Source organism: Pecten maximus, chromosome 5, assembly GCF_902652985.1.
Source record: "Pecten maximus chromosome 5, xPecMax1.1, whole genome shotgun sequence".
In the NCBI taxonomy this organism is placed as follows: Eukaryota; Metazoa; Mollusca; class Bivalvia; order Pectinida; family Pectinidae; genus Pecten; species Pecten maximus.
This window is the reverse complement of record NC_047019.1, coordinates 5,344,123-5,416,211: the sequence shown is the minus strand read 5'-3', so window position 1 is coordinate 5,416,211 and position 72,089 is coordinate 5,344,123. Positions and strand designations below refer to the sequence as shown.

The following is a 72,089-nucleotide window of genomic DNA, read 5'->3' as shown; positions in this document are numbered from 1 at the left end:
GCTGAATAAACACTTTGTCAGAATTCTACACCGCCCTTCTCTATGCAATTTAAGGTAAAACGTTCAAATCTGCCCCTTTACATAAAATCAGGCAGCACTTGGGAGAGTGTGCTATGGAAGACACTTTCTATACAGACACGAGTAAAATCAATACAATTTTTTCCTGGCTTTAAGGCACATGTTATGTATCTATTTAAAATGTTGAGCCCCCAGTGTTACTAGGAGAATAAGACATCAGTTTACAACTACACTGTATTACCATGTATTTGTAACACTAGAACTGTTACAGCTAGGGGACTTGCTGAGATGAGATGGGGGTCAGGTTCTCTGAAAATAATTCATATATCTCAAAATTTTAATTTTCCCTCAAAAAGATCTTTGTATGTCTCAAGATTAAATTTCACTCTAAAGATATCCCATACCTCATATCTCAAAATTTTATTTTTTTCTCAAAAATACAGTTGTATGCCGCAAGATTTTAGATTTTCTCTCAAAAATACAGTTGTATGTATGTATGTCTTAAGTTTTTAATTTTCCCTCAAAAATACAGTTGTATGTCTTAAGATTTTAGATTTTCTTTCAAAAATACAGTTGTATGTCTTAAGATTTTAATTTTCTCTCAAAAATATAGTTGTATGTCTCAAGATTTTAATTAATTTTCTCTCAAAAATACTTTGTATAACGTGTCTCATAATTTTTTTTTTTTTTTTTTCAAAAAATAATTTATAATATTGTTTATCTCAAGATTTCATTTTTCATAAAGAAAACTGTTTAATGACTTTTCAAGAATCAGCTTTCTGTCATAACAAATCGTAATTTTCTAATGGTTTTGCATTCTTATCATGTTAAATAAAAAACATTAAAACTTATAAAAGTTTTAAAAGAAGTCTTTCACACAAGGATAAATATGATGTCAGATATAGCTGTCAAAGCTGTAGTGTCAAATTTTATCATAAATTCCTACATTTTTTAAACAAAACCTAGTGTTTTTTTATCCCAGTTTTATTATTTTGATAAAGACAGCTTCACACAAGAGGCCCAATGGCCCTGTATCTCTCATCTGCTACTGATACAACTTTAAAGTTCATCTATGCCATTTATATTGATGCTAAGCTGAGTACCTCTTTATGACAATAATGGCCTATATCATAAATATTTGACCTTTTTCTCACGAAGATGTTGTTTTATAGACTTAAGCATATTTGAACCCTGTTAGCTTTATTGTAGGTCAAGGTCATTTATTTGAACAAACTTCGGTTGTGACTCATCTTCGCATGCTAAAGGTCCAATATAAGGTCTCTGGGCCTTTTGGTTTTTGAGAAGAGTTTGTTTAAAGTGAAAATTTGAAATTGTAAGGAAAATGGACAGACAAAAGACAGACAACAGACCCCAAATTACGACATAAGCTCGCTTAAAACCCTTTCACCCCTACAGACCATATTGGACTTCAAATGATGAATGAATGGCAGAGTCCACTAAAGTTTCTTAGGGTAGAAGGGGTTAACCCTTCAGGCATATGAGCTAATGGACACCACACCATGGTATAAGCTCACTTACCCCTCAGTCACTGGCATATGAGCTAAAAATCAGTCAATATTCCACATTTAAGATTTATTCTCATCGTTTGCTTTCAAAAAAAGACAAAATTTTGTCTGAGAAAGCATGAGCTTATCTGAGAATAAACAAATGGTAGTGAGGCATGATTCTGGCTATAATATCATATATATATATTCACACCTGTGACACATCTCGGTATATCTATGTTTTCTGTTTCACCCAAATCCTCTGGTTGTTATTGAGAGACAAGAATCCACAGGTGTACTGTTTAGCCTTGTGTGTCAGAGCTGAAGGTATGTGTTTGTTTACAGGAAAAAACATATTTATCACAGCTAAGTAAACTGACGTTTATTTTACAGTGAGAACAAAGTGACCTGTTAATCTGACTTGACAGCTACAGTCCCACGCCTGTACAGGTGTCCACAGGTATCTTAAATATACTGCAGCTTGAGCTCTGTAAATGAAATTATAATGACCTTAACCTCTGTTAATGACCCTGACCTCTGTGACCTACAGAATAAAACACTGACCTCTATGAACGACTATATATAACCTTGACACTTGTGTCAATTATCATATGACCTTGACCTGAATGAATAACAGTATAGTATGACCTTGGCACATGTGGATTGAGAGACAGTCTATCTGGAGAGACCCACATCTCTCAGAGTCTTCATGAGAGACAGTCTATCTGGGGAGACCCACATCTCTCACAGTCTTCATGATAGACAGTCTATCTGGGGAGACCCACATCCCTCAGTCCTCATGAGACAGTCTATCTGGGGAGACCCACATCCCTCAGTCTTCATGAGAGACAGTCTATCTGGGGAGACCCACATCTCTCAGAGTCTTCATGATAGAATGTCTATCTGGGGAGACCCACATCCCTCAGAGTCTTCATGAGAGACAGTCTATCTTGGGAGACCCACATCCCTCAGAGTCTTCATGAGAGATGGTCTATCTGGGGAGACCCACATCCCTCAGAGTCATCATGAGAGACCGTCTATCTGGGGAGACCCACATCCCTCAGAGTCAGTCTATCTGGGGAGACCCACATCTCTCAGAGTCTTCATGAGAGACAGTCTATCTGGGGAGACCCACATCCCTCAGAGTCATCATGAGAGACAGTCTATCTGGGGAGACCAACATCTCTCAGAGTCTTCATGAGAGACAGTCTATCTGGGGAGACCCACATCTCTCAGAGTCTTCATGGGAGACAGTCTATCTGGAGAGACCCACATCCCTCAGAGTCAGTCTATCTGGGGAGACCCACATCTCTTAGAGTCATCATGAGAGACAGTCTATCTGGGGAGACCCACATCTCTCAGAGTCTTCATGATAGACAGTCTATCTGGGGAGACCCACATCCCTCGGTCCTCATGAGAGACAGTCTATCTGGGGAGACCCACATCCCTCAGTCTTCATGAGAGACAGTCTATCTGGGGAGACCCACATCTCTCAGAGTCTTCATGATAGAATGTCTATCTGGGGAGACCCACATCCCTCAGAGTCTTCATGAGAGACAGTCTATCTTGGGAGACCCACATCCCTCAGAGTCTTCATGAGAGATGGTCTATCTGGGGAGACCCACATCCCTCAGAGTCATCATGAGAGACCGTCTATCTGGGGAGACCCACATCCCTCAGAGTCAGTCTATCTGGGGAGACCCACATCTCTCAGAGTATTCATGAGAGACAGTCTATCTGGGGAGACCCACATCCCTCAGAGTCTTCATGAGAGACAGTCTATCTGGGGAGACCCACATCTCTCAGAGTCTTCATGAGAGACAGTCTATCTGGGGAGACCCACATCTCTCAGAGTCTTCATGAGAGACAGTCTATCTGGGGAGACCCACATCCCTCAGAGTCTTCATGAGAGACAGTCTATCTGGGAAGACCCACATCCCTCAGAGTCATCATGAGAGACAGTCTATCTGGAGAGACCCACATCCCTCAGAGTCTTCATAAGAGACAGTCTATCTGGAGAGACCCACATCCTTCAGTCTTCATAAGAGACAGTCTATCTGGAGAGACCCACATCCCTCAGAGTCTTCATGAGAGACAGTCTATCTGGAGAGACCCACATCCCTCAGAGTCTTCATAAGAGACAGTCTATCTGGAGAGACCCACATCCCTCAGAGTCTTCATAAGAGACAGTCTATCTGGAGAGACCCACATCCCTCAGAGTCTTCATGAGAGACAGTCTATCTGGAGAGACCCACATCCCTCAGAGTTTTCATGAGAGACAGTCTATCTGGAGAGACACATATCTCTCAGAGTCTTCATGAGAGACAGTCTATCTGGAGAGACACACATCTCTCGGTGTCATCATGAGAGGCAGTCTATCTGGAGAGACCCACATCTCTCAGAGTCTTCATGAGAGACAGTCTATCTGGAGAGACCCCCATCTCTAAGAGTCACAATGAGATAAAATCAATCGATCTGGGGATGCCTCAGAGTCTCAGAGTCATCATCTGAGTCGGTCTATCTGGAGAGACCCACATCTCTTAGTCCTCATGAGAGAAATCAGTCTATCTGGGGATGCCTACATCCCTCAGTCTTCATGAGAGACAGTCTATCTGGAGAAAACCACATCTCTTAGAGTCACAATGAGATAAAATCAATCTATCTGGGGATGCCTCAGAGTCTCAGAGTCATCATGAGAGACAGTCTATCTGGGGAGACCCACATCTCTCAGAGACAGTCTATCTGGGGAGACCCACATCTCTCAGAGACAGTCTATCTGGGGAGACCCACATCCCTCAGAGTCATCATGAGAGACAGTCTATCTGGGGAGACCCACATCTCTCAGAGACAGTCTATCTGGGGAGACCCACATCTCTCAGAGACAGTCTATCTGGGGAGACCCACATCTCTCAGAGACAGTCTATCTGGGGAGACCCACATCTCTCAGAGACAGTCTATCTGGGGAGACCCACATCTCTCAGAGACAGTCTATCTAGGGAGACCCACATCTTTCAGAGACAGTCTATCTGGGGAGACCCACATCTCTCAGAGACAGTCTATCTGGGGAGATCCACATCTCTCAGAGACAGTCTATCAGGGGAGACCCACATCTCTCGGAGTCAGTCTGTCTGGGGAGACCCACATCTCTCAGAGTCCTTGAATTTACAGATGAAGGCCTTGCTGAACAATGCTAGAAAAAATTCAATCTGCTGAAATAAAATATCAATTTACCGATTATTCTTCCAATGTATGATGGTGTCTTGCTTAGAAATCACTTAATCTGTCAAAAACTCCAGATGTTTTTTAGCAATAATGAACAATGAGGAATTCAATAATTCTACTTTGTTGAAGAAATAAAAAAAAAAATAAAAAAACATTAACAATGCAACCACTTCTGGTTATGAGGGTGAAATGTTCTTTAAATGGAAAAAAACTACACCAACTAGCTGCAAACTTGGATTTTTATGTGTGATAACCACTTTGATGGATAACAACCCATTTACGGAGGACAGCATTATAAAATTTTGTGTGATGAATCTTGATTGGTAATTGAATGGTACGGAGATAGATAGACATGTGCAGTACTGGGGGTATAATTACAGAGGTTAGAGTCAACAGACAATTTTACAGTACAGACACACAAATATCAAAATCAATGAGTTTTTTAATGGAATTTTCCACGTGCGTGATTACAAAGAGCAAATCCCTATCTTTAAAATCTGTCACTATTTGGAATTGGTAGTCTGTCCGCATCATAGAAAAAACTTTTAAATTTTCCTTGATAAGTTTGATAATCTTCGACTGAAAGGCAGTTCTCGATAAGCTTGAACCTATTTAAGTGCATCAATATTTGTATGGCGCTCATATGAAATGACTTCAAATTTATTTCACAGAACATTTAGCTAAACCGACGGCATGCACACACTGCTAAACACAAAAATGCAAAAAAATAGCATTGATAGTATTTAAAAATATATCTAATTAACATCAATGAGTGCTCAGGTAACAACTAGGTAGCCAGGGTTCGATTCCCCAATCAGACGTTAAAAGATATATATGGCCACCTGCCCTACCACGTGGGCTTTTCCCAGGTACTCCACTTTCCTCCCATAATATGTCACCCATCAGGTGCTTCCATCCGGGCCAACAAGAGTGATATATATAAGTCTTTTCAAATCAACCATGCTGAGAGATCCCACGAGATGACATGCGCAAGTCACGTGATTCAGTACATACGCTTGTAGTGATCAGCTTACAACACAGAATTTGCTTGGATTCATTTGTGCTATTTCTAATAACCAAGGATTTTAATCGGTTCGTTTTAATCACAGTATAGTGTAGAAACTGTTTTTGTATCTTTTGGTGACTTTCTCAGATGCTATTTTTTAACAACACGTGGCAGCCACATGTTTTTTTTCACGTTAACGCTTGTGTTGCGAGCCAAGATGGCGTGTTCACCCAATTCTGGGTCAGTGCCTGTTTCTAACGTTGAGACTGATTTGGTGCTCTCAGCCAATTCTGGGTTGCGCCATGACTTTATCGGCATGCAATTCTGCCATTTATACGTCTAACCTAAGTGGTTCCGGTCAAAATGAGGTCATTCTATCTCAGGACAATGAGGTCATCGTTACAGAGGCCATTGTTGAGAATATTGATAGCCGCCATTGTGGACCTTCAGTTCCCGCATCTTCAACAGAACAGAGTCGGGCACAGGCGCACCCTTCAGATGATACAGTTTCTGCGGGACCTAACCCTAGCAACATGGCGGACTTCCGTCGTATGTTTGACGTTTTTCAACAGCACATGTCAGGGTTCTTGTCAGATTTGAATAACCCTGGTCCTAATACAACGAGTTCCAATGATGTTCTTGGAGACAGTCTGGACGCCTTTGTCACATTTAATCAACACCAACAAATGATTGTTTTGATGTAATAAATGACTTTTTCGCTTTAATTATTGAGAAGCTCAAAATTTCACATGGTGGTAATAAAATAAACAAGAAATATCTTTAAAAAAGATAAACGGCATAGTTTTAATGCTGGTGGTTATAATGTAAAACTGATGGTGAAATAAATTAACAAACTAAAGTGTTTAAGCACGAATAACAAAATTAAATAAGTTTTAATCATTTTTGGTAATAATAAGACTGCATCAGGAATATTATTTTATTAATGTGTCATTTAAAAAGAAAATCTACTTATTCAGTTTGCATTCAATCTTATCTTTGTTTCGTTTTGAACTGCATATCTGCATTTTGCATTTACCGCTACATTGACCAATCACATGCTTCATCTTGACCAGTATAACGCCACCTGTCGTGTCATATCCGGAACCAAAAGAAAATTATACGGCTATGCCGAAAAAAAAAAAAATCTTCATTTCTGTTACTGCCTCTATCAGGTAAACAGTCAAACCAGTTTGCCTGCCATTAGCTGCTATATCTTTCTCTCAGGTAAACTGTCAAACCAGTTTGCCTGCCATTAGCTGCTTCCTGTCTCCCTGATCAGGTGAACAGCGCTAGCCAAACCAGTTTGCCTGCCATTAGCTACTCCTATTAGGCTCATCATTTACTCATAATATCTTCTCATAGGAGGTCATTTCCCTGCAGTAAATATTCATGGCGTTTTGATGGTCCAGAAATCCTGTAGTAATTACAAACTGACCAGTATATGAGGATACTGACCACTAGCTGGTAGATTTACTGTGTCCACTGCCACAGGGACAGCTGGCCGAGTCATTTCCCATGAGACAGGAAGTTTTATGACACTTCGTGTAATTCAATAATCTCGCTTTTCTCCTGATCTAATTACTAATTATCTGCTTCCTGTAATACAATTGTCAGTTTGTACTTTTAAATGACTCTCTAGACATCAAACAGTAATTATGTAAATATCAGTATCTTTTACGATAATTGAAGCAAGTCATTTTCAACAGTGACCTGGTAACATTTTGTCTTTCTCAGATTCTGAATATTACCCTGTAGAACTCTACCAGAATGTAGGGCAGATTTTATCTAGAATAAAAATTCTACATAAGCTAAAAAGAAAATATTCTTGAACAAATCTATATGAACTAGTAGGGTGATTATCTCTTGTGCACTGTTTCACAGCTCATAGACTGGTTTCCTGTCTCTAGAATATTAAAATCTAAAATGAAATTGACCTTTATGATTTTGGTCTTTGGATAAGTCTGAGGTTTCAAACTAAGGGGAGATAATCTAGTATTAAAATTTAGTGGAGCAATTCTAACAAAAATCTTATACAATTGTATATCTTAAACAACTCTGAATGAGGTAGAGGCAAGATTATCTTGTACATCAGCTTGTAGAAAGCTTATTTTGTACAACTCCACATCAGCTAGGAGAGAAATTATCTTGTATAACTCCACATTAGCTAGGAGAAAGATTATCTTGTTCAACTCCACATCAGCAAAGAGCCATTTCCACATGATCAAGCTAGGAACAGGATTATCTTCTACAACTCAATGGACATCAGCTAGGAGAAAAATGATCTTATACAACTCAATCCACATCAACTAAGAGAAGAATTATTTAGTACAACTCCACGTCAGCTAGAAGAAAAATTAACTTGTACAACTCGGCATCAGCGAGGAGAAAAATTATCTTGTACAACTCGGCAGTGTGTCACCAAAGTAGCATGCTGATTTTTTTTCCCATTATGTGACAAGCAAGTCTAAAACAGGACAATTTGCTGGACCAGAAATTACAACCATGGTAATCTGTTAAAACTGGGTTTGTTGAACAGCCTGTTATCAGGGATATAATTGACCAATTGCAGTATCGTTTTTCAGTAATTTTAATCATGAAATTAATTTTGCTAGGAACACATTGACATGCTGAAGGAGAGAAAGAACAATTGGTTTGATTATTGATAAAGTGGAGCTGACAATTACTAACAATTAGAGGACACAGCTGGGTACGCAGGTCAAATCTGGGGCAGTTAATGAACATTCAGACTCCGCATCAGGTCAAGGCTTATCTTGTAGCTGGGTCTGTTGTTTGCAGAACCCAGGGTCATATTTAGGTAATACTAGTCTATCATCTTGGATTAATGGTCTTTGATATACATGTATAAGCATTTTTCTTTTTGGGGGGGGGGGGGGTTGGAAGTTGTCAGTTTCATAGGAAAATAAACAGTGACTGGATACAATAGGTTCATCTTTTAGCTGGATATGGAAGTTCGGGAATTAACTCCCTCTGTTTGGGAATTAACTCCCTCTGATTGGGAATTAACTCCCTCTGAAAGTTGAGACATTATCCGGAGTCTCTACTTTGTGAGATATGACTTGGCAATTTATGTCCGAGTGAGTACTATATACATGTAAAACAATAAAATTCTGGATTTTAGCATAATTTAACTACATATGATAACAGCACCTTTTTCGATTATTTCAAAAACATTTTTTTAACAGTATTTTTTTTTTTTTAATTTATTTCATTTTATTTCAACAAATTTTATTGTTTTTTGTTTTGTTTTTTGTTTTATTTTATAGCACTTGAAATCATCACTGATTTTCCGAAGGTGTAAAAACAAAGAAATTTCTCTGTCTTGAATTTGTGCAAGGGATTTCCATTAAACCCGTACAGTGGTTCAATTAACTGGAGCGGAAAAATGGTAATTAAATAATTTTATCTTGTAAATTATTTCATCAACCCAATCTTGAAACTACTGATTCTGTGTCACAAAAATGTTTGCCAGGAACTATGTGGAGTGCAAAGCTTTTTGGAACCTATAGAAATAGGAACATGGATGGCACCATTTTTTTTTTATAAAAATCACAACAGGTTTTGTTCTCACAGATTTTTGTCTGTTCCGCCGTGTTTGCACGTAAATTGTTTTATTGAATGATACACGGAATACGATATACATCTGATGTGAAACCACAGCGCGGTTTTTTCACAGAATGTCACCAACTGATCTCGGTCTACGTGAAGTGCTATCCGACAGAAATCTCTGCAAATGTCACTCATGCTCTAATGATGAGCACTAAATGTACAACTGCATGAATGGTAACATAGGATAGGATACCTGTATTTGACCTTATGACCTTTGCCATACAGAAATCAGATGGCAGTAATTGGTTCATCGTAATTACTCTGTAGTCCTACATTTCCAAGGATGATCTGACTGACGATAAGGTGAAAAACAGATAATAGCTGTCGGCAACAGCAATATCATATTGAAAGCGTGTGACACAAGATCAAACATAGTTTTTACTTTTTCTTTTTTATCATTTTTTTTTTCTTTCCTTGTCACTTGTTTTTTTTTTTTTTGCGATTACAAATGTACATGAATACACAGCATTTAAGGTTACAGAGAGAAATCCTCAAAATTCTATATCATCCTGTATTGTCTTTGCAGGCTCACTTGTGTGACCTTGAGACAAAGGGACTGATCACTTGTGTGACCTTGAGACAAAAGGACTGATCTTTATTTGTGTGACCTAAAATGAGAAATCAGCTGACCTAAATTTGTATGACTTAAGCTTGTGACAAAGTGTTTCTGTTCAATTACAATTACAATCTCAGTAAGCTTACTTTGGTGACATTTCGACAAAGGGTCTGACTTTCACCTGAATGTCAATGTGACAAAGGGGCCGACTTTCACCTGTGTGACCATGTGACAAAGGGACTGACTTTCACCTGTGTAACCATGTGACAAAGGGACTGATTTCACCCGTGTGACCATGTGAAAAAGGGTCTGACTTTCACCTGTGTGACAATGTGACAAAGAGACTGATTTCACCTGTGTGACCATGTGACAAAGGGGCCGACTTTCACCTGTGTGACCTTGTGACAAAGGGACTGACTTTCACCTGTGTAACCTTACCTGTGTGACCTGAGACAAAGGAATTATCTTTCACCTGTGTGACCATGTAAAAAAAAATTAATCAGGTAGAAATGTTAGGATCAGAAGAAAAACCCCAAGTAAAATCATAAACATTTGTACTCTCAATTCCAACAAGGAAGGATTCACAGACAAAACTAGTTATTTAGATGTCACTAGCTAATTCTGCCTCAGATCTCCAGAGCAGCAGCCTAAACCATTACAGAAATAAATCAAGCCTAGCTGTGTCCAGATGAGGCCTCAGGGGACCTTGGTTGAAAATACAGCAGCTGGAACTGATAGCCTACAAACTACTGTAGTGGCTGTATCTCAGGGATCCTGAGGATAAAGGACAAAGACGTATGGTCTGGACAACGACTAATTAACCTCAGAGGACAACCAGAATAAAAAAAATAACAGACAGTTGATCCCCATTCTGATTCAGAAAACCAATATTTAAAATGTTTTTATCTAATTATAACATTCAATTTGCTTGCAAATGTGTTTTTTAGTATAATTTCATGACTCAAAACATCCTCCACATTGATAAATTGATTGGGGATTTTTAAGTCTCAATTTGGAAGTGAAAAATTTGAGAGCAATCTCAACAGTGAGCAAACTGGGGATATATGACCCTTGACCTAGATATAAACTCTCAAATTACAAAAACCTGACACCACAACAATGCTTTTCATTGTCACAATGTCTTTGTTCCTAAAATCATGATGATTAGTCAACTTCTTCCTTTTTTTAAAATGACTTGTTATTATACTAAGCATTCAAATTTTATCATTCAGCTTCAGGTTATTTGCCACCTAATACACTGTATCTGTGATATGTATCAGAGCTACCTCCCTGTATGATGCATACCACTATAGCAAACCGTACCTTGTATTTTGTATTAAGAGTTATTTCCATTTAGAAACATACACCTTTACACATTTCCCTGTAATTTATATTAAAGTTATCTCCCTTTGGGTAGATACCGCTTTAACGCATCACATATTATATTTTGTGCTAGAGTTATTTCCCTTAGGACACATACCACCTTAATATATTATAAAAAGTACCTTTGGTTAGTGCAAGAGTTATTTCCCTTAGGACACATACCACCTTAACAAATTATACCTGTCATTTGTGCAAGAGTCATTTCCTTTAGAACAAATGCAACCTTAACACATTGTAGCTGTATATCAGAGTTATCTCCCTTAATGGAAGAATCTTACCAAACACATTGTATCTTTGGTTTTCATTAAGAATAATCTTTCTTATATCTTATTTACATTATCTGACAATTCATTAAGCTGTCGATCAATGACCCAGTCCCAAATAACAATTCATCAAAGATATTCATTAAAATTCTTAAATTGGAACTCTTTTGAATAGAAGATACGGAAAGTATCAAACAGAAACTAGCAGCAACCAATCAAACATTAATTTAGGTTTGAATTGGACTATTTATATTTAATTAAAAGCATTCCATAATTATCCGACAATAAGCCCATGGATGGAGCAAGCTTCTTTGGCTCAGTTGGTAGATCTCGGGATCATTCTACTGTAGACATGGGTTTAGTTCCTGTCGGAATAGCAGCAATGCATTCTTCTCCCATGTTGTTCTTTACAAATATATATAGGTGGACTTTGTAGATGAATGGACTACTATGAAAAGTTAATCCAGGTCGTGGTTTGAAAACCAATACAGACAGAACGACATACAGAATGGGGCAACAATATAGATAGTTTACAATGGTAAAAGATTTCTGGACCTTCTCGGATCTCTCGAATCTTCTCGAACTGAGCTTTAATAAAACACACCTACCTGATTCCAGAGACTTCAGTGAATGCAGCTTACAGCCGAACCTTCTAAATCACTATTGATGTAAATAAAAGGTCTGGTTTTCTGTGGAATAAAGAAACAGCTTTATTATAATGTACTGTAAAACTGGTTCAATTTTCTTGAGCAAAGATTTTTCATGATTTTCACCAAAAAAGAAGAATTAAAATTGCTGCTGATTCAAATTTTCTAATCCAGAGATATGATGATTATTTAATTTTTGTCAATATTACTGCTTGATGTCAAGCTTCAACCAACATTTTGGCAGAAATCAGAAAAACACATGTTCGATCCTTTTTATAACACGACCATGGAAGTATGTAAATATTTGTAAAATTATTTTTCTCTGTTCATCATGAATGAAAACATAACAGAATGAAAACAAATATGATACAAGCTGAAATATCGAAAATATTGCAGCCATCTTTATTGCTGATCAAAATGTATAACGTTCATGACAAAATGACGATTGTTCAGAAAAAAATTATCTTAACATCGCTGTAAATGTTTTTACACAAAAAAACATTAAAAAAATATTGTGTGATGGTTTCTTAGCACACCGTAAATAGCTTCAAAATCAGATACAAAATATATATCTATTTTCCTGTATTTCTATGTTATCATCTACAGCATCAGAGACAAGACATTTTTGAAAATTTGGAATCTGCAATAATCAGATACAGACTTGTATACGTAGGTACGAACGAGGTAGCAGACGAGAGTTACATAAAACCATGATTCAAAATAACATCTCAGTTTGAAACCAAAATGAAATTTTTTACATCGTAGCTGATCAAATACTCAGTTGTTATAATGCTCAGTGGAGTGATGTATCTTCGTTAAGTAATCATAAAATATTTAAGTTATTCACACAAAAATGAAAATGATTCATTGATTCGTTGATCCCTCCCCTGTAAATTGTTTTCCTACCATATACATAAAAAGACATCTTTATTGGAAGATTGATGACCTACATAACTAATGTCTTACAAGGCATCATAAATATCTTGTGTAGTATTTGTTTCAATCCTGTAAAGCCTAACTTTCATGACTTCAAGGATACATTTACAGATGACAGTTTGTATGATTCATCAGATTCCGCCCATTGACCGTAAAACCCGTACATCTCATCACAGGCTTTTAATTTTGTAGTTTTATATTAAATAATAAAAATAATATTAAAGAAAAAATAAAAATTTATGAAATATTTCAGGTAAACCTATCCAAGTTTATCCTTATTATTATTTGTATTATTTCAAAACTGCAAATACTTGCGATCTCCTGATCATCATTATTCTTTAGTACTGGATAATAGAACAATGGGTATTGACGTAGGTCACATGGGATTTATTTTCACATTAATATGCGAGGAGAGTCAATCGCGAATTAAAATCCTTTGCAATAATTTGTACGAAAATAACACCTTGGGATGGCGATCAAGGTATCGGATACAGATATAGGGGTATTACAAAGTCCATTACTCTATTAGCTCATCATTCACAAATTTAGAATAATTTCTTAATCAACATTCAAGGGCATGTTTTGTTATGTTTTTGTTTTTTGTTTTTTTTTATATGAAATAGTCTGTCAAGCACAGAAACATCTACAGAGAGCATAAATTATTTTTCATGATAGAATATTCATTATCAACAAAAGACATTTCATATCAAAGAACTGATATTTATTTCAGGTGCAGACAACTCTTTCCAATGGAAGACAACTCCTATATATTCACATGAAGAGATGACAACTCAATTTAATTCATGTGCAGACAATTCCCACCAAGAGCAGATACCAGTAGTTTACGTCAAGAGAAGACAACTCATGTAAAGATCATGCAGATATACAAATTCATATTTGATATTCAAGACTGGATATTTATAGTAAAAGCAGGCAACCCATTTTGAAGCAAGACAATTCATATAAGGCAAATAATCATTTAAGAAACAAGTTGTGAAGGAGACACAGCCCAGACAAAAATTTTCTTCGATGTAGGTCAAAGGTCAAAATACAGGTCAGGGTGACCTACTTTTGGTACATGACACATCACCGCACCTATGTAGGCAAACCTTTCCCCAAGTATAAAGTTCTAGTGGCAAGTATTGCGGGATAGACAGCCGGACAATTTTAAGTGTCGAAGGACAGACACAATGTTAAAGTCCCTTCCATTTCCTCTCGACTGACTAATAAGATACTATATAGCATGAAATGTTTGTTGCGTATAAACTTTCGTGGTTTTCATGGTTCCTATGGAACCACAAATATAAATACAACAAATATCGTTGTAGAATAGGCGGAGTCAATCACAACAGGCAAAGGAGACCTCAATTTCATCTATTTAATATCGACTGGTTTCGCCTGTACAGTGGGCTTCATCAGGACAAATATTGTTGTATGTTTGTTTTGTTTTGTTTTGTTTTTGTTTAACGTCCTATCAATAGCCAGGGTCATTTAAGGACGTGCCAGGTTTTGGAGGTGGTGGAAAGCCGGAGTACCCGGAGAAAAACCACCGGCCTACGGTCAGTACCTGGCAACTGCCCCGCGTAGGTTTCGAACTCGCAACCTAGTGGTGGAGGGCTAGTGATAAAGTGTCGGTACACCTTAACCACTCGGCCACCGCGGCCCCTTGTTGTATGTATTATTATTATATTATTGTTGCATCATGAAAAATTGTACCCATGAAATAATTTGAAAATTCCAAACCACGAAGAAAAAGTACTCACAAAAATGTCCTGCCATACAGTAAGTCAAGATTTAGGGAGGAAAACTTGTTATAAAGGGAGATAATTCAGAGATAATTACCATACCAAGGAAAAAATATGGATTTTCTTTAAATGCAGCAGTAACACCTATGTGCCATTGTATTATTAATTCAATATCATTTCTATATAAAGGCAGGACTGATAGCATTGACAAAATTGACTTTTGAAGGTCAAATTTCCCCATGATTGAAGGTCAAATTTGCTGGTGTGGATGGATAGAAATTCTGTACTGTAAGTGTGACCAAATATAGACGAAGTTTTAGCCTGAAACTGATCAGTGAGAGGCATGTAGACAACCCTAAAGGTCAAACCCTCACCCGAAATGTCAAGTGCTGGCTAATGCATGTCATTTGAACTCCCTGAAAATAGAGTATCAAAAAACACCAAGTCTGCATAGTCAGAATAGATACATTCATTAACCGAACCACCGTTGGCCATTGTAGTTACAACATTTTCGGAATCAATCCTGATGTATTTTGTCTTTTAAAGTTCAAGGAACAATTCTGACATTAAGAAATTCACCTTTTTTTTTTTATTCGATTTCTGTGTATTTATAGTCCGAGAACTGAATCATTAAGTTGATTTATGAGAGCACGGATTCAGGAAATATTCCAATTAACTGATCCTGATCTGGACTGCACATATGTAAGACAAAGTGGTCCCACACCACAACGAAAAGAACCTTGTCATCTACTTAAATAGATGCTGAAAATCAGCCGAAACATTTGACTTACGAACAATTTACTGGTCATCAGAGCCCAGCTTCCTGTTTCTAACCTTTTGGAGGCGGACGTTACGTAAAAATCATCGCTATTCCCTCTGAACACAGACATCTATCATGTGGCGCTCTGCCTGTCCAAAGGTTATCCCATTAAGCATCTGACATTTCACAAGGGCATTTCATAAAAAGAGTAATTTACATTTGAAGTCTCAGTTTATATAAGAACAGAAAGCAAAATTTGATACACTGACGCATGAAGCCAAGGGAAAATTTCTGAATGAAATGGATTCCCAAATTACTGACCTATGGAATGAACAAAAAGAAACTTGATAGATAATTAAGTAAAATTTCGAAGAGAAATTAGTGACATGACTAAATTTACAAAGGAAAGGCACAGGAAACATTCATATTTCTAAGTACTTCTGTCATGTCTAACCTGAAATTACTGATGCATGATAATTTGATATTCCAGCTAAAAAAGTAATTTCATGGTTCAAAACGCACCTTCTGTTACTTTTATTTTTAGATGTTACTCAAAAGTAGGTTAACAATAATTGGGTGCAGAAACCATAATAAACCTTGTGAAAAGTCCTGGTACTCATCCATTATATCTAAATGTACTGATGGCTAAGTCTAGACAGATATACTGTAAAATGTGATATTTTTGTGGGCTCAAAATTTTCCACTTTTCAGAAAAGTCATCTATTAATGGGAAATTAATTTCAACAATTATCACTGTATAAATGCTCTTGTACATAGAGTTCCAAAATTTCAATGCAGTTTCATGTGAAATTTTCACAAACTTTATTAATTGAACAAAGAGTAACCCCCCCCCCCCCCCCCCCCAAAAAAAAAAAAAAATGAATAAAAAAAAATAAAAATACCACCAAAAAATAAAAACCATCAAAAATAAAGGATTTAACAGTAACTGAAATCAAGCATCAGGTTAAGACAATATTCACCTTATTCAGGGTAACCTGGTCACCGGCAATTTGTTCGGCCAGTGTGATAAATTTTAACTGGCAAGGAATTTGTCAGCATGTCACAGAGGGCCTTGTACATGTCTGAGGACAATCAGGCTGGCCACTGTAATGGATGGGAGGCCAGTGTGAGGATTAACTCTGGCAATTTATTGTTTCTCTAGAGACCTCACTGTCCTTGTAATGGATGGGTCGGGAGGTGGAAAATGGTGGCACATACAAAATATTGTCTCTATACTCTGAATCTGATCTTGTTCTGAACTTTCCATCTCTGATCTTACTGACTCGGATCTTATTGATTCTAATCTGATGACTATGATTTTATTGGTTCAGATCTCACTTACTCTGATCTTACTTACTCTGATCTCATTGATTCTGATCTTACTTACTCTGATCTTACTAACTCTGATCTCATTGATTCTGATCTTACTTACTCTGATCTTACTGACTCTGATCTTATTGATTCTAATCTGATGACTATGATCTTATTGGTTCAGATCTTACTTACTCTGATCTTCTTGATTCTGATCTTACTTACTCTGATCTCATTGATTCTGATCTTACTGATTCAGATCTCACTTACTCTTATCTTACTAACTCTGATCTCATTGATTCTGATCTTACTTATTGATTCTGATCACACTTATTCTGATCTTACTGATTCTGATCTTACTGACTCTGATCTAACTTACTCTGATCTCATTGATTCTGATCTTACTGATTCTGATCTTACTAATTCGGATCTTACTGATTTTGATCTTACTGATTTTGATCTTATTGATTTTGATCTTACTGATTCTCAGATCTTACATACTGGTATTCTTACCTTACCGATTCCTTTCTTACTATAACCTTTATACTAAATACTTAAACCTTATTTAATTATCTTGATTTATTTGATGTGTAATTTTTTTCTTCATCTTACTCTGATGTTACTTATGCTGATGAAAAAAACCCTGACATAAATCTGGCCTAGTTTATCACCAACAAACGTAACCAATTGTAGTTATTGTATACTCCCATTTCATGGCTGACTGCTGATAATTTCTTAACCATAATTCCACCTGACATAGACATCTATCTTGTTAGTATGTGGCCATGTCTGGTATGTGGGGTTACAAATAGCATTAAAAGGTAAAACCTAAATGTCTAAATAATCATAACATCAGGCCATCCTGTTTATAGTTTTAGGGTAAATATTCTGATAATGTTAACTACAATACATATACATTTGTATAATAACCTATTGTAAGTAAAACGGTGATAATTCTGTACAAATTCTGGTGTAAACATCTTGATTAATTGCATTAGTCAAAGAGTGATAATTTTTGTAAAAATTAATGTGTAAATGTCTCGTTTAATTTTATTAGTTGAAGGGCAATAACTCATTAAATTCAAGTTTTGAATTTTTTAATTACATAATAAGGCAAAATGCAAACAAACAAAAATAAGAAAACAAAAATAAAGACAAGAAAAAAAAAAGTTAAACTGTCACTGTATCAAAAATCAAGTTTTTTATCATTAAGAAATCAACTGGCAAACAAAATTTAATACACACAAACAAAACAAACTGGAAACATAATTTGCCAAAGGGCTATAACTCTGTAAATAATCAAGGTTTCATTTCGCCGAAAACACATATTATTTAACAAATAATGATTGCTGACTATCTGCCATACCTACAGGCTACTGATCATGAAATCCAATAGACTTAATGTGTTGACAAGAAGAATTTAGCTCACAGTTGAAATTCAGAATTAGGTTTTTGAAAGTAGGTCAAAGGTCAAAGTCCAGGTCAGCAGGTCTGCAACTGTAGTACCAATGGAACGGTCTTGTGACATTGAGGAACACACATGTCAAATATGAAAGCCCTATCTCATAAAAATATGCTGTGGCAAAGGTTAAAGGTTCTTAAAGTAGGTCAAAGGTCAAGGTCAAGGTCAGGTTGTCTTGAAATGTAGTACCAATGGAACGGTCTTGTGACATTGAGGAACATACAAGTCGAATATAAAAGTCATATCTCATACATTTAAATATGCTGTGGCAAAGGTTAAAGTTTCTTAAAGTAGGTCAAAGGTCACGGTCAAGGTCACTAGCATGTTTGCAAATTTAGTACCAATGGAAAGGTATTATCAAGCAAAAGCTCCCCTGGATTTCGTCCTAGCGAGCTAAAAACTGCAGCAAATACATTTTATTCAGCTTTAATACTCAAGATTGCTACAAAATCTTCTGTGGGGAAAAAAACAAGCAGTATTTTTTTAAATGTAAATTTTTCAGATGATTTTGGTTAAAAACATCAATCCATATAAGGAATGTATCTCCTCCATTTTGATCATCCCTGATGCACATCAAAACTAATCTCCCTCAAGTAAAAGAAACAAAATTTCTTTGTACTTACACCGACATATAAATCACTTAAATGATTTGATATTATCGCACCATTGTTTGCATTTGCACTTTATATCAATTGAAAACTTTTTTAAAAAGCTTTAAGGTTTTACTCTGAAAATGCAGCAGAATATTCTATCCCCTTGAGACAAGTTAAAAAGAAGATGAGAGAGATTCTCGTTGTTGGCTTCCTGTGATTGAGTATCTCATCAATTGATATACTACATACTGGTATTCTAATCTTACTGATTCCTTTCTTACTATAACCTTTATACTAAATACATTGTTTGTACTTCAATCTTATTTAATTATCTTGATTTATTTGATGTACAATTTTTTTCTTCATCTTACTTTAGTGTTACTTATGCTGATGAAAAAAAAACTGACATAAATCTGACCTAGTTTATCACCAACAAAAGTAACCAATTGTAGTTATTGTATACTCCCATTTCATGGCTGACTGCCGATTATTTCTAAACCATAATTCCACCTGACATAGGCATCTATCTTGTTAGTATGTGGCCATGTCTGGTATGTGGGGTTACAAATAACATTAAAAAGTAAAACCTAAATGTCTACATAATCATACCATCATACCACCCTGTTTACAATTTCAGGGTAAATATTCTGGTAATATTAACTACAATACATATATAATAACCCATTGTAAGTAAAACGGTGATAATTCTGTTCAAATTCTGGTGTAAACATCTTGATTAATTGTATTAGTCAAAGGGTGATAATTTTGTAAAAATTCATGTGTAAATGTCTCGTTTAAGTGTATTAGTTGAAGGGCAATAACTCATTAGATTCAAGTTTTGAATTTTTTAAGTACATAATAAGGCAAAATGCAAAGAAACAAAAATAAGAAAACAAAAATAAATACAAGAAAAACTAGAACTGTCGCCAGGATGGTGAATTGGAACAGTTAATTAGAGGCTAACTAAGATAACCCAGTAAAACCTGTTTATAGTGACCAGTTGTCATTGCAACCATAGTATTGTGAAAAAGAAAGTGGCATACACATCTACACATGGTCCTCTATATTTGTGTGAAGTTTCATTGAAATCGGCCCTTCGGTTTAGGAGGAGTTGTCCGGACAAACTTAAAGTTATGGTTCTTATCAGAAAACCTGTTTATAGTGACCAGTTGCCATGGCAACCATAATTTTGAAAAAAAAAAAAAGTGGCATGCACATCTACACATGGTCCTCTATATTTGTGTGAAGTTTTATTGAAATCAGCCTTTCGGTTTAGGAGGAGTTGTCCAGACAAACTGAAAAGTTATGGTTCTTATCTGAAAACCTGTTTAAAGTGACCAGTTGCCATAGCAACCATAATTTTGAAAGAAAAGAAAAGGGCATGCACATCTACACATGGTCCTCTATATTTGTGTGAAGTTTCATTGAAATTGGCCATTTAGTTTAGGAGGAGTTGTCCGGACAAACTTAAAGTTATGGTTCTTATCGGAAAACCTGTTTATAGTGACTAGTTGCCATAACAACCATAATTTTGAGAAAAATAAAAAGGCATGCACATCTACACATGATCATTAATATTTGTGTGAAGTTTCATCGGAATTGGCCCTTCGGTTTAGGAGGAGTTGTCCGGACAAAATGCGTCTACAGACAGACGGACGGACAGACAACCTGATTCCAGTATACCCCCCCTAACTTCGTTGCGGGGGTATAAAAAAGTTAAACTGACAAACAAAATTCAATACACACAAACAGAACAAACTGGAAACATAATTTGCCAAAGGGTTATAACTCTGTAAATAATCAAGATTTCATTTTGCCAAAAACACATCTTATTTAACAAATAATGAATGCTGACTATCTGCCATACCTACAGGCTACTTGAATCCAATAAACTTAATGTGTTGACAAGAAAAATTTTCAGAAGACAATATAGCTCACAGTTGAAATTCAGAATTAGGTTTTTGAAAGTAGGTCAAAGGTCAAAGTCCAAGTCTGCAGGTCTTCAAATGTAGTACCAAGGGAACGGTCTTGTGAATTGAGGAACACACATGTCAAATATGAAAGCCCTAGCTCACAAAATATGCTGTGGCAAAGGTTAAAGATTCTTAAAGTAGGTCAAAGGTCACGGTCAAGGTCAAGGTGTCTGCAAATGTAGTACCAATGGAAAGGTCTTGTGACATTGAGGAACACACATGTCAAATAAGAAAGCCCTAACACACAAAAATATGATATGTAGCAAAGGTTCAAGATTCTTAAAGTAGGTCAAAGGTCACGGTCAAGGTCAAGGTCAGGGTGTCTGGAAATTTAGTACCAATGGAATAGTCCTGTGACATTGAGGAACATACAAGTCAAATATAAAAGTCATATCTCATACATTTAAATATGCTGTGGCAAAGGTTACAGCATCTTAAAGTAGGTCAAAGGTCACGGTCAAGGTCACTTGCATGTCTGCAAATGTAGTACCAATGGAAAGGTATTATCAAGCAAAGGCTCCCCTGGATTTCGTCCTACCGAGCTAAAAACTACAGCAAATACATTTTATTCAGCTTTAATACTCAAGATTGCTACAAAATCTTCTGTGGGGAAAAAACATCAATCCATATAAGGAATGTATCTCCTCCATTTTGATCATCCCTGATCCACATCAAAACTAATCTCCCTGAAGTAAAAGAAACAAAATTTCTTTGTACTTACACTGACATATAAATCACTTAAATGATTTGATATTATCGCACCATTGTTTGCATTTGCACTTTATATCAATTGAAAACTTTTTAAAAAAGCTTTAAGGTTTTACTCTGAAAATGCAGCAGAATATTCTATCCCCTTGAGACAAGTTAAAAAGAAGATGAGAGAGATTTTCGTTGTTGGCTTCCTGTGATTAAGTATCTCATCAATTGATATACTATTTATTTTACAGTTTACACTCATAAAACCTGTGCAAATGACAGAAAATTCCATAGGGATCTTCACAATCTCTATCTGAATTCTCATGAAATCATAAGCTGTTCTATTGAACATGACGTATCATTTCATGAACTTTCAACTACATAAACAGAAATAAATTGTCCCTAAAAACACTGACTAGATAGTGAGAAAATCTGTCCCCTGAAACACTGACTGGACAGTGAGTCAATCTGTCCCCTAAAACACTGACTGGATAGTGAGTCAATCTGTCCCCTAAAACACTGACTGGATAGTGAGTCAATCTGTCCCCTAAAACACTGACTGGATAGTGAGTCAATCTGTCCCCTAAAACACTGACTGGATAGTAACTCAATCTGTCCCCTAAAACACTGACTGTATAGTGAGTCAATCTGCCCCCTAAAACACTGACTATATAGTGAGTCAATCTGTCCCCTAAAACACTGACTGGACAGTAACTCAATCTGTCCCCTAAAACACTGACTGTATAGTGAGTCAATCTGCCCCCTAAAACTCTGACTAGATAGTAAGTCAATCTGTCCCCTAAAACTCTGGCTCAGGATATTGAGACACACTGGCTGGATAGTTGGACAATTTGTCCTCCAAAAATTGGCTTTGATAACGAGACAACCAGATTAGTCATGGCTTAGTTAATAATGCACAATTTAAAAAGTCAAATCTTCTAAAAAATTTTAAAACGTCTTAAAAACAGTCATTTTGAATTAAAGCTGGACATGGCAGACTGTAGCACATTGCCAGATCGGCAGCAGCAATTGCTTCCATAAACATTTAAAGGCACTTGACATTTGCATAAAACTAATGAAATTGGACAACAGTCCGTCTTAATGCAGGAAATTATTTGAATTTTCTTTTCAGAAATGTTCATTTTTCAAATATTATCCATCGTTAAATTTTATTGATGCGGACGTTTAACACACACCAGATATTTGAATATTTTTCAGAGAGAGCAATTTTAAAAATAAAAGGTTCATCAATCAATTGTATCATTCTGAACAGTTAGATGTTAGAAGTGAAGTTTTCTTCCAATGTCATCCGATGATTTCTCTTGAAAAACGTAAAATTATTCATCACTTCAATTACGAGGAAACGGTCTGGACAATCTCTTGGAAATGTCTCCGTATCGTGCCAGAGCCAAACAACAATATTCAAAGTATGACATATTGCAGACACAATGAGTTTTGACATTGTCATTGTCCTTTGCAATTGTTTTCATTTTGAGTTTGCTGAGTGACAATTGAATGGCATTTAAGGTCTTCAGTAAATTGACTGGTCTGATTAACTTAATAAAATGACTTTGACGTATTAACTTAAAGGGCTTTTTCAATGACCTTGAAAACAGGAAGTATGAAATGTCGGACAAGGGCATTAGTTGAAGTTCTCTGGAGTCATCAGCTATATAAAGCATAATGGCGATTTGTTGGCAGTAGGGTAACACTCTTGTATTTCTCCTATGTGTGACTGGGATTTGTTTCCCTGATTGGACTTGAAAAGGTCAGGAGGTCACCAGTGCCTGACCTTGTGGGATTTCTCTAGGTACTCCCGATCTCACACACTTCCATCTAGACCCCGAAGAGAAAATTCAGGAATCCCCTGATAAAACTTTTACAGTTCTCTTCCACAGCCCACAACTAAATTAAGCTTCAAGGATCAGACCCTCAGAGTCCCTTATTTCTTTCCACAGCCAACAACTCAATTGAGCTTCAAGGATCAGGCCCTCAGAGTCCATTATTTCTTTCCACAGCCAACAACTCAATTGAGCTTCAAGGATCAGGCCCTCAGAGTCCCTTATTTCTTTCCACAGCCAACAACTTAATTGAGCTTCAAGGATCAGACTCTTAGAATCACTGGTATCCTTCCCAAGCCAACCACATAATAATTGACCTTCAGGGGTGTGGCTCTCAGAATCCCCAATTCCTTTGGTGGCCATAAATGAAGGTCAAGGACATGCTCATTCATTTGAAACATTGTCACATCCTTTACCTCAGCATGCTATAGGCCCAATATCAGGTGTCTAGGCCTCTTGGTTAATGAGAAGAAATGGTTCAAATGCTTTAGCATATCTGACCCCTGTGACCTTGAATGAAGGTCAAGATAATTCATTTGAACAATCTTGATACATGTAGCCGTTTGACCAGCATGCTATAGGCCCAATATCAGGTATCTTGGCCTCTTGGTTAATGGGAAGAAGTCAAAAATGTAAATTGTTTATGAACAGACGATGCACGACGACGGACAAAATGGCAATCAGATAAGGTCACTTGAGACTTTGTCTCAGGTTACCAAACAATGATTATTCCTTATATTTACATTATAACCTGTGCATTTATTTAATGTTATCAAAAGATTGAATCAGCATTCTTTTTTCTGTGTTATGCAAATAGATGTAACAGCCGTATAATTAATGGAATCGCTAAACAGCTGATTCAAATTTGGCGGGAAAGGTTGTCAACTACAAGAATAAACCAAATACAGTTCCACTGTAAAATTGTTTTTTTATATCCAATTTTTGTAAAATATTTCAAACATTTTATTTTTTCATCGTTATATTTCAGTTAATTCTACCAGATTTCATTAATACTTTATTGGGGGAAAAAGTCAAAACAGAAACAAAAATATTCATTGCACGTTCACACTAATTGCGCATGTATGCACTGGTCCGGCTATGAACAATGCATAATCCTACGTGTCAAATTTCATGTTTACATACTTGTAAACAATCTTCTCATTAGTTAAAGGTTATATAACGAACACACATCGGAAATGTAAATATTTGCCGATATTACTCCAACTTGCATACGACACACCAGTCCGAGATCCTTGGACAGTGAAAAAGTAAACAATCATCCTTTGTCCATATTATATATAATCAAAGGCCATAAAATACCTCATTTCATGTCCAAGATCATCATTAACATGAACCAGAGGCATAAAAACAATAACATCTACAAAGTAATGGTCGTCACTTTCAAAAGGAGTGAAATATAACAGGAAATCACGGCTCCTTGTCTATTACTGGCAGAGTCGTCAAAAGGACAATTTTCTGGGGTCATAAAAGCAAATTTGACTTCTTTACTGCTCAGGCATTCTCATAAAAAATACTACCACTGATGAGGAGGCCAGCAGAAAATTATTGATTTATTGGATATATTATAATGTTTTTATATATATACCGAAGTGTTTGGTCTATACAGGTCCTGCACAATCTCATTTCAGTGTCCAGAGGTTCTATCAAAAATACAAGTCAAATTGTCCAGACTAACAATGTTTCTATCAAAAATACAAGTTAACTTGTCGAGACTAACAAGGTTCTACTGAAAATATAAGTCAAATTATCCAGACTAACAAGGTTCTACTGAAAATACAAATCAAATTGTCGAGACTAACAAGGTTCTACTGTACACACAACCAATGTGTTCAGATTAACAAGGTTCTACTGTACACACAAACCAAAGTGTCCAGACTAACAAGGCTCTACTGTACACACAAACCAAAGTGTCCAGACTAACAAGGTTTTACTGTACACACAAACCAAAATGTCCAGACTAACAAGGTTTTACTGTACACACAAACCAAAGTGTCCACACTAACAAGGTTCTACTGTACACACAAACCAAAGTGTCCACACTAACATAAGGTTCTTCTGTACACACAAACCAAGTGTCCACACTAACAAGGTTCTTCTGTACAAGGTTCTACTGTACACACAAACCAAAGTGTGCAGTATAACAAGGTTCTACTGTACACACAAACCAAAGTGTCCAGTATAACAAGGTTCTGCTGTACACACAAACCAAAGTGTGCAGTATAACAAGGTTCTACTGTACACACAAACCAAAGTGTGCAGTATAACAAGGTTCTACTGTACACACAAACCAAAGTGTCCAGTATAACAAGGTTCTACTGTACACACAAACAAAACAGTCCAGTTTATGGAGATCAAGCCCAGATAATTCCATGTTCTCAATATGAGAACAAGAGTGGTGGCATTTGACCCACCCGGCATAACAATGGGCAACTATATATATATATATATCTATGATTTTATATCACACAATGAAATAAAATTTATTTGAGATCATGAAGTCAACTGTAAAATCATCCATGTCTTCAACAATCTAAATATTCTGTAAACACTTTTGTAAGTTTTCCTTTCAGTAGTAAATACCTCTTATGGAAATCATAATACCAGGAACATCTTAGCCCTAGAATATTTAAACAACATGGGCATGTAAATATTATAAGTTGGATAGGCAGGAATATGTTAAAAGCTTTTTCTCAACAGTCACAAAAGAATAAATTTGTCATGTCAATCAAAATCCACAGATATTGTCCTCATTGTGTGGCCTTCTAACCCAGTTTCAACAAACGTAATAAAAATAAATCTAGGACACGGTGCTAATGAGTTAAAGTCCCTGTGATATATTTAATGTGTCATAGTAAATACATCAGGCACCTCACAGTCATACAAAACACGATTTAATGTTGATTGGCCGATGGTCAGTTACTAATGTCCGACTATAAAATTCAAATTAGCCAGCCCTGTTTTATCTCGATCTGACACTATACTCTCAGCCAGGAACTTAACTGTAACAATTAAACTATAAAAATCTGTTTGCTGTAGTTTTACTGTATAAGCCACTGGTTATTATCTGCTAGACTGGTCACCTGGACCAAAGAGTTTTGTAAAGAATTGTTGTCCAGAAATACATTATCTCACTCCCCCCCCCCCCCCCCCCCCACCCCCCCCCCCCCCACCCCACCCCACCCCATACCTCCATAGTTTGAAACTATAAAGCTCAATTTTATTTATTTTTATTTCACTATATATATTCTAGAGAGAGGGGCCAGCCAATGTGGGTTATCTGCAAATTTTTTTTTTTATATAAGAGTCATCTGTAATTTGTGCATGCGAGCAGCAATTTTCAGGTCAAAAGATCAGACTCCATTTTGCACTACTGATTGTCACCAACAGTACATGGATGGGCACCTTAGTCACCTAGAACCTTGTGATGAAGGGGTATTCTCAATAACAAAATCAGGGTTGAAGCTAATAAATATCACACAGATTCAGATCATATAAAAAAAAAATAATAATAATAATATTTGAATCTCCAAAAATTAAACTTCTTTACAATTTGATTTCTTTTTTGAACCCAATGAACGTTTTGTTTAAAAATAATGTTTTATAGATTTTATAACAAAACCTGAACGAGATGGAGAAAAATAAATCTCGGTCCCCTGGATATCAAACACTTTGCCTCCAATTGAGGTAAATTTGGGGTAACAAAGGCCCATTAGAGTGTATAGGTCTCCCGAGACCTGCCTTCCCCAAGTTTTATTCTATCTGGTAATATGTCAATGGTGCGAGAAATCAATATCAGCCATAATGCTATCTATAGCAGATTTTCGGGAGGCAGAGATGCGAAAACTCCTATCGACACCGCTCCGAGGCCTATTCTCATTTTACTCGCTATTAGTGAAGGGGAAAATATCGTATAGCTAACACCATGTTTCCGAGATAAATTCATAAAGGAAAAAACACGCCAATGAAATCATAATATATACTGTACGTTCCAGTGAGTCCAACAGCCATGATATCAAATTATCAAATCATTACACCTCGAAGATATCATGTTTAATTTTCTAGCAGGTCTGTGTACAAAAATGCTTTCAGAGAAATCTTTGTGATTTTTATCCTGAGGCAACCAATTACCACTACATACAGCTGTTTACCAAATTTGGACGAAAACATACTGTTTGAGGTGCGAGATCTGATTGCTGTCGTAATATTATGTTTTTTTTCACAAGAATAATTACACACACTCAATTATTATTATTGTAGTGAAATTTGACAGAAAGGACATCAAAATATTATTATTTTTGTGGCCGATTTATTTATCTAATGTAGTTGTTTATATTCACTAATAATTGTGTACCGTTTTTCTTCGAGTTGTCGGGGGGGGGGGGGGGGGGGGGGGGATAGGTGTCAAAGTCAAAAGGGGGTTGATAAAGAACAACGAGGCAGAAGAATAATACGGCCATTAAATGCCATATAGTGTTATAACTATCTTAAATTGAAATAAGATTTGCATCACCTTATGAATGGCTAGCGAGCATGCTATGACCCCCATCTTTCACTACAAAGTCAAAGTTTAATTTTTTTTAAAACAGTCTGAGGATCATGCAAGTGATCAAAAGACTCTGATTCATTATTGAATACAACTTAATATCAAGATTCTAATGCCAACCAAGTTTCGATGAAATCGTTAAAAAAAAATGTACAATCTGAGGACAAAAAACAAACACTGAAATTAACAAAGGGCAAAAACAGCCAAATAAAAATGTCTTTAGGAAAACACAACTATATATAATGACTATAAATCCTACAAAATTTCAAAGAAATTTGTAGAAAACTGTAGCTTTTTGGAGAACATTTAACTACTAGAAAGAAACAAAGGGCAATAACTCCTGCAAAACTAGTCAAATTAATAAAATGCCTCTCAGGGATTTGTTTGTTCTGTTCTTGTTTAACGTCCTATTAACAGCCAGGGTCATTTGAGGACGTGCCAGGTTTTGGAGGTGGAGGAAAGCCGGAGTACCCGGAGAAAAACCTACAGCCTACGGCCAGTACCTGGCAACCGCCCCATGTAGGTTTCGAACTCGCAGCCCAGTGGTGGAGGGCTAGTGATAAAGTGTCGGTACACCTTAACCACTCGGCCACCGCGGCCCCCTCTCAGGGAAACAAGTTTATAACATGATTATAAAACATAGTTTTAAACAAGTTTTGAAAAATCAGTAGAAAGCCTTAAATCTCCAGAAAAGATATCAAATATTGAAAATAAACAAAGAGCAATAACTTTTGCAAAAATAGTTGAATCAAAATGCCTCTCAAGAAGACACAACTATACATCATGATTATACTGCTAACCAAGTTCCGAAGATGTAGGAGATTTCCATACAATCAAAACTTTACATTGGACAGACAGACGGATGACGTCATAGCATAATACTCCTGTCATAAAAAAACTGTACATTTCATCTGATAATTATATATCAACGTGTATCAGCACTTTTCCAATACCATATTTCACATACCGTATAAAAGAAAAAAATTCAGAGGTCAAAGGTCAACTAATATTTTCATTCACTTCAACGAAATAAAGAAGCTACACATCAAGGTTGATGGAAAGTAAAAAGTGCTATGTTCAATGAGTAACTTATAGAATTCAAATCTGAAACAGAAGAATTTTTGGTCAAGAGTCCTTTGGAACGCCATTTTTATAGAGCATGTGTCCTCAATATGTCAAATGAGGCATTCATTAATTTTTAAAACATCAACCAATATCGAAACTGATACAGCTCAATTTCTATGTATTAGACAAAATTTCATGGCCTTCAACATTGATCGCAAAAAAAAACATTTACCATGTTGAATAATTGAGATGTTAAAATTGAATTAATGGTGTACCTTGCCCTAGGGCACAATGAAGAAGTCATCGAACGTGGCCTTTACGTCCAACATACATGCTGGTGGTACTATACACACGCAAATTATACAGGCACGCGGAATTTCTTGATAATTTCATTTCCATGGAACCACCATAGGTGACAAAGAGAGTTATGTGATGTTCGTCACCTAAAGAAAGATGTGAGCGAAAAGACATTGTAGGTCACGAATGAGCCCTGACCTACAAAACTATATTTAGATTTTCTATTAGCGGAAGAATGACCATATATCAGATATTAATTTCAAATCAGAAAGCAATCTGGAGCTAAAGAACAATTGATTCAGCTTTTGTAGTACTGAAATAAATATTCTATGACCGACTCAAAAATTCACATAAAAGGCCCGATTTCGTCCTACCTCTTAGAGCAATATCTGTAACATGACAAGAATTCCCTCAATTTGTTAAGACTCCGTTTACGAAGACTGTGACAGTTTACAACATAATTACAAGTGTATTCAGAAAATGAAACAGTTCCACTGATTAAGCATGTATTTATTAAAACAAGAAAAACAGAGGCCGCTTTTCAAAAAATCTGACAGCACAAACTAATTACAAAACAGAGTACGGTGATGTTTTAGTCAAACAACAGTCGTTAACTCCCAATGTGCCTTTAATTAAACAAGTCTAAATAATTGTTCAAAGCATACCTGACAAGTTTCTCAGAGCGGAACTCTTCCGAGAGGAGATTCTTGTCAGGGTAAGGTAGCATATAGCCTTAAATTATCCTGGTTTAGTGTCATAAAAAAAAAACATTTCATAGAATAATAATTTTCTTGTTGTTGATGAAAATACTGAAATGCAATTTTCATCTGGCAATTAACTGATGCCAAGTAATAAGGCCATCCATATATATCTATTTCTGTTTGGTAAATTAAAAAAAAAAAATGAGAAAAAAAAATTTGATTTGGAAGAAAAAAATTATATCCGATACCTAGAGGATTGTATGCATGAATATGAATATGTGATACAATAAACAATACTGTAAATTGAAAAAAGTGTAATTATAATATATTAAACAACTATTTTAGTGTATATAGGCATATAATCCCTATCCTCATATAACTGGAAATACATGTATTACATATATAGAAGATGTGCTTCAAAAAGCTCTGCATTAAAAAGGTACAATGCTCATTGAACAATAACCATGCAAATAACATTTAAAATTACAAAAAAAAAAGAGTACTTTTAACATCCTTGTTTAGAAGGACTCTAGATTGTTCGATTATTTTATATTAAAAGGGTTGAAAAGTTCTTAGTTTGAATCTTGGGACGGCCCCTAAATATGCCTTCTATACAAAATGCTATTTGTATTTCACATTTTCCTTCACAGTAATTTTACCTTGTCAATACAATTTGTTTATGCAAATATTCCCCAAAATGAAATATTCTTATATAATAAAAGAAGATTGATATTTTTATATAACTAAAAATAAGATTGATATCTGTTTAAAATTCTATACAATACAAATTTTGTACTTTTAAATGCCGTTGTTTTATTAAATGTAATCCACTTACCGACTGTCTGTAGCCCTGCTGTTTAGAGAATCTCGGACAACTGCTCCGTATTTCAGTATATGGGTCAGATATAACAATGGTCAACACGCTTTCCCAGAGTTACAGCACTAAGGGCAGGCTATCAAAGCAGAACTGTGCCTAACAAATAGTCAGTGTATCTGTCGAAAATAGACCATAACAAATCTGAACCTTGTTCGCGCTAATAGAAATGAAAATACCCTCGCCACACTCACATTAATAGATATTAAAGAAAATCTAGCCTAACTAAATTGCCCCTTTTCATAGCCTGTTTTCAGTGTCAACAACACAATTGAATGAATGCTGGAGTTTTTGGTGTACCTGTGTTTGTGTGACCTTTGACCTTTGACCGACAGGTCAGGCAGCCACACAGGTGAGAACCAGCCTCACAGATTAAGGTTTGGAGCTCCAGGCTGCCATTATGAAGACAGCTCCTTGACAGTCCGGACATTTATAGACCTGGCCACCAAGGGATGGATTACAATGGTACACCATATCAATTCTGGTCAAGATATATGGTCTCCATTTTCTTATATATAGCTTGAATTCATTTCTAGTTAATTAATGTTTTTGTTTTTGTCTTGTATTTTTTTTTCTTTTTTTTTTATACAAGATACAAGAAGTTTCAATTTATGTCTCCATCTTGTCATAGCTAGAATTCATTCACAGTAGAATGTTGTTTTCTTCTTGTTATTTTTTCCCCATACAACTAAAAGTCTCAATTTGTGTAAAAGTCCATTTTACAATAGCTTAAATTCATTCACAGTAATTTGCCGTTTTCTTTTATTTTAAAGATACAATTTTTTTTTTTTTAATTTATGTAATGAATTTTTTAAAAAAAAAACCAGTTCATGAACTCCTAACAACTTCAAAATCCTGAGGCACAGACTAGTTTACACATACTTCCATCCACAATGAAGTCAAAACAGGTTCATTATCAGATACATGTATATGTACTTATATACCCTTTCTTCTTTACCATTAAGATATATGGGCTATACTTACCGACAGTCCCAGTTCACCATGTAAAACCATGAGACTTAGTATTTCTTCCCTCAGCTACCATAGAGAACCATATAGATCTGGTTACCATTGGATTCCTCTCCCATCAGTCTGAGATTTAATGGGCTCCCATCGGCAATCCCAGCCTCTTTTCCACCATGGAGATGGAGGTCTTAAAAAGTTAAAGAGTAAATTTCAACAAAAACATCCATCGATGATACAGTCAGAACTGTATTTAAATATTGCCATTACGGTTTACATAGGAAAAGAAATTTCGGCAACAGCAACTACTCCAAACCAAAGAATTTTAGACGTTACTCCAAATTCAAAAATTACAACACTGTATCATTTATCCATGTATCAAACTAGAAGTTCTGTGTGTGTATAAATTATCAAGGCTAACCGATTTGCAAATTTTGACACAAAAATTTTAAAATTCAGTTTTAACAAGCATGCTGGGTATTGCTAAAGCAACAAATGTCCCCTACCAGCCCCCACTAAAAATAGTAACAGTGACCTTGACCTTGACCTTGACCTTGACCCCAAAACCCTGAAACTTGAACTTGATCTGTAGCTACTTGTACTCATACTGAAGTTATATACCAACTTTCATCAACATACCCTGAGAAAAGTACGGAAAACTGAGTGGACAGATTGACAGATGGATGAACGGACGGACGGATGGATGTCCGGACAGACAGATGGGAAGGAAACCTATAGTCCCCCCATTTTCACCAGTAGGGGAGTAGTAATACTGTTTCATGATTTGAAAGCCTTCTCTTAACAGAATATAATTTTCAACATTTATAAATGCGATTGTTTTTAATATTCATGATCAACTGCCTTTGATGATTCTCTGAATTGTTTTTGTTGTGTAAACAATTTGTCTTATTGTTGTTTTACTTTCCTTTTGAAGAACACCGAGAAATTCCAAGAGTTATCTCTTCTGCAAGTCAATAGTTTATATTCCCAAAAACATTACACACAAATGATGCTGGCATCAATATCTATTAACCATAAGATTCGTTGAAAAAATTAATTCAAATTATTTCAAAGATATAATTTATAAGAGTGACATTTATCTGCTTTTGTCACACAAGTGTTCAAATTCTGTTTAATTAAACATTTCCCATAGTTCCACACATCACCAATGCTGTATTTCATTAAAGAAGCATTCCTTCATTTTAATAAAGTTTAGGTCGTCAAAATTAAACTTCCTGGAAAATATGTATTTTTTCAAATAGTAAAATTTATAATCTTTACATTAATAAGGCAGTTTTACTCTCAAGATCAAACCGAAGTTCTTCGAGTATCAAGTCCTGAAAATTCTTAACTCGACCAGAAGTATCACTTATTACCTCAAAGACATACAGTATTTGTATACGACACACCTTTTTCCTGTACATTTCGGCATTAATTTCATTACTTGTAGTCACAAACACTAATATAATCATATTTCGGACATAGATTTCATCAATAAAAAATTGTGTATGTTTCTGATGTCCGAACGAAGGAATGCCCCTTTGATAAACTGTTACCTAAAATATTACACTTTTCATAACACAGCTTCATTTTCTCATTTCCAACCCAGTAAACTGGTATCATACACCACCCTGTTGTACAAGTCCGCACACATCGTCTCCAGCGGCAAAGCAATCAACCTTTTGGGGTCATGTGCACTTTAAGTTCAGTCACGTGACAGGTACATGGAACAATTACCATTTATTCTATATTTATAAACTTTATTTATTTAAAAAAAAAATGTTTTCAACTTATCAATTACTATTGCTTACCCAGATGGAAGGAAGAGAGGAGAAAAACAATGTGGTCAGGTGACCTTTTCATATCCGATCGGAGAATCAAGCTCTGGTCTAGTATAAGGTGTCACACAACTAATTATTTCACTATATGTTATTACCAATGACTCCATCCCCTCAATCACTCATTTGAAGTTCAAATGTTGTGAAATTTATTTAAGCATTGATGTCATTTTTTTTTTGTTTCATCGGGGTATGAAACAAATTTTGTTTGCAAACTGTGGCGGATTCTTACAGAAGTTTGACAACAACGCTTATAATTAATTTTTGAAAATGATTTTCTAATTTAAAACATGTTTTATGTACAATTTTACCGGTTTTAAATGGGATTCTTTTTCTCAAATCAATACGCAACGTCAATTGTCGTATTGTGACGTCACATTTTTCGCGCCATTTTCGGAATTTCTTTCATAGAAGAATGAAAAGAATTTTTCGACCAATCACATTTGAGTATTTACCATGAAAACAAAGAAAAATTAATTATATCAAATTAACACTTGAAAATTTCCCTACCAGAAAAATGATGTTATTGGAAAGGTTTAATAGCATATATTTAGAGCACAACAGTACTTGGAAGACAGTAACCCTGATATCTATAGTGGACATGGGAACCCCCACCTCGGGAATTCACGCCTTTTTACACCTGGAATCCTTCGTCTTTCAATTTATACCAGGAGTGTATATTTTTTATTTTTAAAATCTCAAGACCCTACACTTTATTCTTGTATGTAGAAAGCATAGGTTTGGTTTACTTGGTTTATTTTGTTGAACGTCCTATTAACAGCCAGGGACATTTAAAGATGTGCCAGGTTTTGGAAATGGAGGAAAACCGGAGTACCCGGAGAAAAACCACCGGCCTACGGTTAGTACAAGGCAACTGTCCTTAGTGGGTTTCGAACTCGCCACCCAGAGGTGGAGGGCTAGTGTTAAAGTGTTGGGACATCTTAACCACTCGGCCAACGCAGATCCTTGTATAACATCTGAGAAATTACAACCACACCACCTGTCTACCTAAACAATACTAACAATTTGTTATCAATCTTTTACTTAAGCTTTACTCAAAACGTATTTTAATGAAAAAATTGTTTAAATATTTCATTCAAAAGATTATTTTTAATTTTCTTGGCAACATTTGTAAAATTAAAGCGAGTCAGTTTTTTTTCTTCATATCTTTGTAGCAATAGTGATTTTGAGTAAATAGAGCTTGTTGTTGAATTCTTAAATGTAAAAGCTGAATGGCTTTAATCAACAGTTAAGGAAGTTCTTCACACAAACCGCCATTATTTCAGGACAAAATTCCTTTAAACAGCTTTGATTTTGTAATGTTTGACATCCTATCAACATCTATGGTCAGATATGATCAGCCATTAAAGGGGCATTCCTTCATTCAGACATCAGAAACATGCACAATTTCTATCGATGAAATCTATGTCCAAACGATGATTATATGGGTGTTTGTGCCTATAAGTGATGAAATTAACGCCGAAATGTACAGGAAAAAGGCGTATCATATACAAATACTGTATGTCTCTGTGGTAATTAGTGATACTTCGGGTAGAATTAAGAATTTTCAGGAATTCATACTCGAAGAACTTTGGTTTATCTTGAGGATAAAACTGCCGTATTAATGTAAAGATTATAAATTTTACTACTTTAAAAAAATATATATTTTCCAGTAAGTTTAATTTTGACAACCTGAATTTTATTTAAACGAAGGAATGCCCCTTTATAAACAATCACCAATCTCCCGTCTTCACTCCACTACTTCCAAAAATACAACTCAAAAGCAAATATAAATTTGCCGTACTAGCATGCCCGTGTAATAGCAGTCGGCGTTTAATCAAAATTATGCATGTTTAATGTATATACACCGATCTTTTGTACAAATATTCCGTACTCAAACGATATCGCTCCTCTGAAACAACATGATACAGATGTACATGAAACTTTGGAAAACTATTTGAATAGTAAAATACAATATCCCCGTCATCAGTATGCACCTGGCGCCCAGGAAAAACCGGAGATAGCCCCTGGAAACCTGTATCCGCGGTGGCGGGAAAACGATTATACCCTTACAGGTGTACCTAGGGGTAACGCTGGACCTGCGTTATCGAGGAAATATATACAATTGATATTTGTATTACATGTACACTCCATATTTTTCAAAAACAGGAAAAAATCAAATGAAAAATTTAGCTGTGTCCGCCCTGCTGATATGGCAGCTAGAAAGTGACCTCACGACCACGTGTACCCGGGTATGTACACGTATACCCGCTCCCGCGGAGCGTGCACCTAGCACGAGTAATACGATGTCGTTAAAGACAAATTATTCCCGCTATACTGACGAAACGCGGGAATATTTAATTATCATGCAGTTTCCAAAAAAAACATGAAATGTACGCGATTGAAAAACCATTAGTATTGGACTTTTCCACATGACAGCGTACTTACTGAGTGGAATCAGACACTTTCCAGTTATGAGATTTGTTATAGCAGTTAATATATAAATTGTGAATGCTCACTGCAAACAGTTCAAACATTTTACTGCCAATTGATAGATGACTGTGTGAATATTACAAACTTTACACTCCAGTCCTGAAGCAGAAAGGTGATTAAACTATTTTGAACTGATAATAAACTAACTTATCTCTAGCTGTTGGTTGTCAGGAGAATTGTGGCCATGGGTAGTTTGTTGACAAAATTAAGTTAGGAGCTTTCATGTCTTCTTCTGTTGACACTGTTGGAAGCCAAACTGGCCACAGTGGGATAAAGGTTCCCGATGTCCTTTATCAGAACTCCGACACGTCTACAACAACCCTCTGACTATCCAGTATCCAGCATCAGAAACATTTGATGTAGGTCTCGATTCTCACACACGAGCTCTTAATGACTTATTTATGGTAATTAGGACTTGGCTTCATTTGATGCATTAAATATTGTCCATGTATAGCCTTATGTAGAGTTATCATCGACTTATTAACAGTAACTATATATGGCTTTGATGTAACATGAATTCCTCACTTGAGATTGCTTTTGACAATTCTATGGTAGCTCTGACTTAAGCAAATGGAAAACTTAATTGATTTAAAGTAGAAATTGTCATGGACAATTTGATGGGATTTTCACACCTTTGACAAACTTAAGGCAGTAATTACCTTTGTGACCTTGAATGTAGGTCAAGGTCATTCATTTGAACAAACGTGGTAGCCCTTCACCCCAGCATGCTACAAACCAAATAATATCAAGTCCCTGGGCCTCTTGGTTATTGAGAGGTTGTTTGAAGGTTTTAGTGTAATTGACTTCTATGACCTTGAATGTAGGTCAAGGTCATTCATTTGAACAAACTTGATAGAGAAGTTGTTGTTTAAAGATTTAGCAATGGTTGCACAATCATGAAAATTTTCAAAATTGCATTCATCCTAAACCAGAAGTGCTATCAAAAAATCGAAGGCATCAAAATCATCGGAATGACATACTGACATACTGCATCTATCTAAAAATTCAAAAAATTTAAAGTTGAAAATTTTGTGACCTTTGATCGCATAGTGAACTTTTTTATTTGACCTCTGACCTTAAAACATTTTAAAGAACATGTGGTCCATGGGCCTTAACTGTCACCTGAGATTTGAAATATTTCAGTTAATCAAATTGACCCTTTTTGGCCCCACCCATCAGTCCCTGGGGATCAGTCAAGACCAACAGGTGCCCACAATTAACTTGTCATCCAATGCTGATAATGTTAACCAAATTAGAATGAATTCCAATAGAAATCAACTATAGTAAAGATTACCACTTCCCCTAAGGGGAAAACATGAGATCCTAAGGTCATGAAATTCACAGTTTTGGTTAAGTACCTTAAGACCCTTCCATCTATGAAGAGCATTTGATTCTACCTTATTTGGGTCTTGAGGAGAAGATTTTTTAAGTTTCAGTCAATTTGACCCTTTTTAGCCCCACCCATTAGTCCCTGGGGGTTAGTCAGGGCCAATATGTGCATACCATCAAACTATCATCTCATGCAAATAATGTTAACCAAGTTAAAATGAATTTCAATAGAAATCAAACAAATGATAGTCAAAAATGTGATTTCCTTATATAAACTATAGTAAAGTTTACCCCCTCCCCAGGGGCAAACGTGAGACCCCAGGGTCATGAAATTCACAATTTTGGTAAAGCACCTTCAGACCTTTCCATCCATGAAGAGCATTTGATTCTACCTTATTTGGGTCTTGAGAAGGAGATTTTTGAAATTTCCGTCAATTTGACCCTTTTTTAACTTCGTCTCAGGTGCCAGACCTAAAAAGTTAGCCCCACACATTATCTACAAATAATGTAATTGCATGAACTCTTTTGACTTTTGAGATATAGCCATTTTAAGTTTTTTAGGTATGACGTTATGGTGGCCATATTGGATTTTAGACCAACCCGAAAATAACCAAACTTAATCATGACTATCTAATAGTCATGTGATAAAAGTTTTTGCTGAATCCCACAGGTGAAACTTGAGAAGAGCGCGAAGTTCAAAATGTAAGCGGTTGGCATACCCAAAAGAGCAAAGAAAATATTGCGTACCATGTTAACGGTCAATGTTACCGAAAAATGAAAGACATTAAAATCATTGGAATGACATACTGCATCAATCTATGAAAAAAAATTCAAAAATATTAAAAAAATGAAGATTTTCTAAAAATAAATGAACTTGACCTCTTAGCGAGCTTTTCAATTACCTAGGGTAGATATATTTTGAATTAACATGGCATGGCAAAACTTGAGCCCCAAAGATACTCTACAAATAAAATGATTGCATGAATGCCGTCAATTCAACAGTTTTCGAGTTATGGCCATTTAAAACTTGTTAGGTCTGATGTCATGTCGGCCATATTTGATTTTTGACCTACTTACTGTAAATCACTTATATTTCGCGAGTACTTAATTTCGCGAACTCATCTAATTTGACTTATTCGCGAATACATAATTTCGCGAATTCCGATCTCATTATGACTTTAAATTCGAGAATGACGTTAGATTGTCTAACAGATCCGCGATTTTCCCATGTTGGTAGTCATTTTGTTTATGAGAGTCATGTGACAGCACAAGAAAAGTCATGTGATTCAATCATGTGATATCGGTGTCTGGCCATACTGATTTGTATTTACCGTACCTGTATACATGCTAAATGGCTTACAGAGGCGATATCAGACATTGAACAAAACCCACAACTCGTTAAGAATGCCCGGAAGATGTCGGGACTACAATAGGTTGTGAGTTAACGTACATTGTAATTAACATACGTGTGTATACACTGATACCGAAGAACAGTTCTTGGGACAGTCTATGTGAATGATTTATACTCCAGGCGATTATTTGCTCTGAATGTTGGAATTAAATAAATAATTTGTTTGATTTCAACTTTGTTATGGTAAATATCTTTTCGAGAATCAAGCGATGTGAAGTGCTATGTATACATGTAACCTTACATAACTTACAACAGCGTGGGTAATAACGTACGACATATTCCGGGTGACCATCCGGGATCCTCAGGACCGTACCTATTATACTTAAATTAACTACATGTAAGTAGTCTAGAAGTTAGTTAAGTCCAAGTTCAACCACAATATCAGTGTTCAGTGGGGTTATGTGTGTCAAATTTTGGTGTTTTGTGATATAAAAACACACTCTGATATAAGTATATAATCTATCATTCTATCATTATTTTAACGGCGATGTTTGCTCACCAACTAAAGATTACTGTACATTCAAAATGGATGCCACTTAGTATTCTTGTCATTTTTATATAAATATTCGCGAGGGATTTGAATTCGCGTTTGACTCTCCTCGCGAATTAATGCGAAAATAAATCCCACGCGAAATATAAGTGATTTACAGTATAATAGATGACAACACCCTTTTGACATATGCCATACAATGTAAGAGAAATGACATTGACAAAATAGAGGAGGAGGAGGAGGAGGAGGACAAAAACAATATTCATTTTACGAATCAAGATCTGGAATCATTGTACAGGAGTTGTTATCAAAACTTTTACGGTATTTATGACTTGACTACGAATCTCTAATGGAAACTTTTAATAACGGCCTTAGTTGTGCCACGGTTATTGTCCGACCCTGTACTTATTGCCTGCATGCAGCTGGGCTCTACACGACAAAATGTGACATTATTATTATAGAATACTATTAAAGTAGCATTAGTAATTTAGCCGATATAGATTCATTAAATACGAATCATTAAACCATTAACTTCCAGCTAATAATAAAGACAGCATATCAAGCATTTGTTGATGTTGATACATGTTTGTTATAAGTCTGCCCACACATTATCAAATATTAAAGACTCCGGAAATTTTAAATAAATGAAAAGTGTTTTCTTCATTAACTAAGATGTATTTTTAGTGAGAAATTATTATATTTTTAGAAATTATTGATCTCGGCACAATAGACTTTTAATGACATACATGTATACTTTCATAGTTTTAGAAAAAACACAGTTTTTCTTTGACAACTTCAGTTCATTTATATAACAAATTATCCACCTTTCCTAATTAACATCAATGAAAGAGGGCAGGTGTGCCAGAATTCAAATGTATAAAAAGTCCCTAACCACACTGATATCCTAATACAATATATAATTAGTTTTTCCATGTGTATGTTTTAAAATGCGAAATCCTTTTATGCTTTGGGAAGTTTTTTGGTTTGGTTTATTTTTGCTTAACGTCGTATCAAACAGCCAGGGTCATTTAAGGACGTGCCAGGTTTTGTAGGTGGAGGAATGCCGGAGTACCCGGTGAAAAACCACCGACCTACGGTCAGTACCTGGCAACTGCCCCATGTAGGTTTCGAACTCGCCACTCGAGGTGGAGGGCTAGTGATAAAGTGTCGGGACACCTTAACCACTCAGCCACCGCAGCCAATTTTTGGTAAGTTCACAGTGCAGGTGTTAGGTTGAATACGGTAGTATCTATTTTGAATTTAATGTTCCAGCAGCATCACATCAGAAGGCCTTCTTTTTTTGGAAATCTTAAACTTAATATGAATTTATGATGGCAATTAATACTCAACAGTTTAAGGTATAAATCTCCACATACATCAAAAATGTTTTGAACCTTTTTGTGTCTGGTAAATTCTTCCAGAGATTTCAGAATTCAAACATTAGGAACCAAAAACAAAGGTTTTCTCACATTGTTAATAGGCTTGGCTGGTGACACAGTGGTAACACACTTGCCTTTCACCTAGGTGGCCGGGGTTGGATTCCCCCATCGGACATGAAAAGGTATTGGAGTCACCTGCCCGACCACATGGGTTTTCTCTGGGTACTCCGGTTTCCTCCAACGAGAGTGATATTACTATAAGTTGGCATAACTTGTTTGCCAATTTTTGTAAAATAAGTATTATACTTAAGAAAAAAAATGATAAGAATTACAACTATTCCATCAATTAATTTTTCAATATCACAGAGATCTTTTGCTAATTTTATAAGCCAACAACCAAATTAATTTGGATACATCTATGCAAGCTACCCTAAAATATGGAAGTATTCAATAGCAGATTTCTGTAACATCTCCATCTCTGGAAAGAAAGCAAGTAAAAAAAACCTTGGACAATTAACAAAATCCTTCTGGAAAAAAAAATTAAGCTAATTTTGCCTGTCAAGTGTTAATTAAGTAAGTAATTAAAAAAATATAACATGATGAAAAAAAAATAGCATGACACTGGTCTCTCAGTCAAACAGAGTTGGACACAAATTAATCTCCTGGGTCCTTGTCGCCTGGACAATTTTTGTTGATTATGGTACAAACGGTTGGACCGGATCGACCATGCAGAGTTGTTTAATTGTTTATGAATAATGAGAAACCTAGTGATTTTATGATACTTTTAGACAAGCCTTGACAGAGACTTTCAAGGCCTGTATTAATATCTGCAGGTCTGTCAAGATTAATGGCTGAAGTTACAAATATTATAATAAACAAGAAATATCTTTAAAAAAGATAAACGGCATAGTTTTAATGCATTTTGTTATAATGTAAAACTGCTGGTGAAAGAAATTAACAAACTAATGGGTTTCATCACGGATAACAAAATTATATCAGTTTGGATCATTTTTGGTGATAATAGGACTGTATTTGTATCAGGAATATAATTTTATTAATGTGTCATTTGAAAAGATACATCCACTTATTCAGCTTACAGTCAATCTTAACTTGTTTCGTTTTTAACTGCATATCTGCATTTTGCATTTACCACTATATTGACCAATCACATACTTCATCTTGACCAGTAACGCCACCTGTCGCGTCATATCCGGCACTAAAAGAATATTATACGGCTATGCTATGCCGAAAAAATTGATAAATGAAGAGTCCCCTCAGGTCATCTCAGTATTTCTTCCTTTCCATGGTATTGTGCACCAAGGGAGGCAACTCTTGTTCTTCATCACTCACTATGTTATAGATCTATATAATGTGAACTTACTTATATATTATATTTCCTCTTGTTGGGCAGGATGAAAGCTGTAATACCTGATTAATAAACAAAATTATTTTCTACCATCTGAAAATTTAACTGCTGTACATGCAAAACTTACATTTTGAAGAAAATATTAATAATATAAAACATCATAATGGTGGCCCGATGATCGAAAATAATAAAAAAAATAGTAAAAAAAAAAATAGAATAAAATAAAAACTGATTATTGATGACCATTTTGAAAAGGCAATTAATCGGAAATTCCTGAAAGTGTTAACTTTGGCTTTGCACATTTTATCATTTTACCGAACCAAGAAGAAATTGATCTTGTATTTTACTGATATCTTCATTGGTCGTTTACAAAGAATTAAGGAGATTTGAATATTTTAACAATAGTTAAATACTTTGTTTTTGTTCAGTATTAAAAATATTGATAACAAGGACTAAGACATGTAATAAATGTACTTGAGATGTACATAAATTTTCTACAAAATGTAAATTCCTTGCGAAATTAATAAAACCAATTATAATTGATTATTGATCAGTTTCGAGTTTCCGATTATCGATTCTGAAAATGAAACCATTCCTATCACTCTGATATTCATTATACCATATAACACCATTCTTTTTTTTAATTTCCATGGAAAAGATTGATATGTGTTGAAATTTTCAAGTCTCCAAAAAGTATATTTACAGATCTCCTTTAAAAGACAATTAAACTATGAAATACATTAAAACTACATATTTTGAGCTGGTCTTTTTTTCTGAGATTATCAGATATCTTAATTAGTTTTAAGATTAAGAACAAAGACGTTTTGCTACTTTATGCCAGAATTTCAGGTACATGAACTTAAAATGAATACCACCAGGTTCTGTACAGCTACACTGACATGGCATCCAGAAGGAAGGAGAAAAGTAGGCCGGCCGAAAACAAAATGGAGGAAGACTGCTGAGCAGGAACGGCCAAAGCTGGGATGGAGAAGTTGAGCGTCTGTGAGTGTAGCAGTCAGAGATGGAGACAGATGGGTGAGTGTATCAGGGAGACAGGTGAGGCAGTGTATCAGGGAGACAGGTGGGGACAGTGTATCAGGGAGACAGGGAGGACAGTGTATCAGGGAGACAGGTGGGGACAGTGTATCAGAGAGACAGGTGGGGGCAGTGTATCAGGGAGACAGATTGGATAGTGTATCAGGGGGACAGGTGGGGACAGTGTATCAGGGAGACAGGTGGGGACAGTGTTTCAGGGAGACAGGTGGGGACAGTGTATCAGGGGGACAGGTGGGGACAGTGTATCAGGGAGACAGGTGGGGACAGTGTATCAGGGGGGCAGGTGGGGACAGTGTATCAGGGAGACAGGTGGGGACAGTGTATCAGGGAGACAGGTGGGGGAAGTGTATCAGGGAGACAGATGGGGGCAGTGTATCAGGGAGACAGGTGGGGGAAGTGTATCAGGGAGACAGGTGGGGGCAGTGTATCAGAGAGACAGGTGGGGGCAGTGTATCAGGGAGACAGGTGGGTCAGTGTATCAGGGAGACAGGCGGGGACAGTGTATCAGGAAGACAGGTGGGGACAGTGTATCAGAGAGACTGGTGGGGACAGTGTATTAGGGAGACAGGTGGGTCAGTGTATCAGGGAGACAGGTGGGGGTAGTGTATCAGGGAGACAGGTGGGGCAGTGTATCAGCGAGACAGGTGGGGACAGTGTATCAGGGAGACAGGTGGGGGTAGTGTATCAGGGAGACAGGTGGGGCAGTGTATCAGGGAGACAGGTGCGAGCAGTGTATCAGGGAGACAGGTGGGGGCAGTGTATCAGGGAGACAGGTGGGGCAGTGTATCAGGGAGACAGGTGGGGACAGTGTATCAGGGAGACTGGTGGGGACAGTGTATCAGGGAGACAGGTGGGGGAAGTGTATCAGGGAGACAGGGAGGACAGTGTATCAGGGAGACTGGTGGGGGCAGTGTATCAGGGAGACAGGTGGGGGAAGTGTATCAGGGAGACAGGGAGGACAGTGTATCAGGGAGACAGGTGGGGGCAGTGTATCAGGGAGACTGGTGGGGACAGTGTATCAGGGAGACAGGTGGGGACAGTGTATCAGGGAGACTGGTGGGGACAGTGTATCAGGGAGACAGGTGGGGACAGTGTATCAGGGAGACAGGTGGGGACAGTGTATTAGGGAGACTGGTGGGGACAGTGTATCAGGGAGACAGGTGGGGACAGTGTATTAGGGAGACTGGTGGGGACAGTGTATTAGGGAGACTGGTGGGGACAGTGTATCAGGGAGACAGGTGGGGACAGTGTATCAGGGAGACAGGTTGGGGTAGTGTATCAGGGAGACAGGTGGGGGCAGTGTATCTGGGAGACAGGAGGGGACAGTGTATCAGGGAGACAGGTGGGGACATTGTATCAGGGAGACAGGTGGGGACATTGTATCAGAGACAGGTTCCAGTAGGCATGAAGAGGATAGGTGAGGTTATGAGTGGCGAGGTAAATTTGGGGCCTAAAATCAAGAGGCTAACTCTTTATATAAATAGAGAAGGTTGGTCAGCATGATATCCACACAGTTAAAAGTAAAAAAGATGAATAACTCTTTCCATGAAAATGAAAATTGAGATTTAAAGGCATCATACCATAGTATATTAGGATTAATTTCATCTGTGCTGTGAAGGAATGATGAATAACAAGGTTATGTTAAAATTAGCATATTAGTTACCATGAGTCCTCTGATAAAGGGCCTGAACTATACCCATAGACTTAAGGAATCATAGTAAGGCTGAGGAAATTATATCTGTGGTAGCTCAGTTGTTAGAGCTAGCCACGTAACCTCAGGTGAAGATCCGAGGTGTGTGGTTTGACGTTCCCGACTGTGATGGGTTTTTTTCCATGGAGGCTGAGAAACAGGCCGGTCTGTGCCATTGGGATTGTATCTTTGGGCAAGACACTTTTACCTTAATTGCTCTGGATTGCATGCGACAGGCCTCCTGTATGTTGTGCAGTGAGGTAGTCACCAACTACTATAAGGAGAACCCACCTCAAAATGACCCTGGCTGTTCACGAGCTGTAAAACCCAACAAGCAAACAAATAAATCTGAGAAAGATGATAAGGATGTGAAGGAATTTACTGATGATGCCATTCAAGGTAATAATATATTCAGATGTTTTTGTGTCAGTATAAAACTGAAGAAAATGAATCAATTGGTAAACATAAATTTGATGAAAGTTTTTTTACAATAGCATGGCCCTAATGAGAGATATCTTGTCTCAGTAAGTTGGAACAGGATAACAATTTTCATACTTATAAGCCACATCACAAGGATGGCAAAAGTTCCGGCCTATCACAAGGAGACTTAACACATACATACCGCAGCCTCCCAAAACACACATACGCACTCACCACACGCATGCATGTCGCACGCACGGGAGGACGTCCTTAAATGACCTTAGCTGTTAATAGGACGTTAAACCAATAAAACCAAACCAAACCAAACAAGGATGTTAAGAAATAAAATCATATACACTGATTATATAATTCAATTACATTCATATTGAAACAAGAAAAAAATGTTAAATACATGTATAGTAGTGAGCTCGTTCTACAAAGGGTATTTTTCTGTCAAAATGGCCACATGTCTGATGATGGGTTCCCAAGGGAGGGAACTCAGGATAGAATTTTACAGGTATGAACAAAATGCTGTTATTAATTAGCCCCCATTCTCGTGGCACTTAATGGAAATCGGCAGGTGTTTTAATTAGTGTAACTAAGCATATCATTTAACTGAAAGACAATGTAATTAATATCTATAACATTATATGATATATGATATGATATCCATATCGCAATTATTGAATTAAAATGTTGTGTTGTAACCCACCAAATGGTTGTATCTCAAATCAAGGTCCTTCCAGTGGATATCAAGGTTTATTTCAAAGTCTTTTATTGTTGGAGAAACAACAACAACACATTGTAATGGTTAATAATGGTTGAACGCAACTTAACCACTTGTCTAGGTATGATGTACGCAAAAACCGCTTGTGCATTTTATAGACATTCTGTTTAGTTGTCGCAAGAAGAGGCAGCCAAAGACAATACGGAAAAGCTTGGTTTTCTGTCTATGAACCTGAAATAAAATATTTAAATGATAATTGATAAAAAGGTAATTAAAATGCTTATCAAGTTATGCATCAAAGAAGTACTTACATCAAACCTCTAACTGTTTCTAGAACTTTTCACTTTCATTCTTTGAACCAAAGAACCTATTGACCTTAGGTCCATTCGCAAAAGATCGCTTAATGGCCCGCACAGAGGTCGCAAAATCACCGACACAGTACAATTTCATCAATCATTCTCTGGACTTTTTCCACACAGCAAAATCACAAATATGTTATTAACTTGGTAGTTTAACATCCTCAAAACAGTTATGACTATATCTAGTGTCCCTATTTAAAATGCGGGGGTACACTGATACAAATATAAAATTCATACTTTAGTAAATCGGGAACTTTTCTACTTTCATTTTCATCACCTAAAGCTACTTCCGGTAGAAAAATACGAAACTATCGCTTAAGTCATGTGACATGACAGGAAGTAGGAAGTCCGCAGTGTGCCCACAAGGAAGAAGAAGGCAGAAAGATAACAAACCTTCTTCACGAAGATTTCAACGCCAGTAAAATAGTTTAATTGTAAGTGTTGAACGACAACAGAAAAATAACGTAAATGCGATTCTTCTCTTACCACACGAAAAGCATTTGTTTTGAAAGAACTGGATTAAACGAGTCATTTCTATGACATGATCGTGGTGATTCATGTCAGATTTTCAGCCGGCTAGTTTACAGATACTGACTACTGTAAACAAGATGAAAACAGTTATTGTTGTGTATGAATTAAACAAATCACAGCCAGAAATTAGAGTTATTCTTGTCAACAACGAAAATTTAATAAATTTGCAAGAATTTAAACGTAGATCTGCTTTTACAGCAACTTATTAATTATATATACAAATAGTCAAATTACAAAGAATAGAAAAACATATGGAGAGGTTGATCATGACCCGCCTTACTGCCAATTTCCTTTGCAAAGTGGAGAACATTATAACATCACAAAGAGGGTCCCAGCCAATCAAATTGTTACCTAAATACACATAATGTAGTTTATTTTCGTAAAAATATTAAAAACTAATGCTCAAGTTTCTCTGCACTAGACATGTAGCTGTCAAAATGTCCAAGTCTGGTATCGGGGCCAGAGGAAATTTGAGCTTTACAAACTATATATCTCATGGCTGTTTAATTTCAAAAAGGGAAAACTTGAAAAAAAAAAAAGGGAATTATTTATTAAAACTTTCATTTAATCTGTGTGTGACTTGCTTGTTGAAAGCTTAAGGCTCTCCACAGAAAGGGAATACCCTGATCGCGACCCCAACTAAGTATAGGTTGGCTTTTTGAAATGTTATACTATATAGCCCATAGTGATAATTGCTACTCTCATATGAATCATCTGTAAGGATATTGCTAGGTGTCCAACTATGCATGATATTCCAATATTACAATCAAAATGAACCCTGTATAAATATTGTGATAGTCCAACCAGGATAGATTATTAAGACGGAACATAAAATGCATGAGGCATTCAATCATTACATATGTAACAGGAAAGAGAGTAGTATGTGCCTCCAACGAGGATCGAACCAGCGACCCTTTGCTTACTTGTCCTCCACTTTACCGACTGAGCTATAGGGAAATTCCCCCTAGGGTAAAGCTAAAAGGTGACCATATCACTATGTACACTATTTACAATTAAAACCAGCTGCCACACATAAAACGAAAAGAGTCTCTTTCTCTTTTTTTTTGAGTTTTACTATCAGGTAAATGTGTCATCACAACTTGAATAATTTAAATGATTAAATCTTAAACATGCATTTAAAGAATTACAAAAGAAAATATAAGTAAAATTGTCTTTAATTAAACATGTTTTTCACTTTTGAAAGCAAACTATGACGAGGAGACAATTTCTGAATTTAAAGTAGTTTAAGGTCTAATAAACATCTGTTCAAATTATCCATTATTCCTTTCTACACATCAAATACACTCAAATTATCAAAAATGTATGTAAACTTGAATGAAAAATTGTTAAACAAAAACAAAACAGAACAAAACTCACATATAGCATCAGGTGTGAAGATTGTTTGTGACATTCTTAATATTTTGATATTTTATAGTAATAATCAACGTACAAATCAAACAAGATGTGGAAATCGAGTGTTGGACACAACGTCAAATCTAATGCCCCTCCTGCAGAAGAAGACGATGATTGGGAGACTGATCCAGACTTTGTTGTAAGTTGTGAATTAGATATATAGTATAGCTTCAAGAAATTGTGAAATTTCAGTAGCAGTTGTGTTCAAATTACATATAGATTCTAATTAACTCTAATCCTGGACATTTTGATATCAGATATTTTATTTATAACTTTATTTTCAGAATGATGTGAGTGAGGCGGACCAGAGATGGGGTGCCAAGACAGTAGAAGGATCAGGTCACCAGGCCTCAATCAGGTATTTCCTGCTCTGATACTGAGGTCATATGTCAAATACCATAAAAATCAGTGTGATTTAGACTCTAATGTAATTCATGCACTCTAAAAACACCATAAAATGGGTGAAAATATCTATATCGGTGTAATTTACTCACCAAAAAATGAGCAAAATCTCAAGAATTTTTGCCTGAAGTTTGAACCAATCAAAAACTAGCCATGTTTTTCTCGAAAAGCTGACAAACAGGTTGGTCTGTGCTGATGTGGTTGTGTCTTTGGGCAAGACACTTTACCGTAACTGATCTTGATTGCATGCGATGGGCCTCCTGTATGTTGTTCAGTGAGGTAGTCACCAACAACTACAAGGAGATTCTACCTCAAAATGACCGCAACAAACAAACCCATCAAAAAAGTCCAGATGGATTCAGATTTCAGAATTACAATAAAAATCTGACGGAACCAAAATTTGACAAATCTAAGATGTATTGAGATTTTGAGGACATCTTGATATTTGGAATATACCTCCAACTGAAAGTCGGGAAATTCCTGGACAGAATTTAAAAAAAAAAAAAAAAAAAAAGAAGGAATTTGTCCCCTGAAAAAATGGCAGACTGAATTGACTGAACAGTTTGATAATGGCTGGATAATGGAATTTACCAAAATTGCACTCCAATGATAGATGTTGGAAAATCTGATTGGGCAGAATTAAGATATTTTACCAATCGACAAATATATTTTGTATAATACAGATGTACAATGTCTAAGCAATCTCTACTATGACATCCTGATATTTTGTAGGTACTAAATATATTAATAGCATGATTTAGTAATTTGGGGTAAGTTCTAACTTCATTAATGATCCCTGGTAACGTTAAGACTTGTTAACATTTTCTACATCCACAGAAGATTTAAGTTTTACTAATGAAGAATATAACTGACAGTTTTACATTCAAATAATTTTGATATTTTAGAATGGAAGATCTAAGGAAAGATGTTGCCATTGATGATAAGAACATCAAGAAAACTGAGTTTGAGAAAGGACCCAAGTCATCATTTGGTTATGGTGGAAAGTTTGGTGTACAGAAGGACCGTATGGATAAGGTAATTTATGATGTCTTGTAAACTACACATAATTGATGACACATTTTTATTGGTACACTATAAGTGATGACACTTCCACTGGTACACAATATCTGATGACACTTCCACTGGTACACAATATCTGATGACACTTCCACTGGTACACAATATCTGATGATGCTTTCACTGGTACACAATATCTGATGACACTTCCACTAGTACACAATATCTGATGACACTTTCACTAGTACACACTATCTGATGACGCTTCCACTGGTACATAAGATCTGATGACACTTCCACTGGTACACAATATCTGATGATGCTTTCACTGGTACACAATATCTGATGACACTTCCACTAGTACACAATATCTGATGACACTTTCACTAGTACACACTATCTGATGACGCTTCCACTGGTACATAAGATCTGATGACACTTCCACTGGTACACAATATCTGATGACACTTCCACTAGTACACAATATCTGATGACACTTCCACTGGTACACAATATCTGATGATGCTTTCACTGGTACACAATATCTGATGACACTTCCACTAGTACACAATATCTGATGATGCTTTCACTGGTACACAATATCTGATGACACTTCCACTAGTACACAATATCTGATGACACTTTCACTAGTACACACTATCTGATGACGCTTCCACTGGTACATAAGATCTGATGACACTTCCACTGGTACACAATATCTGATGATGCTTTCACTGGTACACAATATCTGATGACACTTCCACTAGTACACAATATCTGATGACACTTTCACTAGTACACACTATCTGATGACGCTTCCACTGGTACATAAGATCTGATGACACTTCCACTGGTACACAATATCTGATGACACTTCCACTAGTACACAATATCTGATGATGCTTTCACTGGTACACAATATCTGATGACACTTTCACTAGTACACACTATCTGATGACACTTTCACTGTTACACCAGTATTGATGGCACTTTCACTCATATACAAGAACTGATGACACTTTCACAAGTCAACCAAAACTGATGACACTTTCACTAGTACACCAGAACTGATGACACTTTCATTATAGTGCACAACAACTGACTACACTTACACTAGTACACAAGAACAGAAGACACTTTCACTAGGACACGACAATTGATGACATAATAGGAAACTGCACAAGAATGAAGAATGCATGAGGGTATTGATTGATTTAATTGTTTCTGAAAGTATATAAACATTTAAAAGGAAGACAACTCTAAACTAAATCAGAAGTATTTAGATGAAGATGTCAATTTTATAGCGATCATTTTCCTTTAGGCCCATTTGACTTGAGGCAAATATCATCTGTAATAATATGAAATGAGGCAAATAATGTAAAATTATCTTATTTTGGACAGGTTGCTGTAGGGAATGAATATGTAGCTAACTTGGAGAAGCACAGCAGTGTAGCAGATACAGCTAAAGGCTTTGGTGGCAAATACGGTGTCCAGCAGGATCGACGAGATCAGGTAAAATCAAATAAACATTATCAGGGCTCCTAAATCAGAACACAATCGTTCGGAAATTTCTGTTTTAGATTTCAAATGGATATTAGCTTAATTATATTTAGATCTATGAAAACCTACAAATTGACATTTTAATTTGAAGAAATAAATTATTCAGCCAACTATGCTGCTACCACTCAGTCGCTTTTAAACAAGAGTAGCCTGTCAAAAGCAAATTGGTGTGTATTGGTAAATGAAACTGTTCAGTGTCTTTAAAATCTTGATTAAGGGACTGATTCACTGAAAACAATACTTTTGATGACTATGAATTAAGTTTGTTAAGTTTATACAGAGGCCTCCCCGCTTGGGGCTGCGGTGGCAGAGTGTTTAAGGTGTCCAGGCACTTAATCGCTAGCCCTCCACCTCTGGGTTGCGAGTTCGAAACCTACGTGGGGCAGTTGCCAGGTACTGACCGTAGGCCAGTGGTTTTTCTCCGGGTACTCCGGCTTATCTCCACCTCCAAGACCATACAAGCCCCTAAATGGCCCTGGCTGTTAATAGGATTCTAAACAAAATACAGTGGTCCCCCTATTTACGACCACTCTCAAGAACGACCACTCCCTGTATGCGACCAAGTTTCGCGTTCACCGACGTTTTCCAACGATAAATTACCCCTTCTAAACGACCACCCCGCTAACCCGACCAACGACCGCTTAATCATGTCCCAAAAACTTGAAATGTACTTTGGTATCCCTCTCGTGAAAGACCAAGATTTTTGCAACGTTTCATTAAGACATTCCACCGATGTTTTTACAAACAAGATAATTACTCCTACCTTTTGTAGACAAAGGGTTTGTTGTGATTTTCACAAATTTAATATATTGTGGAATCTGTAGACGATGTATCCATTATACAAAGCTATTATTAAATTGTACGTACAACGTAGGCCTACAGTATACGACAACGTGATGAAATTCCATTAGAGTGACCTCCCCTGTTACCTGTATGTGTGCGCATCGTTGTCGGTAATGAAAACAATTTATTACAAAGATGGCTGAACATCCTCAGCAGCCAGCAAGAAACGAAAAATTTTTACACTTAAACAAAAGATCGGTGTTTTAGAAATTATACACAATGGTGGTAATGCAAGAAAGAACATTATATTTTTATTCAATACCAACACATTATAATTGGGGTTATCAACTTAATCATTACACAGTCGTATCGGCAGATTTTGGGCAGAACAATAAAGTTTTTGTGGTAAATCTGGCTTAATTTTATATATGGTATTCATTTGGTCCATACAACTTAAAGTGTCTTATATTTAGATTTTATGTTAAACTGTTGTTTCGTATTTTTCAGTCTGCAGTTGGCTTTGAATATGCAGGAAAAACAGAGAAACATGCATCACAAAAAGGTACAATAACAGTATACATATTATTTTATGACTGCTATTGTTTGAGGAGTATCTCCAGCTGTAACAATAGTTGTATTACTGGTACATGTATCTGTACTGGGTATAAATAGACTTTAATTTTCAGCAGCATCGAAAAGTTTTTTCTTACCCACATTTTTTTTTTTTTTTTTTCCCTTATTAAATAAATACATATGAAGTTCATTTTAGGTTTAATATATACATTGTCAGTCATTATATCATAAATATAATAAAAAATAATAAGAAGAATGTAATAAAAAATATTACTTGTTATTTGAATACAACTATTACTTTACATACCAAGCCAACCCTCCACTACAGGTCGGGTTAGTATGTGAAATAATTAGAACTGTAGAAATGTATCTGCTTAAAATTCAAATTATTCTGGCAATATAGGTTACAGATTGAAGGTAAATTGTTTCAGAATTTAAGGAAGGGTAAATATTTTAATTTTCTAAAACAGTTGCTTAGTTACCACATTCAGTAATATTTTTACCTGATCAAATAAGAAATTTACGGAACTTGTTTAAAACATGAATTATACTATTACCTGTTTGTTTGAAAAATAACAGCATGTATGTGTGTTCAAATTAGCATGAATTTTGCAGAGCTAATTGCATTAAAAATTAATTTACTTGATTGTTTAAGAATTTTTAATTAAGAAGGCTAAAGGTCAAGGTCGTTGATACTGTCAATAAGTGTTACACTTTATCTACTGTACTAGTCTACATATATTACATACTTATTGTTTTCCTATCTTTATTGAAAAATGAAAATTTTAGCATAATTATCTCTGAAGCATTTTATGTTGATAAGATCTTAAAGAACATCTGTGGTCAACTGTAACAGTTCTTTACGACTGAATTATCTATCTGTGATGTCAAAAGTATAATAATCATAATGTCATACTGTTTAACACCTAACAGTTGTTAGTGAAACAAACTGCAACAGTGTATGTCTCTAACCCAGCTTGTTGTGTGTTACTTCAATGTCTTGTCGTGTGACTGACATGCCTTGTCGTGTGTGGCTGACATGCCTTGTCAGGTGTGACTGACATGTCTTGTCGTGTGTGACTGATATGTCTTGTCGTGTGTGAATGACATGCCTTGTTGTGTGACTGACATGCCTTGTCGGGTTTGATTAACATGTCTTTTCGGGTGTGATTGATATGTCTTTTCGGGTGTGACTGACATGCCTTGTCGGGTGTGACTGACATGCCTTGTTGGGTGTGACTGACATACTTTGTCTTGTATGACTGACATGCTTTGTCGGGTGTGACTGACATGCCTTGTCGTTTGTGATTGGCATGCCTTGCCGTGGGACTGACATGCCTTTTCGGGTGTGACTGACATGACTTGTCGTGTGTGACTGACATGCCTTGTCGTGTGTGACTGACATGCCTTGCCGTGGGACTGACATGCCTTGTCGTGTGGGACTTACATACCTTGTCGTGTGCGACTGACATGCCTTGTCAAGTGTGACTGACATGTCTTGTCGGGTGTGACTGACATGCCTTGTCGTGTCAGACTGACATGCTTTGTCGTGTCAGACTGACATGCCTTGTCGGGTGTGACTGATATGCCTTGTCGGGTGTGACTGACATGCAATGTCGGGTGTGACTGACATGCCTTGTCTGGTGTGATTGACATGCCTTGTCGGGTGTGACTGACATGCCTTGTCGTGTCAGACTGACATGCCTTGTCGGGTGTGACTGACATGCCTTGTAGGGTGTGACTGACATGCCTTGTAGGGTGTGACTGACATGCCTCGTCATGTGTGACTGACATGCCTCGTCGGGTGTGACTGACATGCCTTGTTGGGTGTGACTGACATGCCTTGTCGGGTGTGACTGACGTGCCTTGTCGGGTGTGACTGACATGCCTTGTCAGGTGTGACTGACATGCCTTGTATGGTGTGACTGACATGCGTAGTCGGGTGTGACTGACATGCCTTGTCGGGTGTGACTGACATGCGTAGTCGGGTGTGACTGACATGCCTTGTCGGGTGTGACTGACATGCCTTGTCGGGTGTGACTGACATGCCTTGTCGGGTGTGACTGACATGCCTTGTCGCGTGTGACTGACATGCCTTGTTGGATGTGACTGACATGTCTTGTCTGGTGCGACTGACATGCCTTGTTGGGTGTGACTGACATGCCTTGTCGGGTGTGACTGACATGCCTTGTCGGGTGTGGCTGACATGCCTTGTCGGGTGTGACTGACATGCCTTGTTGGGTGTGACTGACATGCCTTGTCAGGTGTGACTGATATAATCTGATAAGTTCCTGTTAGTCACTGGTTATAACCTAGTCTGTGATTTATTTTGATTTTATTTTTAATATAATTGTAATTGACACCAAAAAAAGAAGAACTATTCCTGGATGATGTGAGTCTTATTGAAAATTTTCTTAAAAGAAATGTTCAAGATTGATTTTTTAAGATTTTATTATCAATTGATTAACTGAAGTTATAGGATTTTTACTAACCTAAAGCCTACTAACATGCATGTATATGTTATGGAATGTGTGTTGTTTTTCCTGTGTGTAGATTATTCCACTGGGTTTGGCGGCAAGTATGGCGTACAAAAAGACAGAGTGGATCAAGCAGCTGTCGGATTCGACCACAAGGAAAAAATTGACAAGCATGAGTCACAAACAGGTAAAACTGGGCATAAATGAGTCACAAACAGGTAAAACTGGGCATAAATGAGTCACAAACAGGTAAAACTGGGCATAAATGAGTCACAAACAGGTAAAAGTCAGCAAATACGATTCACAGAGAGGTCAAGCTCAGCAAATATGAGTCACAAACAGGTCAAACTCAGCAAACTTGATTCACAAACAGGTAAAACTCAGCAAGTATGAGTAACAAACAGGTAAAACTCAGCAAACATGAGTCACAAACAGGTCAAACTCAGCAAATATGAGTCACAAACAGGTCAAACTCAGCAAGTATGAGTAACAAACAGGTCAAACTCAGCAAGTATGAGTAACAAACAGGTCAAACTCAGCAAATATGAGTCACCAGCAAGAAACAATAGTATGTATTTCCAGTTTGTCACTAGGATAGAAGCTTGTGCCTATGTTACACGTTTATAATGTTTTGTCAGATTCACATTTAATTTCAAGAAAGTTTTACTAACAAAATTGAATGTTTAAGTTTTTTACTAATGGTATTGACTGCACGATATTGAATTTGCTCCTGGATGCTACAACCCACAATGTTACTGAGAAAATGCATGTTTTTTTACTTGATAATTTAGATGTTTAAGCCATGTATCCTGAAACATCAGAGTTCTCATTTACAGACACAGTGTCATGTATATGCAGCATGTATATCTAAACCAATTTTGTATGTTCCTCCATCTTTAGATTACTCCAAAGGATTTGGAGGAAAGTATGGTGTCCAGAAGGAAAATATGGACAGATCAGCTGTGGGATGGGACCACCAGGAGAAGTTAGGCAAACATGAGTCACAAACAGGTAACTATAATGAAAAGATGGGTCATATTTTGAGAGTTGAGTAAACCAATAATCAAACTATGAAAAGCCATCATAATAGTGAGGAATAGACAGAAGTTAGGCAAATACTCAACAGAAACAGACAAGAGTTAGGCAAACAAAAATGAGAGACAGAACCAGACAAGATCAAGGAAAACCTAAACATAACTGACAAGAGTTAGGCAAACATAAACTAAGTCAGAAAACTGACAAGAGTTAGGCAAACATAAACAAGTCAGAAAACTGACAAGAGTTAGGCAAACATAAACAAGTCAGAAAATTGACAAGAGTGAGGCCTGACATGATGAAGGCAAACATAAACACCAGAAAACTGACTAGAGTTAGGTAAACATAAACATAAGTTGGAAAACTGACATGAAGGTCACTAATTGGTGAAAAATTTGAAAAATATAAGACATTAAACTTAATTTTAATACTGATCACAATGAATTTTAATACTGATTCCAATGAGAAACAGCAAAGGTTGAGGATATAGAAACAGCAAGGTTGAGATTACAAAAACAGCAAAGGTTAAGAATATAGAAACAGTAAAGGTTGAGAGTACAGAAACAGCAAAAGTTGAGGGTATAGAAACATCAAAGGTTAAGAATATAGAAGCAGCAAAGGTTGAGGGTATAGAAACAGCAAGGTTGAGAGTACAGAAACAGCAAAGGTTGGGAGTACAGAAACAGCAAAGGTTGGGAGTACAGAAACAGCAAAGGTTGAGGGTATATAGAAACAGCAAAGGTTGAGAGTACAGAAACAGCAAAGGTTGAGGGTATATAGAAACAGCAAAGGTTGAGAGTATAGAAACAGCAAAGGTTAAGGGTATAGAAACAGCAAAGGTTGAGAGTATAGAAACAGCAAAGGTTGAGAGTATAGAAACAGCAAAGGTTGAGGGTATAGAAACAGCAAAGGTTGAGGGTATAGAAACAGCAAAGGTTGAGAGTATAGAAACAGCAAAGGTTGAGAGTACAGAAACAGCAAAGGTTAAGAGTATAGAAACAGCAAAGGTTGAGAGAATAGAAACAGCAAAGGTTGAGAGTACAGAAACAGCAAAGGTTGAGAGTACAGAAACAGCAAAGGTTGAGAGTATAGAAACAGCAAAGGTTGAGGGAATATAGAAACAGCAAAGGTTGAGAGTATAGAAACAGCAAAGGTTGAGAGTATAGAAACAGCAAAGGTTGAGAGTATAGAAACAGCAAAGGTTACGAATATAGAAACAGCAAAGGTTGAGGGTACAGAAGCAGCAAAGGTTGAGGGTATAGAAACAGCAAAGGTTGAGAGTATAGAAACAGCAAAGGTTGAGAGTATAGAAACAGCAAAGGTTGAGAGTATAGAAACAGCAAATGTTGAGGGTATATAGAAACAGCAAAGGTTGAGAGTATAGAAACAGCAAAGGTTAAGGGTATAGAAACAGCAAAGGTTGAGAGTATGGAAACAGCAAAGGTTGAGAGTATAGAAACAGCAAAGGTTAAGAGTATAGAAACAGCAAAGGTTGAGAGTATGGAAACAGCAAAGGTTGAGGGTATAGAAACAGCAAAGGTTGAGAGTACAGAAACAGCAAAGGTTGGGAGTACAGAAACAGCAAAGGTTGAGAGTATAGAAACAGCAAAGGTTGAGAGTATAGAAACAGCAAAGGTTGAGAGTATAGAAACAGCAAAGGTTGAGAGTATAGAAACAGCAAAGGTTGAGAGTATAAAAACAGCAAAGGTTAAGAGTATAGAAACAGCAAAGGTTGAGAGTACAGAAACAGCAAAGGTTGAGAGTACAAAAACAGCAAAGGTTGAGGGTATAGAAACAGCAATGGTTGAGGGTATATAGAAACAGCAAAGGTTGAGAGTATAGAAACAGCAAAGATTGAAAGTATGGAAACTGTTGAAAGACCTAGAATATATTTATTTACCTGTAGTATGAATTGTATACAAATTACAATGTTTCCCTCAGATCTACTCGTCCCTGTAGAAGTACACAATTCTTTTTTTTCCTTTTCAGATCATTCCAAAGGATTTGGAGGAAAATTTGGCGTACAGAAAAATAACATGGACAAATCAGCAGTGGGCTATGAACATCAGGAAAAACTGGAAAAGCATGAGTCACAAAAAGGTGAAAGCATATTCATGATTACAAAGCATATTAAAATTCACAATTATTTTTTCTAAAAATTTATGAAATAATGCCAGTATAAAACAATAGAAAATGCAATTATCATCCAAATAAGAATTGACTATCTCACCGTGTATAGTTTATCAAAGTTTGATATTGAAATGGACTCTTTCATTGTACCTATATAGGTAAATACAAATGTATTAGTGCTATTATACAATTATAACCTTTTGATAAGGTTGATACATGGTTTATAAACCTGATAAAAAAAACTTTGACAGAGGAAAAAGTCTGAAGTTGATATTTTTTTCAATGGAAATACAAAGCAATACTATATTTATTAAGCATTAGGCCCTTGCCTGGTAACAACCCCACCCACAACTTTCAAATTATAAGCATTTACCATTGTATGGCACTGCCACTATATAACCCTACCAATTCAGTTGCGAGTTCACTAGCTTATGAACTGCCAACTGAAAATTTCAAAAAAAAATCGCACAACAAATAAAAAATCGCAGATGGTAAATATAAGCATTGAACGGCTTTCAGTTGGCATTCATAGTCAATATGAATGCCAACTGGACAGAGTCAAATTCAACATGAAGCGCTAGCACGCTTCATGGAATTTGCCTCCGTCCAGTTGGCATTCATATTGACTATGAATGCCAACTGAAAGCCGTTCAATGATTAAATAACAAATTATTTAGTTACTTGCACACATCATGCTTATGTGTTAAGTTGAGGTATAACATTGTCTTAATTTTTTTCTTTCTGTCTTACCTCACAATACTTAGATCTGTTTAACTGATCCTGACTTGTTCCTTTAGATTATTCCAAGGGATTCGGAGGAAAATATGGTGTGCAGAAGGAAAATATGGACAGGTCAGCCCTGGGATACGACCACCAGGAGAAACTGGAGCAGCACGAATCACAAAAAGGTCAGCTACAAATTATTAAAAAAAGCCCCACAAAAAGCTGTAACATGATAAACTTGATTTCCAGAACAGAATATCACCAGCTATATATACGTCCCTCGTCCGATAAAGGTTTCTTCAAGTCAAATTTCCCAATTGTCCCTTCCATCAATGTTCTAAACCACATAATGATTTTAAAATTCTTTCCAGCTCCTTTAATTGTAATATATGATCAGAGCATTACATAATCTTGATTAAAGTCTCTATCTTGTGAAATGTAAAACAACACAAAGAGAAAATAAAAAAAAAATTATGCTGTGAAGTCAGAGTAAGCATTCCAGTGACTCAGAATGATTACTACAAACATTTAAATGAACTAGACTGTTCTTAACAGAGGACGAGTCGATGGACAGGTCTTGGACTGATGACGAGGATGGTAAAATGATGCTGTATACTGTATCTCCAGAACAATGGACAATACAGCATAACCTTATTTATTGTCACCATATTGTATAGCATGCCTCTCCATAAAAACTGGTGACATCTTTTGAGCCTTACTGTATTACTGAAAGATATATCCATATTGTTCACAATCAAATTTGTATTTTTTTCACTGTCATGGAATATTACCTCAATATTTTTCAATCTATTAACTTATCAATATTTGTTTCACTTTTTAATGTGTAAAATAACATATACTCCTGATAAAAATAATATAATATGTAATGTAGCATATACCCTTAAAACAAATATATAATATGTAAGGTAGCTTATACCTTTAAAACAAATACAGTAAACCCCCATTATAATGCCACCTTTTGTTCTGGGAGATTTTGGCGTTATATCGAGTTTGGCGAAATAACGAATTTGATCCAATAATGAGATAGGCCCGACATGTTTTAAGAAGGCAGTGTTGGATCAACGTGTACCTTTTATATTGTAGAAATGATGTTAAAAATTCGCAAAATATATACAAAATATGTTTTTATTATCATACAATTTGACATTTTAAATATATGTAGAAATAGATTGATTGCATCAAACACATTAGTAAAATCAGTCAAAATTATTCACGGCTAGGAGTCCGACGTCGACAATAACAACGATCATGTCACTGTAAATATTTTACATGTTCAAAAAGTCGTACATTGTTTTCTGTTTTGCAGAACACTGTGAAATATTATTCATGTTGTTTTGGATAGATACACATTTGTCTATGTCACTTGATACAGTACTCGTTTGGTATTCTAAAAATTTGATTACAGTTTCTATAGCACGCTTTGCTTCCGTGAATGTTGGGGGCGGGGTCATTTGTGTGTTTCCTGTCGTTCATCGTCTGAGTCACTGTCATTAGTTTCAGTTACCGATTTCACGATTTCATTTTCAGGAATGACCTCTGTTGGTTGTAAATGTTTGTCCATGTCCACAAATTGTCTTACTGTAAGACGTAATTCTGGATCTAAGTCCAGGTCATCTTGTGTGTTTAATAAATTCCCAAGTTCTACATCCGGGACCTCCAGTGATTGACGTTCACTTGCTTCATCGTTGCGCGTGACTAAACCGCTGTGACACCAACAATTAATGATTGTCTGAGGGGTCACGTAATCCCAGCCATTTTTTACAAATCTGATGGCAGTGTTTAATAGTAAAACTGGTGCTTCCTTTCTGTCTATGCGTAGCCGTTGGATGAGACTCGGCATATTTGATTATTTGAGATTTTTGTCAATATCCAACGCAGTACGTTTTCTCTTGAGAGAAGCCATGGTAAAAATGAGTTATGAAATGCATGGACAATAGACTGACCACAGTGATTACATTTAAAGGTAAATGAGTGTGCAGGGTGTGAACAACGTCTCACTCGATAACACATGATTTTAACTGCTGATCGGCTGTAAACACAATTCTATTTTTAGCCGAGTGAAATTACCTGGCGGACCTATCGGGGATGCGGTAAGGGGAAATTGAACATTTGTTTTGAAAAATGTGTGGCGGATGGCGATAAGTGTGTTTGGCGCTAAAACGGGTGTATTAACGTGGAGAGAAATCTGTTTTTTCTAAATGTGTGGCGATAAGTGAGTTTGGCGCTATAACGGGTGGCGTTATAAAGGAGTTATACTGTATATAATATGTAAGGTAGCATATACCCTTAAAACAAATATATAATATGTAAGGTAGCATAAACCCTTAAAACAAATATAATTATAATATGTAAGGTAGCATATACCCTTAAAACAAATATATAATATGTAAGGTAGCATATACCTTTAAAACAAATATATAATATGTAAGGTAGCATATACCCTTAAAACAAATGTTTATGTGTAAGGTGGCATACACCCTTAAAACAAATCATTTATACAATATGTATATTTAATGTCGTTTTTACTGTCAGGTATTGCTATGTCACAATAATTGTAACACCAAAACTTACTGGGTATTACCTGTCTCATACAAAGGACATTCCTGTTCTTTCTTTCAGAAGTAATTTCTTTACAAAAGTTCAGTTTCACAAAGCTCACAGAAAAAAAATTCAGTTTTAAAATATTTCTAAACTTACATCATTTCGATATTTTTAACTGTGTTTTGTGATGTTCCTAGTTTAACTCAAATAGAATCAGAACCTTAGAAATTAACAAATTAACTTTGAGTCACAAAGGATTTTCAAGATATTTCTGTTGGCAGCAACAAACGTTAACTCTATTTCAAAATGTATGAAAAATAAATAAAGCTATACACAGGGACCTGACACATTCCAGACTCATTATCCATATATATATCAAAAGAAAAAATAAAAGAAAACCAACACAACATTATCGCTAGTGCTTTCAAGCCTCTAGATCATCTTCAGGCGATTGTTTTATTGCTTAGGAACAGGATGTTTAAAGTTCAATATATAAATATATATGGACAGTGGGTTAAAAGTTTGTTCCAAGTCGCTGTGACAGTGTGTGGTGATTTGCAGATTATTCCAAAGGATTTGGAGGTAAATTTGGGGTACAGAAGGATCGACAAGATGCGTCTGCGGCCAGTTACGAACAGATGGGCAAGACTGACCTACACGAGTCGCAGACGGACATGAAGAAGGGATTTGGTGGAAAGTTTGGTGTCGATTCCGAAAACCAGGATAGGGTTAGTCATTGTAGATGTCGATTCATGCAGAAATAATCATGTTTTGTCAGGTCAAGTCTATGTTAAACAAGGAGGGGAGATATTGCTGCTATTCTATAAATATATTCATTTAAATGATATTGATACCAGAATTTTTAGCCCTCACCTCTCCGAATCATTTTTTTTTTTTTTTTGCTAATTAGCAAAGGGCTACCAGGGCAATGATACTGTATCTAGATGATATCTAGCAATGAGAATGCAGGGATGAAGGGCTCCAAATTTTTTTGAATTAGTAAATTTAAGATTGCTGACATATTTGAATGAAGAAGTAATCAGTGTAGCATCTACATAAATGATCTAGATCAATTATTAAGTTGCCTTAGTAGCAGGTCAGCAATGCAGGCCTATTGGGCCTCTTGTAATATTTAAAGTACCGGTAAGCAATTATAAAAGGTACAGGAAGACGGGAAAAAAAATAATTAAAAAAAATGGGGACAATCTATTAAATATTTCCATGTGTGAAGCATTTGAATTTCTGTAAAACGTAACATTTAAGGAATTTTGCCAGTAAGTGAGGGCAGGTGTAATAACCATCTAGGCATATTAATAACAGTTAAAATATTGGCACATTTCAGTCGGCTGGGTCATTTCAGGACATGGCTGGCGCCTCGTCTTCCTACCAGAAAACACAGGCGAATGCTGGTAAGTTGCAAACGTTTTTAAAATGCCAGTATAAGTATTAACATTATTTATTTTACAATAATTGCTGAACAGGTCACACTTCAACTTATATTAATCACTCTTTTTGGCCAGGGTGGTATGGTGTGAATGGTTTTACTGTGAAAGGAAATCGGTTTACCCAGAGAAAATCAATTTGGTTGGACAGATGACTTCTGTACTATTTCAAGTCACCTTTATATAGCTAGTGTGTTAACATAGCAAGGGGCCACGGTGGCTGAGTGGTTAAGGTGTACCGACACTTTATCACTAGCCCTCCACCTCTGGGTTGCGAGTTTGAAACCTACATGGGGCAGTTGCCAGGTACTGACCGTAGGCCGGTGGTTTTTCTCCGGGTACTCCGGCTTTCCTCCACCTCCAAAACCTGGCACGTCCTTAAATGACCCTGGCTGTTAATAGGACGTTAAACAAAAACAAACCAAAGTTAACATAGCACCTCCTAGCCCCCCTGTCAGAAGTGTCATTTATTTCATTTTCTTCGGCACAGTTATGAAGTTATAAAATGCAACTATTGAGTCACATGTGTAAATAATCTCTAGAAGTAGTATCCTTGTCTGATCGGAAGGAGTTATGTAACATCCCCTCCCCTCGTTGGGGCTTGAATAGCAACCTTTCGCTCTCGAGGCAAACATCCTGCCACTAGGTTAAAGGGAAATTCCTGCTAGTCTGAGCTAGTAAGGTTAATACTCGCTACTTTTACACTACTCCTTCCTTCACGTTGTTTTTCACCCCGAAGACAACTACAACCTAGGTTTTTTAGCTCCATGGAAACCTCTCAGTATCCTCTGCTTTCACTTTGAGTGGCTAACGGCATCAAATCTGTAATAGGAAGGGATAATAAAAAATACCCTGCCCGTGCTGGGGCTCGAACTAGTGATTGGTCGCTCTGAGGGCAAACATCCTACCACTAGGTTGATTTTCACTCAGGTCACTTATGTAAATTTGTTTATTAATTGCTTATATACAGGTTCCGATGGAGCAAAGAATTTAAAAAACAAATTTGAAAACTTAGCAAAATCAAATGAAGAAGAGGCAAGAAGAAGAGCAGAAGAAGAAAAGGAAAGACGGAAAAGAATTGAAGAGAAAGAAAGAGCAGAGCAAAAACAAAAGGAAGAGGTGAGATAGTTAGAGAAAATGAAGGATGTATATATGTGTACAGGGGTCGACATTAACTTTTTTCTGCACTTGTCCCTTTGGACACTTTGGACAAGTAACATTTATATATTCACTTGTCCAAATGGAATTATCACTTGTCCCACTTGCAAATTTTCAATTAAGTTTAATGATGTTTTTCAATGTCTGTGTGTCATGCAGTAAAACGATAACATTGCAATGATAACTATATTACTGATATTTATTGGTGTTTTGTCCAAGTTACATAATGAAGAAATAAAATGCTACTGTCTGCCTAATTTCAATTTACAGAAACTAAACTAGTCTTATAAGAATAGAAATAAACTGACTAAAACATATTAAAACATAATTGTAGAAATGCAATAGTGCATAAATATCTGAAATACTATATTCGCTAAATCTTGGAATAGATAGCAAACCTGATAGTATCAGCATCTGTCGCCACTTTAGTCCTTCAAATTCACTTGCAATTTCCTTGTACGCTTTTATTCATATTCCCTTTTTTCCAATATACATATTTAATTCGAAGACACCAAAAGGGCTGATTGAATATTTTTGAAAAACATGGAAAGTTTAGTTATCATCTGCATAGTGTTCTGAATTAAACTATTTTCGTTATGAACAAGTCACTTCTAATGTACACTATCCTTGTTTTCGTTTCTTTTTTATCATAGGTATAAGGTGAAGTCTTGTGAATGTTGATTTCAGAATATAAATAAACAACATGAAGACAATATTTGTTACTTGTCCCGTCAGACAAGTGTTTTGATACTTTCACTTGTCCGACAGCAATTTAGTTTGGTACTGGACAAGTGGACAAGCCTTAATGTCGACCCCTGGTGTACATATGTAGAAAAATTGACTTCAGTGTTTTTAACTCTTTCAGTACCGTTGTTGACTATAGTCGACATAAAAATGTCCTCCCTCTGCCCCCTTGTCGACCATAGTCAACATAATTTCAAGCTCCCTCTTCCTTATGGTTGACTATAGTCGACAGGCTAAGCTGACATTATTTAAATGTTGATTCGCTAAAAATAGCACCCGACACATACAAATATCCGATGCAATGCCATACAAAAGATGTTTGAGACTTTTGAAACAAAAAATTTGGTTGATAAATTTGTGTTGATTTCATTCAGGTTACGTTTTCTTCCACTGGAGTAATAGGTGATATTATTCTCATTAGGTTGTTAATGTAAACAATATGGCGGGTTGCTACATCTTCAATGTAGTTATCAGTGTCTAGGACGTTTGACTTCATAGTGTTAAATGTGACATCTAGATCTAATTTAGTAAAGTATTTCTCAATAATGTCCACAGTTAACACGAACCTTTGTGTTTCTATTTGAAAAAAAAACAACCAAAAATGCACATGTAGCCTGCTATTCTATTTAAACTTTTTGGGGCGAGCCTATTAACTTCTTCCGGTATGGACTCCGGAATCCGGAAAGAACACAAAGTATGGAAAGAGTTAAGTATGATATACTCTGATTGTCAGAAAAATCCATAAAAGGCACCGATGTCGTAGCAATGTGTATACCGTATTTATTCACGAATCAGCCCGTTTCCACAAGTAAATTTTAACCTTTCATTTTTGTAGAATCATCAATTTTAAAATGATAATATCTAAATGATAAACAAATAAGCCCTACCCAAACTTTGGTCCTAAAGACACAGGTTTACAATATTCTGTCCATATCAACAGCTTGACGCTAAAGGCCCTAAATTATAACTTAAGGTTTGGTTTGGTTTATTTGGTTCAACGCCCTATTAACAGCCAGGGTCATTTGAGGACGTGCCTGGTTTTGGAGTTGGAGGAAAGCCGGAGTACCCAGAGAAAAACTAAGAAGAATAAAAAAAATTATAACTTAAAGAGCCTTGAAATCAATACATGATTATCTGTATGAACGCTGACCTTGCAAAAAGGCTTGATAGATCTCCTCTTCAAATACTGCTTTATATTTTAGATATGTATATATATTTCCTGGTAAATGACAACCCATATTGTGTCGATTTTATCTAAATATATTATAATTTCCCTCAGGAACGTCGTAATAGAGAACGCTGGGAGGAAGAACAACAACAAGCAGCCGAACCAGAACCTGAACCAGAACCTGAACCGGAGCAACCCAGACCTCAGGAAAGTGTTGAAAGTTTTGAACCAGAGGATGAATATGGTGATGTGGCATACACACCCCAGGCTGAACCTGAACCTAGTCCTCCGGCTCCATCTGAACCAGTAGAGGAGGACGAATACGAACAGTTCGAGGACAAACAACCTGCTACAACGGGTGAAGCCATGACAGCCGTAGCTTTGTACGATTATCAAGCCACAGATGATGATGAATTGACCTTTGACCCAGAAGATATTATAACAAATATTGAAATGGTAAGTAACGAAAACGTTTATAAAAAATGGCTGTATCTGGGATTTCCTCCATTATTGTGAAGGGCTGTTTTCTCGCTGTTTCATGTATTGGTAGTTGTAATTGGGTCAAACATTATCTTGGACCAAATACAATGTATTTAAATTACGGTACTAAAGTGTAATCAAATCTTTTCTACTTTGTCAATTATGTTGTGTTTAAAATAGTTAATCTCTTGATCACTTCTAAATGATCCTCAGAACATGCCTTACAAATGGCAAATATGTCATATTAAGGAAATGGCTATCAGGAATGTAGGGAATATACATATATATTTTGATTTCCACTGCAAGTCAATGGACACATTTTGGGTCAAAAAATCAGAAACTCCCATTATTGTTTATCTGATATTTAAATTAGTGAACAACCACTGTGACACACCAATGGTGAACACTCACAATGAACATCTTCGGTGAACACTCACAGTGAACATCCTCGGTGAACACTCACAGTGAACATCCTTGGTGAACACTCACAGTGAACATCCCTGGTGAACACTCACAGTGAACATCCTTGGTGAACACCCACAATGAACATCCTTGGTGAACACTCACAGTGAACATCCTTGGTGAACACTCACAGTGAACATCCTCTGTGAACACTCACAGTGAACACTCACAGTGAACATCCTTGGTGAACACTCACAGTGAACATCCTTGGTGAACACTCACAATGAACATCCTTGGTGAACACCCACAATGAACATCCTCGGTGAACACTCACAGTGAACATCCTCTGTGAACACTCACAGTGAACATCCTTGGTGAACACTCACAGTGAACATCCTCGGTGAACACTCACAGTGAACATCCTCGGTGAACACCTCACTGAACATCCTCGGTAAACACTCAGTGAACATCCCTGGTGAACACTCAGTGAACATCCTCGGTGAACACTCATAGTGAACATCCCTGGTGAACACTCACAGTGAACATCCCTGGTGAACACTCATTGAACATCCTCTGTGAACACTCACAGTGAACATCCTTGGTGAACACTCACAGTGAACATCCCTGGTGAACACTCATTGAACATCCTTGGTGAACACTCACAGTGAACATCCTTGGTGAACACTCACAGTGAACATCCCTGGTGAACACTCATTGAACATCCTTGGTGAACACTCACAGTGAACATCCCTGGTGAACACTCACAGTGAACATCCCTGGTGAACACTCATTGAACATCCTCTGTGAACACTCACAGTGAACATCCTTGGTGAACACTCACAGTGAACAATCACAGTGAACATCCCTGGTGAACATCCTTGGTGAACACTCACAGTGAACATCCCTGGTGAACACTCATTGAACATCCTACGTGAACACTCACAGTGAGCATCCCTGGTGAACACTCACAGTGACACATTTAGTTTTTTTAGTAAAAGTATGTTAAAATTCACAAATGTTTATTATCTACTCCAGATCGATGAAGGCTGGTGGAGAGGAGAGTGCCATGGAATGGTTGGACTGTTCCCTTCAAATTATGTGGAGTTACAAAAATAGACAAACTGTGCCTTTTGTAACGTGATGAACAATCGTACCAGTTTCATGTAATTAATGTTTACAGCAAAAAGTCGATCCATCTTGTCAAAATGTATTTGAACAGTATCTACCAACAAGATTTCATGTGATTGACGGCATTATTGAAGTGCTATGTGGTTTACTCCTGTGATGACGTGCCAGGAATGAGGACAATGAGAGTTGAACCTACACACTCCAGAAAAAATGTCTGCAGTCAGTAGGGACTAAGAGTGAAAGAGTTTCATTAAATTTTATATAAATATGTACAAGTTTGAAGTGAAAAAGCTAGTGTGAGTGTGAGGAAGCTGTACAACTCTATACATTTCAGAGATTTTTATTGTTACCTCACCTGTCCTAAGATGGCGGTTGCAGCGTCTGTCAACCATCAATTCAGTGTCATCTTTTCCCTGTAAACAAATCCTTCTCAATATCCTAAAGTCCCAGAATATTGAAATATAGTTAATAGGTTCTTTGGATGAAGACCAACAAAGTTTGGATAAGAAATGACCTTGACCCATACTCAAGGTCGTAAGGGTTAAAATTTGTCAAAACACTCAAACCAACTTTTTCTTGGTAAACCAAAAAGACCTTTTAAGTCATTTAGGCAGTGAATACCAAATGAGCAATGCAGGCCCTTTTGGCCTTTTGTCCTTTGTTTATTTCTTCATCCAATAAGGAAGGTACTTTTACCAGTATATACATCGTAAAAACTACACGGCTGACAAAGCTCTTACAGAACGTTTACACATGTATGTTTCATGCCGGAATTATTGACCAATGAGGAAGCCTGCTACCATGTACATGTATATTGAATTATTTAATTCTTACACTTGGTATACTATTGGCACGATCTAAAATTGCAAAAAAAAAAAAATATATATATATATAGCTTAGAAACACAAATGACGAAGGAAGACAACTGTTTGACTTGTGCCCTGACCGGGCCTCGAACTCACGATCTACGGCACCCAATCGCCTAGCCAGAAATACCCACAGCTTATACCACTGCGCCACATCGGCGTTCTTAAAAAAGAACGTTTCAATGGCGCAGTGATGGTCGGCCTGATACCCTGACATGATCATTGTGGAAGTCGTCTATAAGATTATATGAATACCTGGATCGATTTAATATATATAAATATCTATATATACATTTACTTTGTAAATTGCTATTTATATAATTTTACGTAAATCCTGCACCAATTTTCAAATGTGCTATTTATAGATATGATCATTTCTTTTGTCCCCGTATATCAACAGGTAAGTCATCCATTGATTGGTTGGTTGAATCAAAGATTAAATTAACCAACTGGTCAATATCCTTCTTTAATTTGATTGGTTAAAATCTAGAACTTTGGATTTTTAGTATTTGGCACTGTTTGGCCTCGTGTTTTTCCATTCATCAGTGGTGTACCTGTAGTTCTGGGTAATTTACGTTTATCATGTTCTCGCCTGTTGGACCGGTTGGAGCAGAGTTGTTTAGTTTAGAAAATATTGAGGAACCCAGTGATTTTATGAAGCTTTCAGACGACCTGAAATATTGACGGACCTAATGATTTTATGAAGCTTTCAGACGACCCTAAAATATTGACTTGACTTAGTGATTTTATGAAGCTTTCAGATGACCTGAAATATTGACGGACCTAATGATTTTATGAAGCTTTCAGACAACCCTGAAATATTGACTTGACCTAGTGATTTTATGAAGCTTTCAGACGACCCTGAAATCTGACTGACCTAGTGATTTTATGAAGCTTTCAGACGACCCTGAAATATTGACGGACCTAGTGGTTTTATGAAGCTTTCAGACGACAAATGACGAAGACATTCAAGGCCTGTATCAATATCTGCAGGTCAGTCAAGATTTATGCATGAAATATTAAATTTTAAAACAATGTAATAATATGATTTGTCCTCAAAATGAGCAGGCTCTTACAATAAATTCTTTAATTTCACATGTGGTTACCATTAACAAAAAATTACCTAAACTTTTTTTGTATCTTTAAATTTATTGTATTGATGCCAAATCCAAACTGTTGAATCATTAGTCACACTCAAATAATTTTGTCTCCTAAGAAACCTCACAGTTATTGTGGAAATTATTGAATCTGTCGCTTACTTTTGAAGAGTCAATCATCTGATCGTTAGTCCACTAATTTACCGAATCAGTTGGAAAGTCATATTTGTTTACTAGTTTAACATAATTTTTAAACAAAACATTAAAAAACATATTTTTTTTGTAATTTCGTTTCTTTGATAATCATTTTTTCATAATGTACAGGCTTTTGAGTGCATGGTAGGTATGTCTGTTGAATTGAATTGGAATGAAATAATTTGGTTTATCTAATAACATATCCCATATTTACATGTTTACACATTGTAAAATACATATTTTCTTCAATTGTGAAGTACAAAATGTATTTATTTTTGCTAAATGTACTCATGCTTCATATGACTGATTTTTACCTTGAGAATATTCTCTGATTTAGATATGTATGACTAAGCTAAAATATCATCAATTCGTATATATACATAACATTTTTACCATCAAATTAGTCTTGGCAAAAACTGTAATATTTCTGATTGAATATTCACATTACATGCACTGATATTTATTCTTGTTATGACTTAAGATGAAAAACTCAAACTTGAAAAAAAGACTTCAAGGTAGATCTTTGAACTGAAACGATTGCTGTTAAAAACTCTAGTTTGCAGGTACATAATCAAAATTCTTTGTAGGTAATTCTTGTCAGATTATCAGGAAATTCTCGGAAACTTTGTTATAATGAAAAATAAAGTTACACAGCGTATTTTGTATTTGTATACATTTCATGCAAGCCGATTTCTTAAATCTTTTTGTAAAATAAAAATTTAGTTCATTTTGTATCAATTCTGTGACAACACCTTACAGTAACTACGTATACTGTGTCTATTGAAAAATCATTTTAAAAATAGAAAAAATTATTAATTCTTTCCTTTGTTATGTAACATTCCAAATTTTTCTGATATTATATATGTTTTTGTATCAATTTTTAATATATATATACAGAAATATAAAAAAGGGAACTTATAATTAAATGAAGAGTAAGCTCTATAAATTCTGTATAATATTTTTAATATCTATAAATACTTAGTATGTGGTGTTTTTAGAATGTGTTTCGTTACTGTGACAAGTGTCTCTCTTTAGATTCTCCGTATTGTAAGGTAATGAATAGTGAAAGAAGCAGAAAACTTGCTTGGAAAATAAATATATGTCTCTTAGGTCAGGAGAGACACACTCACGTTTCAGTTCAGAACTAGTTGTAACATCTTTTTTGTTGGAATTATCTCCCCTTAATCACAATTTGTCTCTTAGAGTGTTTCACAATAATTAATAACCTTTCAAGTTAAGGTGTCTCATTGCTTTGTACTATATATCTCTCTGAAAAAGAAGAGTTCTGATTTTCAGGTCAAGTAAATTAGTCAATGATTCTTGTAAATGTTTTGCATGAAGTGTCGATGACAACTGGGTATGTTATAGAGATTGTTAGGAATGTACATAGGGTATTCATGTACATGACCATTATTGGTTATGGACTTTTGGTGAAGTGGACATGTGATTTTATGAACCTGAGAAGAATTAACATCAAGGTTAATATTTTTTTCATTTTTGAAGGTCAGTACAATCACATAATCACTTCATGACAAGACTTTAATTGTTAGATTGAATAAAATAAATGCCCTTTTTTTATGAAATATTGTTTTGGTTATTTTATAATAATCACAGGAAAAAGGGGTGGATTTAGCTGT

The 72,089-nt window shown here is 36.3% G+C and overlaps 2 protein-coding genes across 4 annotated transcripts in view; one reads left to right on the top strand and one right to left on the bottom strand.

Moving 5' to 3' along the window:
* The window catches only part of LOC117326942 (excitatory amino acid transporter 2-like), a 121,677-nt gene extending 90,364 nt beyond the window's left edge, over window positions 1-31,313 (bottom strand). Inside the window, exons 1-2 of the mRNA XM_033883744.1 lie at window positions 31,007-31,313; window positions 12,189-12,269 (exon numbers count right to left, since the gene is read on the bottom strand). The gene's annotated coding sequence lies outside the window, so the exon portion shown is untranslated. The remainder of the gene's footprint in view (window positions 1-12,188; window positions 12,270-31,006) is intronic.
* Window positions 31,314-46,900: 15,587 nt separating this feature from the next.
* Window positions 46,901-69,180, top strand: LOC117326941 (src substrate cortactin-like). 3 transcript variants are annotated; one of them, XM_033883740.1, is made up of 15 exons: window positions 46,901-47,000; window positions 48,533-48,649; window positions 48,795-48,868; window positions 49,818-49,947; window positions 51,331-51,441; window positions 52,780-52,834; window positions 55,399-55,509; window positions 56,223-56,333; window positions 58,347-58,457; window positions 59,285-59,395; window positions 62,334-62,500; window positions 63,115-63,181; window positions 64,185-64,333; window positions 66,396-66,740; window positions 68,202-69,180. In XM_033883740.1, the coding sequence occupies exons 2-15, from the start codon at window positions 48,560-48,562 to the stop codon at window positions 68,280-68,282; spliced, it is 1,713 nt and encodes a 570-aa protein (XP_033739631.1). In that variant the 5' UTR covers window positions 46,901-47,000; window positions 48,533-48,559; the 3' UTR covers window positions 68,283-69,180. The 3 variants fall into 3 exon arrangements, with proteins under 3 accessions (XP_033739631.1, XP_033739632.1, XP_033739634.1); XM_033883741.1 differs by lacking the exon at window positions 55,399-55,509; XM_033883743.1 differs by lacking the exon at window positions 56,223-56,333.
* The last annotated feature ends 2,909 nt before the right edge of the window (window positions 69,181-72,089 follow it).

What these genes read in the sequence shown, in the direction of transcription:
- LOC117326941 (XM_033883740.1), top strand. Translation starts at nt 48,560, where the DNA reads ATGTGGAAATCGAGTGTTGGACACAACGTCAAATCTAATGCCCCTCCT. An exon ending in GGTCACCAGGCCTCAATCAG is followed by an intron (nt 48,869 to 49,817) that starts GTATTTCCTGCT and finishes TTGATATTTTAG; the next exon opens with AATGGAAGATCTAAGGAAAG. An exon ending in CAAGCATGAGTCACAAACAG is followed by an intron (nt 55,510 to 56,222) that starts GTAAAACTGGGC and finishes CTCCATCTTTAG; the next exon opens with ATTACTCCAAAGGATTTGGA.